The sequence below is a fragment of the Bubalus bubalis genome, chromosome 11 (genome assembly GCF_019923935.1).
Source record: "Bubalus bubalis isolate 160015118507 breed Murrah chromosome 11, NDDB_SH_1, whole genome shotgun sequence".
In the NCBI taxonomy this organism is placed as follows: domain Eukaryota; kingdom Metazoa; phylum Chordata; class Mammalia; order Artiodactyla; family Bovidae; genus Bubalus; species Bubalus bubalis.
The window spans coordinates 89,081,006-89,138,680 of NC_059167.1; the positions used below are offsets into that span (position 1 = coordinate 89,081,006).

The 57,675-nt window shown below is 47.1% G+C and overlaps 3 long non-coding RNA genes across 9 annotated transcripts; 1 reads left to right on the forward strand and 2 right to left on the reverse strand.

Annotated features, from left to right (window-relative positions):
- Nucleotides 1-6,615: 6,615 nt before the first annotated feature.
- Nucleotides 6,616-53,379, reverse strand: LOC123328216. 7 transcript variants are annotated; one of them, XR_006543014.2, is made up of 6 exons: nucleotides 48,292-53,379; nucleotides 47,532-47,757; nucleotides 10,102-10,192; nucleotides 8,684-8,770; nucleotides 7,851-7,917; nucleotides 6,616-7,275 (listed from the first exon to the last, which is right to left on the reverse strand). It is a non-coding gene; the product is annotated as an uncharacterized LOC123328216 (long non-coding RNA). The 7 variants fall into 7 exon arrangements; XR_006543016.2 differs by lacking the exons at nucleotides 47,532-47,757; nucleotides 48,292-53,379 and adding an exon at nucleotides 11,954-12,080; XR_006543015.2 differs by lacking the exons at nucleotides 47,532-47,757; nucleotides 48,292-53,379 and adding an exon at nucleotides 11,457-11,766.
- On the forward strand, nucleotides 11,967-14,646 carry LOC123328218. Its single transcript, XR_006543020.2, has 3 exons — nucleotides 11,967-12,105; nucleotides 12,761-12,957; nucleotides 14,192-14,646. It is a non-coding gene; the product is annotated as an uncharacterized LOC123328218 (long non-coding RNA).
- Nucleotides 14,046-18,743, reverse strand: LOC123328217. Its single transcript, XR_006543019.2, has 2 exons — nucleotides 15,357-18,743; nucleotides 14,046-14,524 (listed from the first exon to the last, which is right to left on the reverse strand). It is a non-coding gene; the product is annotated as an uncharacterized LOC123328217 (long non-coding RNA).
- Nucleotides 53,380-57,675: the final 4,296 nt, after the last annotated feature.

Genomic DNA, 57,675 nt, shown 5'->3' on the forward strand with positions numbered 1-57,675 from the left:
ATTGCTTCAGCCACCCTGTCACCCTGAGGAGTGATATCACCTACATATTGGGGGTGGGAAGGCAGAAAGATTTGTTATCAGGCAGGGTCCTGGCAGGAGGTAGGAATCATACCAGTTATGTTAGGGTAAATAATTGCTCACTAGGTGTAGATGTTAATCAGGTAACAGAAAGGGTAAAAAGGAAGGTAGCCAGATCCTACATTTAGGGTTGAGAGAACACAGGAAAGAGGCTGGAATCAGTAACACTTAGAGGAGGGGTGCGTGGAGCTGAAATGCCGACCTCTGGGAAGGGGCTGCTGCGTGGCTGGTGCAGGTGTCTCTGAGCTCAAAGGACAAGTCCACTGGGACCTGGACCCAGCTTCTGAAGAGAAGATGCAACGACGCTGTGTCTGTGAGAGTGGGAAGAACAGCAAATTCATTCAGCCTTCCGAGGAATGGCGTCTGTGTGATGAAGAGACCAAGACGGAGGGAGCCGGCAGGAGCAGGAAGCCCTCGGGAAGGTATTAACAGCCCCAAGGGCTCCCTCTAGTGTCCCCTATTGACCGACACTGGCAGGGAGCAGCTGGCAAAGCAGAAACGGGGATGGTGGCCTTCAATTTGTGTCATAAAGCGGAAGGTGGGTTAGGAGCTGAGACAACAGCCTAAGAACGGATACAAATGGAGAGTGCCTGCATCCTGGACAACAGCGCTACAACACTGCCATGAAAAACCAGGGTGCTGCCCTTCCTCAGATTTCCTGTCATGAGAGAAAATAACATCCTCTCCAGGTCCTATAACTGACCCGACATCTGTACAGCCACGGTCCTGTCTTAGCTGTGTTCCCCCACGGGGCCTGGTGTGGGGCCCCACTGTTTGGAGACTGATGAGGTTGACCTAAAGCACCCTCCTGTCCCTGGACCCTCTGTGGCCTCCATGAGATGGGTCGGGGTGCTGACTTCCATGGAGTTGCTCTTCAGCGGTGTATTGATTTCCTAGGGTTGTTATAAGAAATAACCACAAACCTAGTGGCTTAAGACACCAGACACTTACTCTCTCACAGTTGCGGAGGCCAGTCTGAGATCAAGGAGTCAGCAGGGCCACGGTCCCTCTGAAGGTCCTAGGGGAGAACCTGCCTTGTCTCTTCCAGCCCTGGTGCCCAGTGGTTTCTTGGCTTGTGGCAGCATGCCTCCGGTCTGCCGTGTCTTCTCCTGGCCTTCTCCTCTGTGTCTCTGGTGTCTGTTCTGTCTCTCTTTGGATCTAGGGCCCACCTCCATCTCAACCCCCACCTTAATCACACTTCTGACGGTATTCTAGTAGCTAAGTCTCCCGACTCTTTGCGACCCCATGGCCTCTAGCCCCCCAGGCTCCTCTGTCCTTGACATTTCCCAGGCAAGGATACTAGAGTGGGTTGCCATTTCCTCCTCCAGGGGCTCTTCCTGATCCAGGGATCAAATCCCTGTCTCCTGCATGGTAGGTGGATTCTTTATCACTAAGTCACCTGGAAAGCCCAATTACACTTCTACAAAGACCCTATTTCTGAATAGGTCACATTCTAGGTCCCAGGTGGACACGAATTTGGGGAGGACACCATTTAACACTCTAAGTAGCAAGATCCAGATCCAGAGAGGAAAGCTGGAGTTGGAACAGCAGCTGCCTTGCCCGGCACAAGGAGCCCTTGTGACACCAACTATCACCTGTGAGGCAATCTCAACACTTCAGCCCCTGGAACCACCCAGGCCCTGAAGGTCAGCAGTCACTGATAGACCCTCTCAGGAGGTTACCTGATGGCCCCTTGCATTCCCCCTACGGGTTGCTGGTAAGGTCTGTCTGTCAAAGCACACGCTGTAAATAAAGCCTTTTCCATCTGGGGACTGGTGGTAAAGCAAAGGGGAAAGGAAAAAAAAAATTAAACAAATAAAGGCAAAGTCTTCATCATCCACAAAACAATACGCAAAAACCAGGGCATTCCTCTGGACCATCGATAAATAATCCAGACCACAAAAATAATACATGAGATGGCTTGTGTAATGGTAGCATGTGAAAGACTGTGGAACTTTCTAAAATTAATTTTCTTCATTTTGGTTTATTAAAATTGCACTCATCTATCTCCCCTGTTAAATATTTTATTTTTTCATATTAATGGCTGCAATTTCAGCTTGTGCCTGTTTCTGTCATTAACACTGTACAAACTTAATATCATTAGTAGTTTTTCGCTTAATTATGTGACTAGAGAAGAAAAACATCAAAGTTTCCGTGAAATTGGAATAGTATATCTAAATTGCCTCATGTTTATTTTAACATTAACAGTAAATGAAGCTAATGGGCTTTTATATTATTAAAAGCACTCATTTGTGTCCTGCCTGTTCTAATATATAACAAAGCTTTAAAAGATGTTAAATAATTAGTTATTTAATAGGGATGGGTGGAATAGATCAAGCGAAAGGAAAAGTTGAGGGTAACCGACGCACACAGTTGAGGGGTCTCTCCCTTTTAGGTCTTTCGGATGGGATTCCCTCTCCACAGGTTCCCTGTCCCCGCTGTTAATGTGAGAGCTCTAATTTATATCAAGCCTGGAGAGTTGAAGCAACAAAATCTATTGTTGCAGCCTTGCAGAGGACACATGTGTGGGGGGCAATAACGTTCTCAATTACTTCTGGGCAACCTCCATTCATAATTCAATACCTGCAAAGGCCCACGTTATGCTGGGGCTCGGGAGGCCCTCTGCAGGAGGGAGACACGTAGCTGCTGCTGCAGGCCACCTCCTCTCTCACTGCCTCCTGGAAGCAGGGTCTCCTTGGCTTTAGAGGACGCTGATGGATGGAGGCACTGCTCTGTGTCAAGAGCCCAGTGAGACCTGGCCTGTGGGTCTAAAAGAGGGGATAGACTGTTGTCACTCTCCTGCTCAAAAACCTGCAAGGACTGCCTTGGCCTGCTCGGTCAAGGCCAAGCTCCTCGCTTGGCACTTGAGGCCCCACCTGCCCGACCCAAGCCCCTGCTCTTTCCAACATCTGTACTCTGTTCTGTCCAGCTCTTCCCCTGACCCTGTGCCCAGAACATCCCAAGTTGTCCCATCTCCTTGCCTTTGGTCATGCCATTTGCCCTTGCCTGAACCCACGTTTGTCCTTCCACCTCTATTCAAATACTAATCATTCCTAAGGATTCAAATTCAGATCTGGGCTTTCCTGGTGGTCCAGTGATTAAGAATCCACCTTGCAATGTAGGGGACATCAGTCAGATCCCTGGTCTGGGAAGATCCCATGTGCCTCAGGGGAACTAAACCCATATGCCTAGAGCCCATGCTCTAGAGAAGCCATGGCAATGAGAAGCCCACCACAGCTACAGACCAGGCCCACCCGCCACAACTAGAGACACCTGCAAGCAACCATGAAGACCCAGCACAGCCAGTAAACAAAAAATGAATGAATAAAATTCAAATTCCAGATCCTCCATTAGTCCTCTCCTGGTCCCTCTGTCTCATGAACCCCTAGAGCAGGGGTTTTCAAACTTGAGTATGTATCAGAATAACCAAGGGGGCTTGTTACAACACAGATTGACAGATCGCTGGGCCCCACCCCTAGGGTGTTTGATTCCATAGGTCTGAGTGGGTCTGAGAATCTGAATTTCTAATAAGTTCCCAGGTGATGCTGACAGTCTGGGGACCACACTTTGAGAACTACTAGAACATATGCAGCAATTCCAGACCATGAGACACTGTGCTTGCCCTGGCTTGGAAGGTTCTCTCATAGTAGCTCGTGGCCAAGACTCCTCTCCTCAAGCAGACAGCAGGTTCTTTGAAGGCAGGGACTCTGAGCTGCTCCTCTATATCCCTGGAGACAGCAGTAGCTCAAGGATGGGCTCGTGGTGTGTGAGCCAATGACTCAGATGAACAGACTGACTAGCTGCCATGAATTTCATTCAATCCTTGATAAAATCTCCATTTTATAGGTGAGGAAGCTGGGGCTTAGAGAGATGAATTAAGTCACTAAAGGTCATATAACTATTAAGTGACAGATAAGATTTGATCTCAGGTTCATTTCCAGAGTCCTGGCCAGTGCTTCTTACTCAAGTGATTTCAGACACAGGACTTGGGAGGATAGGAAACTGGCTGCTTTTGTCACTTCTACGCTAAGGACTGTAGGTTTTAGAGATCCTTTAGTCTAGGGCGGAGTACACATGGCAAACCAGCTGCTACTCTCCTCCAGCCAACTAATGTACTCAGTCACCCTGACACAAATGCGAGTCTCAGCATCCTTCACACTGCACCAAGTGACTGACATTTCTATGGCAGGATGAAATATATTTGCCATTCATAACCTAGTCCAATTTCTCCACCATGCTGGTGAGACCCAGAGAAGAAATGCAGCTTGGCTACCCTGCATATCAGTGGTGTGTGTTAGTTATCTCTTGTTGTGTAACAAATCATCCTCAAACTCAACAGCAGACATTTATTGACTCATAGTTTCTGTGTGACATGAATTTGAGAACAACTCAGATGGTTAGTTCTGGCTCAGGGTCTCCCATGTGCTTGCAATCAGGATATTGGCAAAATATGAGGTTTGGAATGAAAAGATCTGTGCTTACTTCTGTCAGGTACCATAAAGGCATTACTGATCCAAGACAGTGAATTAAGTTCATGGCTATAGTTATCCTGACAGGAGAAGGCAATGGCAACCCACAGAGTTGGACACAACTGAAGCGACTTAGCAGCAGCAGCATAGTTATTCTGACCATTCAGGTAATACAAACCTGGGCTGCAAATCTACTTTTCAAGAATGGCTCTTTCCCCTCCTGCCCTGCCCAGAATCAAGGCAACTTTTCTTACTGTCCCTGGGTGTGCAAGGGGTGAGGCAGTCTTCCTCTGGTTCACACTTCCCCTGAGGGTTTCCTGTTGGAGTCCAATCTCAATGAGGAAGGACATCCTATCAGATTCACCACCTTTGCTGGCCCTGGGCTTTACCTTCTTTCCCCAAATACCCTCGGTCATGTCAAGACTGAAACTCAAGTTTGCTTGTTGGGCAAATACCCACAGGGTACAAGGAGCTTCGGTGTTCTCACAGTTTTTGGCCTTGTAGCTTCTTACCATCTTGTCAGCCTTTAATGCTGTTAAGAAAATAGTTTTCATTTTATTCAACATTTCTAGTTGTTTCTACCATGAACGTTGGTCTAAATAACCCAGCCTGCTGCATTACTAGCAATAGAATCTGCTAGGTGCTTTTCCCACAACTCTAGATTAGTTTTCTCAATTAAAGTGACCAAAACAAGGAGTGGAATGGTTCAGTCCAGTGGGTGGTGAGGTGATGGGGTGGTGGTTGTTGTGCAAAAAGTCGTCCTAAAGATGGTGAGGGTTCCTTACCCACTGAACGTGAGCCCGGTCCAGGCGCCTGAGCAATTGGCCTGTGTTCCCAAGGTAGGACGGTCTTGATCATCCAAACCTCCCAAGGTCTTTGGAAGCTTTTAAGCAGGATGATAACACAATCGCATGTCACTCCAGGAAAGATGGCTGTGGCTGTTCTTTGCTGACAAAAGTCCATATAGTCGAAGCTATGATTTTTCCAGTAGTCACGTACAGATGTGAGAGTTGGACCATAAAGAAGGCTGAGTGCTGAAGAATTGATATTTTGGAGTTGTGGTGCTAAAGAAGACTCTTGAGAGTCCTTTGGACAGCAAAGAGACCAATCCAGTAAATCATAAAGGAGATCAACCCTGAATATTCATTGGAAGGACTGATGCTGAAGTTGAAGCTCCAATACTTTGGCCACCTGATGCGAAGAGCTGACTCATTTGAAAAGCCCCTGATGCTGGGAAAGATTGAGGGTGGGAGGAGAAGGGGGCGATAGAGGATGAGATGGTTGGATGGCATCACCAGTTCAATGAACATGAGTCTAAGCAAACTCTGGTGAGATACTGAAGGACAGGGAAGACTGGCGTGCTGCAGTCTATGGGGTCACAAAGAGTCAGAGATGACTTGGTGACTAAACAACAACAATTGTTTGAAGAAGGGTTAGAGACAGAATAGCTTTGGATGGAGAGGTCTTGAGGCTGTTATGGTGGTCAAGGTGAAATATAGTGACAGGTTGGACTGGGGTCAAGAAGGGAGAAAGAAGTAAAAGACTGACTGATATCAGGAGGTACCATCAACAAGCATCACACTGTTGACATGTGATCCTGGACTCGACATAATTGAAAATCGCAGGGGTAAGAGGCACAGCTCTTCTTAAGGCTCAGCGGACATGAATGGCGACTTGATTCCAATGAACCAGCCCTGTCACCACATTGAGAACTGTGGCCTGGGGAGAGTTGATTGTGAGACTCCCTGGATAAAGGATCTGAAGTGTCTTCCTTAAGTGGCCATGCCAGATGGACACAAAGACAGTGGTGGGGTGGGGGTTGGGGGGTGCTGGTGCAAGGCATCCAACCATCTCTAAGTGTGGGTTGGACCCTTCAAACTCATCATCTATTCATCTTGCTTCCTGGTGTAAACACCTATCCTCAGGCAAAGAGGATTGCAAAAAGAGAGTATGAGGAGCGAAAATGAAGAATAGAGTCACATAATAAAGGAAGGATAAGAGAATCATCAAAGGTCAAAGTTGAGAATAAGACGACAAATATTCTTAAAAACAAATAATAAGAGAAATCAGGATCTGAAAATATTGAGTTTATGCATAATAAAGTCAACTGGATTAAAAAGCAATATTAGAACCTCAGATATAAAATGCCAAAAATCTAAAAGTGAGAGTGATTCACTAGGAGCAACTGAAAGAGTGGCTCCAACTCAAAAAGTTAAAAGCGATAATAAATTAATTGTTTAAAGTGCAGGAAATGGGAGGATTGATAAATGGGGTCCAAATGGGAATGCGGGATAAGGAAAAATGAGATAATAAAATAGGAAAATCCCGTTAATGTCGGGCCTTCGAGCTCCTGGGGACAGTGAGTGTGCCTGGTCAGGAGGGCGCCTGCTCCTCTGCCCTCAAACCCTCCCAGTGCAGCAGGCAGAGGGGAACAGGGGGTGCTGTGAGCTGGTGGAAGGAGCCCCAGTCTGGGAGTCAGGGGACTGGGTCCCAATGGGGTCTGATGGCGTCCCTGCAGGGCCCGAGCTAATTTCCCGACCAGTCCTCAGTCTCCGCAGCTACAGGAGAAGAGCACCGACTTGATAGGCACGGGGTTCCTTCTGTTGCGCTGTCTGGGCTGGCAAATGGGTGCAGCAGCAAGAAGGAGACTGAGAAGCTTGGTTTCCTGGCTTCTTAGGGGAAGCACTGAATCTGGAGGCTGAAGACCTGGGTGTGAGTCCCTAGGGTTCTAGAGCACAGCAGAAAGCAGAAAACAAGGGCTGGGGACTTCCCTGGTGAACCAGTGGCTAAGACTCCGCACTCCCAGTGGAGGGTGCCAGGTTCAACCCCTGGTCAGGAAACTAGATCCCACATGCCACAACTAAGAGTTCTCAGGGCACAACCAGAAGCTTTCCCACAATGCTGCAGCTAAGATCCCGCGTGCCGCAACTCAGACCCAGTGAGCCAAATGAAGAAATAAATAACATATTTTAGAAGACAGCAAGCAAGCGCTGTTCAACAGGCAGCAGGGGGAGGCGGGGGTTGCCACCTCCCAAGTCCCCAAACCACAACCATCCATGTAAGTCACCCCGCCCATGAGGAAACCCAGCCACACCCTGCAGCCACGTGAGCAGTATCCCAGAGCAGGGCTTCTTCAGCTTTTCACCATCTCTCTGGTTCCCTGGCACTCAGCTGCTTGAAGGCAGGTGCTTGCCTTATGTAGGACTTTATCTCAGCCCCAACTCCAGGCCCCAGCATGAATCTTACTGAGACCCTCGTCACTGCACATGGGAGGGATGAAGAAAATAAAAATGGGAATTCTACCTCTTGTCAGTGCTTGGTAGGTGCCATTGCTTCATCTGCACGGGGTCATTTAATCCTCACAACAGCCCTGTAGGGTAAGTTCAGTTCAGTTCAGTCGCTCAGTCGTGTCCGACTCTTTGCGACCCCATGAATCGCAGCACGCCAGGCCTCACTGTCCATCACCAACTCCCGGAGTTCACTCAGACTCATGTCCATCGAGTCAGTGATGCCATCCAGCCATCTCATCCTCTGTCATCCCCTTCTCCTCCTGCCCCCAATACCTCCCAGCATCAGAGTTTTTTCCAATGAGTCAGCTCTTCGCATGAGGTGGCCAAAGTACTGGAGTTTCAGCTTTAGCATCATTCCTTCAAAAGGAAGGTAAGGACTATTATTATCCCAAGGTGGATAAACTAAGGTTCAGAGGCTGAAATCATTCTCCCAATGTTGCCCAACCAGGAAAGAGCTGAGGTGGGATTTAGATTCAGGTATTCTGACTTCAAAATGGTGAGATTCATCATTCTGCTATGAGGCGAATGAGAGGAAACGACCCTGGACCCCAAAGTCCACTGGTATAGGTTTGTTTCAGGTGGCTCAGTGGTTAAGAATCCACCTGCCAGTGCAGGAGACTCAAGTTCAATCCCTGGGTCAGGAAGATCCTCTGGAGAAGGAAATGGCGGCCCACTCCAGTGTTCTTGCCTGGAGGATCCCCATGGACAGAGGAGCCTGGTGGGCTACAGTCCATGGGGTCACAGAGTCAGACATGACTGAGCGACTGAGCATGCTGCATAGGTATGTTTGAGACCTCGGAATGAGGCAGCCATGGTGTGGTGAGGGTACAGATGGGGTGCTCTTACCCTATTGTTGGGGTAGGAACCCAGCTCTCCAACGTTCTGGCTTATCCTTCTGGGTCTCCTCTGCTTTGGTGCTGGGGCAAAGGGAATCTGCAACAGAACAGAACAGCCTCTTCAGGATAAAACCCAAGGAAGAAACAGACAAGGGACTAGTGTCCCCTGGCAAAGGGAGGTGGAAATTTCCCTCTGGGGAAGGAGCCTTGGGCCCGGAGGCCTGGATAGCCCCTTAGGAGGCCTTGACCTCTCGCAGTTCATTCTCACCATCTTCTTCCCAGGGGCTGTGAGACATGGCTCTGATGCATCTGCCCCCCGCCCTTAGCTGACTCCCAGCACTTAGGACACACTTCTGCCGCCCACTCCCCACTCCACCCCCTCCCCTGGGCCTCCACCAGACCCAGACAATGTCTGCATCTTTATGATTCCACGGCTCAGTCTCAATCCTGGCTGGTGGAGTCAATGGGCAGACCAAGTTCCCTCGGTGTTTAAGGGCAAACATCCAGTGGAGGCTGCTGCTCCTGCCTTGGAACTGTCCCCTCAGAAGCGGATGAGGCCTCTTCAGCCTCCATCCTATAATGATGTGGACCTGACCCCTCCTCCCCATGGGCTCCTGGAGACAACTGAGTTCTCTGCTCTTCCATGAACTTTCCTGTCTGCCTCCTCTGAAGGGTCATACCTTGCTCCTCCACTAGGGAGGCTCCCACCACTCCTCACGGGCCCCCAGGTGGTGGGCTGCAACAGCCCCCTGCGAGGGCCCAGCTCTCTTCTCTCCCTCAAAGTGTTTCCAGTTCTCTTAGCTGCAACCTCTGACCTGGAGAGGCCTCTGAGGTCAAGCCAGTTCTGCTTCTGGGGAGACACAGGAAGCCCCTCCTCAAGGAGGGAAGCTAAGCCCCCAAGGGAAATGGTGCCCTGGCCCCACCACCCATCCATTTATGCAATGAACAGTCACTGGGGGCTGCTCGGTGTCAGGCGCCGGGTGGGCTCTCGGAGGGAGCCAGGAGCCAGGGCTCTTCCCCTGTGGACGTGTGGTACGGGGACAGCCAACACACGGAGCAATCATAGGCTGCGTGGTCAGGGCTGGGACTAAATCACCCCTCCTTCCTCAGCCTCAGGTCCTCATCTGTAAAATGGGCACACCACCATCACTCCCAGGGTGGGTGGGATGGTTGAATCAGACAACACGTAGAAAGTCTCCCCCATGGTAATAGGCGTGTGCAGCATTTTCCGCACTGCAGGTTGAGTTCTAAGTGTGGGCTGCCAAGAATTTAGTGCCATGAACAATTTCTTTTACAAAGGAAATAGAATAAAAACATTACGTGCATCCTCTGAATTAAGAGTATTATTTTGTAAAAATTCTACTTTAGTTATTAGCATGTGTATACATACTGGGTCATTTTTTTCAAAGAAGGTTGAAAGCCACTGACCTAGTAATCAGAGCAGGGCTTTGGGTCATCTCCTTCCACCACTTAGGACACCATGTGACACAGCTGCATATTTCTTCACCTCCAAGCCTCCCTGCAGTTGAGAAGAACGATGAGACAGCACGTGAACACGCTGCTCAGAACAGGCATCCAGGACATCACAGGGCCTCCGAACGTGGCTGCCTCTTCTGTATGTTAGCATTGTGTAGATCACATATCAAGACCCCCAGGTCAGGGGCTGATTATCTCTGACTAAAAACATGACAAGTTAAAAAGGAAGCTGTGGTGAGGTGGTGGTGGTTTAGTTGCTAAGTCATATCTGACTCTTGCAATCCCATGAACTGTAGCCCACCAGGCTCCTCTGTCCATGGGATTCTCCAGGCAAGAATACTGGAGTTGGTTGCCATGCCCTCCTCCAGGGGATCTTCCTGACCAGGGATCAAACCCAGGTCTCCTGCACTGCAGGTAGATTCTTTACCATCTGAGCCACTAGGGAAGTTGGAGTGGTTTGCTATTTCCTTCTCCAGGGGATCTTCCTGACCAGGGATCAAACCCAGGTGTCCTGCACTGCAGACAGATTCTTTACAGACTGAGCTACCAGGGAAGCCCTAAGAAGGAAGCTAGTATTGTTATTGTTGTTTTTTCTATATCAATGACTAACATTTTCAGGCATTTGTGTGCCAGGTACCAACCTCATTTAACCCTCACAGCAGCTGGGTGAGGTAAATTGTATCATCCCCATTTTACAGCTGACAAAACTGAGGTAATGGGAGGTTGAGACTTACAGACCTTGTCTAGCCAACTCTCACTCCTGCCCCCACACCAGCCACGCTCCCTACCTTGATTCAGAGTCTCCTCTGCCCCCAAGGTCCCCAGTGGCTCCAGTTTTGAGCCTCCTGGGCCCCAGCTGCCCTGTCTGCAGGTGCCCTGCCTGGCCTCCTGGCCCGGTAATTTCACGCACTTGCCCAACCTCATGCTACCACACTCCAGCTGTTTCTTATTTCAAAGCCCCACTCCTCAGCACCTTCTGCACTTGGTAGCACCCAGGCAGCTGGTTACAGGAGTGGGGAGTGGGGAGCGGGATGCAACCTGGTCTTCAGGGCCAGAGCCAGGCCTGGAGGCTATGACCCTGCAGCTCTCAGCTCCAGTCCGGAGTGGCCAGGAGAACAGGACTCTACCAAAGTCTGAGAAAGCACCTGCAAAGGAAGTCCTCCCCACAGGAGCCCCAGCTCAGGAGCTGAGCCCTGAGCCGGAAGTGGAGAACCAGCACCCAACCTGAGGGTGGGCCCGAGTGCCACTGCTGCTGAAGCAGGCAGCACGGGCTGGGTACCAGCATGGTGTCAGCCGCCAGCTCTTACCACATCGATCATCCAGTCCTTAAGACATATTAAAATGGATTTAAAAAGACATTTTGCATTTTCTCTCCTTAACACCCACATTATTGCCACACATCGGCTTTTGTTTTAATTAAAATCGGTTTTGAAATCCTCCATGAAACTTCAGTGGGATTGTTAAAGGCAGCAATTTCCTTATCGGCAGCGCATCCCCACAACATACTGTAATAGTTATTTTGCAACAAAGCACAAGTCTTATTAATTTAGCTCAATCAAATCAGCACCACGTTAATTTATGGGGCTGTAAAAATCTGGCAGTGCCACTCTAGATCAAGGAACTTAGAGCAGGCAACACACCAAGTGGGATGTTTATTTTGTACAATGGTCCCTAACTGCATTTCTGTGATTTAAAAGCTTTCCGAGGCGTGCGATGATAATATTACATGCATATAGAATTGTGTGTTTGCTACGCCTCATTACTCCCCGCAGAGACCCAAAATCATTTGGTATTCAACTCCTACCTAAAATATTTCCTTTTACATACAAATATTTTTTCTGCTTTAAATGGCTTCTCTATGTTAAAAAAGTTTTTTTTCCGGGGCCGTGAAGCAAGATCGTTTCCTACATGGGATTCTATTTTGGTCCAGTGTTGATCTTTAGTGGTGATTACTAAGTGAGTAGCTGGTTTTTCCTCCTTCTTCCCCTCTGGCCATGCCCTCCAAATTCGAAGCAGGTGAAGGTCTCCCTGGGATTGATTTTGCATTTTCTGCCAGCCCCCGCCCCCACCCCATCTTGTTTTCCGATTCCTGTTTCCTGGTTTACTTTTATTGATGTCTACTTCAGCAACTAGGAATGTTTCTTTCTAACTCACATCTTAATAGCAAAGCCCACAGTAACAATTATGATTTGCCAGGAGATGCAGTGTAGCAGCCAGTGGGGGATTTGCAAGGCTGTGTGGGATGGGGAATTGCAGCAGCTGTGGGCTAGAAATGGGGCGATGGAGGCTCAGAGAAGGCAAGTGACCTGTCCAAAGTCACACAGCAAGTAAGGAAGAGCACTGGACTCTGGGACTCAACCCAAAACCTCTGAGTTTCAATTTTCCCATTAGAATAAAGACGTACAAATTGGAAGGAGGTCACTCATGTGAAGGGCATAGCACAGGGCCTGGGAACAGAGCGGGGCCTTAGCAATATTAGGATATAACTGTATTGTCCTTCCTCCACAAGGGCTGGTCCTGTCTTTCAAGTGCCCGACTCTGGATTGCAGAGCTGGGCGATGCTCAGGTGCAAGCTAAGGGCAACTGACATCTCACATACTTATATCTACAGAGCTTCTCCTGTGTACAAAGATGCTTCCACCTGCTCCAGGGGGAGCACACACCTGCTCTGAGGATACAGACTAAGTGCTAAAATACACTGTTAACTGATGGACTCAAAACAACCTGTCAAAAGACAGACAGCTGTGAAACCTTATTTAATGGAGGAGAAAACCAAGACTGGCAGAGAGTTTGGATGACCACTCTCAGGTAAGGCAACTGATGGCCAAGAAGAGAGTCCAACCCAGGGCTGCCGACTCCAAGGTCAGTGCCCTTTCTTGCACACTGACTGCCTTGGGCTCCCTGGCTGGCCCATAGTGGCTGAGGCTTGGGCAGGAAACATGCTTTCTATCTGTGGTATAAACAGCTGCTGATATGGCAGGATTTGAAAGGCACCCCTGGTTCCCCTTCTGACTGTGGCCAAGGCTTAGAGAGAATCATCCTCTAGGTTAAGTCTGGCCTTTTCACCACATAGGTATTCATTTACTTTAACTATATGGGCCACATCATCCACCAAGTTTCTTTCTCTGTCCCGTTAGTGAGCATGAGTTTCTGGTTAGTCTAGACAGCAGGGGAGCTCTTAGTCCCTGGCGGGGGCCTTTGTGTTGGGGGTGGAGACTCTGTCATATGACTCCCACATGCAATCGTATCTTTAGTGACAATGACATGGGGAACTCACTGCCTTCAGAGACAGTCCACACATTGACTGGACAAAGCTCTGATTTGAAACTGACCTTTCCTGGTAGAACCCAAACCAACATTGTCAGTAAAGCATCAACAAAGTGAAAAAAGTGAATGTGTTAGTCGCTCAGTCGTATCTGATCCTATGCGACCCTATGCCAGGCTCCTCTGTCCATGGAATTCTCCAGGCAAGAATACTGGGGTGGGTTGCCAATTGCCTTCTTCAGGGGATCTTCCCAACGCAGAGATTGAATCCAAGTCTCCCATGTTGCAGGCAGATTTTTTACCATCTGAGCCACCAGGGAAGCCCAAGAATACTGGAGTGGGTTGCCATTGCCATCTTCAGGGGATCTTCCCAACGCAGAGATTGAATCCAAGTCTCCCATGTTGCAGGCAGCTTCTTTACCATCTGAGCCACCAGGGAAGCTCCCACTTACAAGTGGCCAGGCATGCTCTCTGATCTGCCCAATTCTAAGAGCTTCCAGGGTCACCTGGAGAGGGAGGACGTGATAGCCATGCCAAGTACTAACCTATTAATACGTAAGCTGGTGAAGGCCAAGAGAGCTATCTCTGTGGACCTGGGCAGGCGAGGCCCCAGGTCCCAGAGGGCCAGATAGCGGAGGTGAAGTTACAGGACAGGAAAAGATGGGGCCGCATGTGCTGTGTGCGTGGCCCCATGGCCTCCGGCAAGTAATGAAGCCAGAAAAGTCACAGCCAAGGGGCAGGGTTCTGGGCTAATCCAAACCCTTTGGTTACGTTCCAGGAAAAGACCATTAAGAAGGCGAGATGTGAGCCGAGAGGGCCTGTGGGATGAAGCTTCAGAGCAGGCATCATGATTGGGCGGTGACGTCAAGACAGATAGCCTCACTGTTGGCTTAACTCAACAAGTACTTCGGAAAACCTGCTACATGCCCAGCTCCAGGCGGGCTCAGGAGAGCAGCGGAAGGTGTTCTCCATTCAGACCCTGTCCTCCTGGGGCAGCCGCGGGTTGAGAGTCTGCAGACTCCAGGGCCCACTTCATCCTGCTGAGCGAGTCGGTTCCCATTTCCTGCCCAGTTTGGTTTCTCTGTCTGTGCTGCTCTGTCGGGGGTGGGCCCTGGAGGAAACAGAAATGCTCATAGAGTAGGCTGCTCTTTGGACATCCTAGCTCAGCCTCTGCAAACAAGTGCTAAGCAGGTCCTGTGCTTGAACCAGTCTGCGAGGCACCGCACAAAAGAGGCAGCAACTTGGTTGCTTTCAAAATGGCTTCTCTTGGGACTTCCCTGGTGACCCAGTGGTTAAGACTCTACCCTTCCAATTAAGGGGGCACAGGTTCAATCCCTGGTCAGGGAACTAAGATCCCACATGCTACATAGCCAAAATAAATAAATTTAAATTAAAAAGAAAAGTTAAAAAAAAAAGGCTTCTCTCAGATGAAGCGCAGTGAGATCATAGTGTCTTTGTGTGAATTTGAAGAAGGCACCCCCTTGGCATGTATATGGCTCCATAGGTCCCCAGATTGGCACAGGGACCACAGGAGGGACGTCAGCCTTTACAGCCTCATGGGCTGAGCACACTTGTGCAATAAACTACTTGAACAACTATAGTTAGTGGCTTTGCCCCAGACCCCAATCAAGTGGCCAAAACCCCCAGACCTTAGGACTTTCCTGGTGGTCCAGTGATTAGGATTCTGTGCTTCCAAAGCAGGGGCCACAGATGTGATCCCTGGCTGGGGAACTAAGATCCCACATGCTGTACGGCTTAGCCAAAAAAAACCCAGATCTTTGCAGTCATTATTGGTGAAAAGTTCCAGGCTTAGGCTCCCCCTAGACATATGAATTGCCCCAGATCTAAGCCAGGACTCCCCCCAAAAGAGGAAGAAAGCTGTGCTCTAGTAGAGTCCCACCACCCAGACCAACTCGCTCAGAAACTCAGCATCACTACACTACCTCCCCCGTCATTCCTTCATTCCTTTCACGGAGGGACAGGTGGACATGGCCAGGAGGAGAAGACAAACCCCCAAAGCCCCTTCCTGCAGTCAGGGCCAAACCTTCGCCTTCTTCTTGCTGCTCTTTAAGAAGCTTTCTAAAGAAGAGGAACCTCCCGCGGTAGCAGATGGCGGATAAGTAGGAATGGTAAATAGTTTTAATTACTGCATAATGTAAGTGAGACAATAAAGGGGAGACAGTGGAAGCAAGCTGCTGCCGCCGAGGCCCTGAAACTGTTGTGGGGCCCAATTTGTCTGGCATGTGCTGTTCCTAGTCTTGGGAGGGCTTTAAAGAGAACGCCGAAAATATTAATTGCCCGCCTCACTGGCCCATCCATCTTCACAACCGAGTAACACGCTTTTTTAATTTCAGGGGAATCGTTTTCAAATGGGAATCATGCAAATGAGTATTTTAGCTATTCATTTGTTTTACTGCGAGCGCTTTGTGAGCAAATGGCCTACAGCTTGCAATGAATTAAAGACATGGGCACTGGAGACCGATTTTTAATACAAAGTCTTGACTCGGAGACGACCCCGACCAGCAGCACAGAAAATGTTGGCATAGCAACTTTGGGCATTTTCATGCAAATTGGCTTCTATATAGATGATACGAATGCAATGTTTTCCTTCAACTAATCATCATAAAATTAGTTTCACTATATTTAAATGCCTCCACTTAATGCATTATATCCATATGCATGAAATTGCCTCCGCTAATGCAGTACATAAAATGCCAAAGATACAATGAATAGCCAAATTGCAAGCAGTTATGTTATCTCCCATAAAAACAACTCCCCTCCCCCTTCTTTTTTTTTTTTTGTGAGTGTGGGTGTTATTGAGTATGTGGGTGCCAAAGGCATCTATCACAAATTGCTATTAACCCACAGACTCATACACACACACACATCCCAAAGTCCTCTACAGTTAAGTAACGTTAAGGCTGTAACACAATTTAACAAAAGCCAGACAAGGTCGGGACTGGGCAACCTCCCGTCATTCAGAGCCGGTGTTCAGATGAGATAGTGACAAGCACTTGCCCTATTTTGGCATTAGCTCCAGGACGGGGTGGTGCCCCTCCCACTCCTTCCCCATATGTATTGAATTGCGGGCCTGAGAGGTATGTGTCTGAGCTCATCTGGAGAAGACCAGTTGGACCAAGAATTCAACTGGAAATAATCAAAGATGGAGCCCTTCTTGGTGAGAACAGTCCCAGAAGGCTGGCCCTGGTAGATAAGAGAGATGAAAACTCAGGAGGAACATGATCAAAGTCAGTAACTGAGACAAGATCGGTGCGGAAGGCAAGTAGGGAATGTCCGGGGAACCCTTGCGCTCTGGGTGCTGTGCTTGGCACTCGACACGCGCCATGCCATGCCATCTTTACTACAGTGCAGGCACTGAAGATGCCAATGTGCTCATCGCTGGCCCTGGCAACCCTGAAATGTGTCTCTATAAAACTGAGGAACACATCTGAGGTTATATGACCGGTACGCGCCAGAAGGATTCAAACTCAGGTTTCTCCAATCCCAAAGCTGCCTTTTCTCCATGTCAGGCTGCCCCCTGCATGACACGTGGAGTAACGGCGGGACTGGGCTCTCTTGTTTGCATTTTTGCTCCAAGGGGAGCTGTCCTCAGCAGCAGGGCAGGCGCTGGGAGGGAAGATGATAGTCTTGTGAGTCTTCCCTTCAACACTGAGGCTTGATTCTCCTTCTGTTTCTGATGAGACCTCAGCCTGGACCCCAAATTCCCCAAGGTCAAGAGGATAAGGCTTCACATGGACAGCAGGCATCACCCTCCAACTCACTAACTGGGCCCCTACCCCTTTCAATCCACTGAGAAAGTCAGGGTTCTTCTCCATTCCAGCCTTGGTGGATTTGAAATTTGGCTTAAATATGTTGGTGCTAGGCAAGTCCAGGGTAGGGGTTACCAGGGAGAGAAGCAAGAGGTGAATTTGGAAAAACACAAGCCCTTCCTTCCCACCTGGTGATAAAGTTCCACCTCAGGAATTCTCCAATTCTCATTCATTGGGGGACTCTGTGTTTGGCTTAAGTAGGGGTGGCATTTCTTCACAAAAAAAAACATGAGGTGTGGTAGAAACAGTATGATGGTTTCTGAAAAATTTGAAAACAGAACTGCCACACGATGCAGCAGTTTCACTTCTCGTTATATTAATATCTGAAAGAACTGAACGCAGATACTTGCACGCCCATGTTCACAGCACACTGCTCACAACAGCCAAGAGGCGGAAGCAACCCGAGCGCCCATCAAGCGATGAGTGCGTAAACAAGATGGGGTGTATCCATGCACCTCCTCAAAAAGGGAGGAAACTCGGGCACAAATCATAACATAAATGCACCTTGGAGACATTGTGACTGTAAGCCAGTCACCCAAACACACACACAAAAACACTGTATGATTCCACTTATATGATGTACCTAGAACAGTCAAAATCATGGAGACATAAAGGAGAATGGTGGTCACCAGGGGCGGGGAAGAAGGGGGAATGGGGAATTAGCATTTAATAGTTATTGAAGTTCACTCTGGGAAGATGAGTAAAGTTCTGAAGTGATAATGGTTGCGCACAATGTAAATGTGCTTAAAATTACTGACTATACACTCAAAAATGGTTAAAGGAGTAAATTTTATGCCATATGTGTTTTACTCAATTAAAAACTTTTTTTTTTAATGTATGAAGTAGGAAGACATCTTCCCCAAAACCCTAAGCATGTCACAGAATTCAGGGGCTAAACTCTTTTGAGCTGCTTAAGAAGTGAGGACAGCTCTTCCTGATCACTCAGGATTGCCCACATCTTGTGAAGCACTTCTGTGTTCAATACAGGCTTGTTGAATTAAATTAAGTTAAATTAAATTAAATGGTAAAGTGAGGGAGATCCTTAAGAGTAAAAGGATTAACTGAGGTCTAAGGCATACGTCAGGAACTCCTCCAATCTCATTAAGTTGGTCCACTTTCCTTTCCTTCTAATTCTCTCCCTCTTGTCTTCTGTCTTGTCTGGACAACCCCCTCCATCTATCCCCAACACACATAAATATGCCTATTATGCGTCTTTCCATTGGTCTTTTCTGTTTCCCCTCCACAAGCGATTTCTCACCACCTGGAATTGTTCATAGCTACTGTGACTTTACAAACACTAAAGTAAGTCGGCACGCTTGCTTGTAAATGGAATCTTTTATCCTTTGCATTTATCCTTACCAACGCTTACCCAAAACACTGGTTCTAACCTGAAACACAGGTCTTGTGATTCCAATAGCAGCCACCAGATGGCATGTTTTGGAAAAACCCAGTTCAGTTCAGTTCAGTTCAGTCGCTCAGTCGTGTCCGACTCTGCGACCCCATGAATCGCAGCATGCCAGGCCTCCTGGAGTTCACTCAGACTCATGTCCATTGAGTCAGTGATGCCATCCAGCCATCTCATCCTCTATCGTCCCCTCCCAACCTCTTATCAATAACGTAAATACCGCCTCTGGTGGCTGTAGTGAGATTTGCAAGCAAGGTGGCTAGGTGGCAATCAATCAGAACTTGAGGAGGCATGTCTGTACTTGAAAGCCAGCTCCTTTCCGTGACTGCAAAGGGAACTGCTCCTGAAGATGACCCCACATCGGGTTGCTATCACGTTCCCTCTGGTACCATTAGCTCCCAGGTAACGGGAGCTCCAGCTCAACAGGGCTGCATGAGGTCTTCTTGTGTGTACCCTGCACACAAGAGTTCTAGCAGTCCTGGAGGGGCGGGATTCCGAGTTGAAATCAAATGTTCCAGCTCATTCTGTTTCTACTATCTTTTCCCAGTTTCGGTTTTTAAATCCTGCTCCCATGGAAAACCTCTTGTGGTTCTGTTCTTTGGAAATTTCACCTTGATGTAGCTTCCTTTGCTAGTATCTTCCATGTCTTCACTTCCTCCTGCTGCCCGTGGGGGAAGCTGGGTTTCAGCTGCACTAGAATCCTGTCATCCCTGATCTGCAAAGCTGTTGCTTCCCTTTATAGAACTTCCTTTTACAACTGATAGCATTCCTCTAGTTTACAAGCAGTTAGGAAAAAAAAAAAAAAGAAAAAGAACTGGCAACCACTAGGAATTAGTGCACATTCACTAGGAAAAGCCCTGCCAACCTCACCTGATTTCCCTTCTGATGGGATGCTTTGCAAATAACGCATTTTGATTTCTACAAAACATTTTGTAAGTCTCTCTTGTTAGGCTTTGAACAAAATGGAAAGAGGGAGCAAGATGAAGATTTAGATATGCAGATTCACAGCTGGTTAATCAACCCCACACAAAGAATATGGAGCAACTGATTGGAAGGAGGTCTCTAGTGAAATCTTTATCTCTGCTCTATTCTGCATTTTACTGCCTTGAATGAAGACTCTTCAAAGCAGACTTTCCACATTTCCAAGGCATTGCAGAAGCGGTGACAAATATAGTTTGGAAAAAATATTTAATAGGCTATGAAAAATAGACTGGATGCATTATGGTGACATTTAACAGACAAAAATATAAAGTCTCCCATTTAAGTTTAACCTGTCAGTTGGAGAAGCATAAGATGGGAAATACTTAGTCTGACAACAGGGGCTTTCCTGGTGGCTCAGTCAGTAAAGAATCCGCCTGCAATGCGGGAGACCTGGGTTCCATCCCTGGGTTGGGAAGATGCCCTGGAGGAGGGCACACACCACAGTATTCTTGCCTGCAGAATCCCTATGGACAGAGGAGCCTGGCAGGTTACAGTCCATGGGGTCTCAAAGAGTCGGACACAACTGAGCAACTTTCACTTTCACTTCACTTTTCCTGTTGATGTTCTCCGTGGTTTCAATAATACACAAACTGATTCTTTACTAAAGATGGGGTATAGCTGCTAAGAGAACTAGTGCCAACTTAGGTGGGATCAGTGCAAGTGTGGTTAACACGGTGACGGTGCCGGGCCCACTAAGGACTCCGGGGTGAGTGACCAGACGGTCGGGATGCTCCAGTCATTTGACACGAGTAAGCTTCTAGACTGAGCTTCAGAAGGAAACCAGGACAGAGCTAGTCCCTGATGGGCAACTGTGAGGGGAAAGACCACATCCGTTTTACGTTCACACCTGTAGTATCTGGGCTTCCCAGGTGGCACAGAGGTAAAGAATCTGCCTGCCAATGCAGGAGAAGCAAGAGACATGGATTCCATCCCTGGGCTGGGAAGATGCCCTGGAGAAGGCAATGGCAACCCACTCTGGTACTCCAGCCTGGAGAATCCCATGGACAGAGGAGCCTGGTGGGCTACAGTCTACGGGGTCGCAATGAGTCAGACACGACTGAGCACATAACCTAATAACTAACGATATCCACTATGGCCTCCTTCACAAGGTCATTGTGAGGATTTTAAAAAATGGCAAAAGTAAAAAACCTGGCACATAATAAAGGCTCCCCCCCAAACTGTACAGAAAGAATGAATTTTCCCTGAACACCTGTCATGCACCCACTGCTTTCCATGGATAATGAACACCCCTCTGTCCATAAGTTCTGCTCTTTCTTCACAGGCAGAGCCTACCCTCCTCTTTGAGAAACCCAGCCTGACTACACCAAGCCATCATTGTCCTTGCTTCTTCTGGTTCCCCCACTCACTGATCCATACCCTGTTCCCTGACTCCCCTAGGAACTGGGGGGCACCCACAGGGACGGCCATCTGGTCTGACTCTCACTGATTGATACCCTGGTGCCATGAACTGGCAGAGAAGGCAATGGCAACCCACTCCAGTGTTCTTGCCTGGAGAATCCCACGGACAGGGGAGCCTGGTGGGCTGCCGTCTATGGGGTCACACAGGGTCAGACACGATTGAAGTGACTTAGCAGCAGCTATGAGCTGGACTGGGCAGAGTGGGGTCAGGAAGAGTATCCTGACTGGGGACTCGGGAGACCAGGACTCCAGCCCTGGCTGCTAGAGAACTGGGCAATTCCAGTCTCCCCTCCAGGGTTCATGGAAGGTTCTCCAGATTGTCCTTCACACACGGGGATTCTCTGTAAAACTTTGACTCCATGGTGTTCTCGGTAACTAGAGGTAAAGATGGATCCTTGACGGAAGAGGGTGCCTACGTGGGTGCCACTTTACCTTCCAAGGAAGACTCAGGTGCTTGGAGAGAGTGACATGCTTGCCCCTTCCGCCATATTTGTCCACAAGCTTCCTTAACTAATGAAGAGATTCAGCTCTTTACACCCTTTCAGGGTGCACTGATGGTCCGTGTCAGAAGCACGTCCTCTGACACTCCTTGAATCTCCTGCTGGTTTTCTCAGAAGCACCGAGGCATTAAGTCTCTAATCTCTGGGGACCTTGGGAAGTTCCTTCCCCCCTCATTTTCTTCATCTATAAAATGAAAGGAGGTGCTCCAAGGCTTCGATCAAAAACAATGTCAGAACTACTCTTTCAGAGCGGGCCTACCCCCAGTAACTGAGGCAGGGATATCAAAACAGGATCTGAGGGTTAGTAAACAAAGCTTATTAAATGGAACCCTCAAACAATTATTCTTCCGATCTCAATCAAGAGACCCAAATAATCTGGTGTCTCAATTTGCTCTAGCAATTTCCTTGAATTTCTGTCGTTGATTAGTTCAGGCAGCCAGTTAATGGGGTCTGGCACACCAAACCCATTCATTTTGTTTTCTTTGAGGCAGGCTCCATCTTGGAAATCTGAACCAGGAGGCAATGGCTTTTGATGTACTGTCAACAGGAAAGCCAGTCTTCACACAATGTCGACACTGCCTGGGATCCCACAAGGACTGACATGGAGAGTGAGGATGAAGAAGGACGCGAGAGAGGGTGCCCAGCCACCACTGGGTATGGATGGGGTGAGTATCCCATGAGGCAGGTCTGGCAGCTGCAGAGTCCAGGAGCAAGATGGTTGGGATCCAGGGTGTCCAGCGGTTGATAATAGGAATTCACACCGGGTTCTAAGAGGCTGAGCCCGAGAAGAAGCAGAAATCCTAATTCCAGAGACCAAGTTCACTTGCTTTCACAGAGAGCTGGTAAAAGGTCACAGCCTGACTGGCTCAGAGTAGGTCCATTCACTCAACAATGTTTTTAAAATATTTATTCACTTTATTTATTTGGCTGCACCAGGTCTCGGTTGCCACATATGGGATCTAGTTCCCCGACCAGAGATCGAACCCCAGGCTCCCTGCACTGGGAGTCTGGCGTCTTAGCAGCTGGATCACCGAGGAAGGCCCCATTCAACAATATTGACTGAGGACCTACTATGTACCAATCACTGTTGTAGGCACTGGGGATAGTGCCATGACACAAGGCAGAAGAACCTGGCCTGCACAGAACTAATGCCAATGGGGGAGGCAAAAACAAATAATTACATAATATAATGTCAGGTAATGATTGATAAGGGCCATAAAAAAATAGTGCAGGACAAAGGAAAAGAGAGTGATGGGAGATCGGGTGGTCGGGGAAGGCTTCTCTGAGGAGGCTACAGGAAGCAAGGACATAAATGAAGCAGGGAGTGAGCCACGTGAATATCAAATGAATTTCACCAAAAGCTTCTCTCTTCGCTGTGGGTGATGGAGCTGCATTCAAGACTGAGCATCGGGTTTCCCTGGTGGCTCAGTGGTAAAGAATCTGCCTGCCAATGCAGAGAACATGAGTTCGATCCCTGGTCTGGGAAGATCCCACATGCCATGGAGCAATGAAGCCTGTGAATCACAACTACTCAGGCTGTGCTCCAGAGCCTGGGAACTGCAACTACTGAAGCCTGCATGCCCTGGAGCCCATCCTCTGCAAAACAGAAGTCACCGCAATGAGAAGTCCGCACACAACTAGAGAGAAGCCCCCGCTCATTGCAATCGGAAAAAAGCCCATGCAGCAACGAAGACCCAGCACAGCCAAAAATTTAAGAAGAAAAAGAGTGACCGTCAGGAAGTCTCGCTAATCCTGGCTTGGGCAGAGAGCATTAATTTCAACTCATCAGAAAAGGGATGTAGCAGGCAGCCCAGGACTGGAACGGAGGGTTAAAGTGGCCTAGGGACCCAGACTCCTCTTGTCTTTCTGCTCTGCCATTGTTAACACGCGGCTCTTGTCCTCAAGGTCATGGAGCAGCTGTTCACCTCCAGACACAGAAAGCCAGTTCAAGACATGAAAGGGGAAGGGAAACAGGCAAAGAAAAGGCCAAAGGGCCATCAGCTGGTCCTGTCCCCTTTAGCCCCACCCAAAGACTTCTGGGTCTTGATGGCCAGAACTGGATCATGTGGTCACCTCTGCACTAGTCGCTGGGGGAGGGAAGGGGTTGTGTGTGGGGACTGGGTCAGCCAGTCAACACCATCCACCCTGGGTCACGTTATTCAGTTCAGTTCAGTTCAGTCTCTCAGTAGTGTCCAACTCTTCACAACCCCATGAATCGCAGCACGCCAGGCCTCCCTGTCCATCACCAACTCCCGGAGCTCACCCAGACTCACGTCCATCGAGTCAGTGATGCCATCCAGCCATCTCATCCTCTTCTCCTCATCTCATCTCATCCAGCCATCTCATCCCCTTCTCCTCCTGCCCCCAATCCCTCCCAGCCTCAGAGTCTTTTCCAATGAGTCAACTCTTCGCATGAGGTGGCCAAAGTACTGGAGTTTCAGCTTTAGCATCATTCCTTCCAAAGAAATCCCAGGGCTGATCTCCTTCAGAATGGACTGGTTGGATCTCCTTGCAGTCCAAGGGACTCTCCAGAGTCTTCTCCAATACCACAGTTCAAAAGCATTAATTCTTCGGCGCTCAGCCTTCTTCACAGTCCAACTCTCACATCCATACATGACCACAGGAAAAACCATAGCCTTGAATAGACGGACCTTTGTTGGCAAAGTAATGTCTCTGCTTTTGAATATGCTATCTAGGTTGGTCATAACTTTCCTTCCAAGGAGTAAGCGTCTTTTAATTTCATGGCTGCAGTCACCATCTGTAGTGATTTTGGAGCCCAGAAAAATAAAGTCTGACACTGTTTCCACTGGTTCCCCATCTATTTCCCATAAAGTGGTGGAACCGGATGCCATGATCTTTATTTTCTGAATGTTGAGCTTTAAACCAACTTTTTCACTCTCCACTTTCACTTTCATCAAGAGGCTTTTGAGTTCCTCTTCACTTTCTGCCATAAGGGTGGTGTCATCTGCATATCTGAGGTTATTGATATTTCTCCCTGCAATCTTGATTCCAGCTTGTGCTTCTTCCAGCCCAGCGTTTCTCATGAGGTACTCTGCATATAAGTTAAATAAGCAGGGTGACAATATACAGCCTTGACGTACTCCTTTCCCTATTTGGAACCAGTCTGTTATTCCATGTCCAGTTCTAACTGTTGCTTCCTGACCTGCATACAAATTTCTCAAGAGGCAGATCAGGTGGTCTGGTATTCCCATCTCTTTCAGAATTTTCCACAGTTTATTGTGATCCACACAGTAAAAGGCTTTGGCATAGTCAATAAAGCAGAAATAGATGTTTTTCTGGAACTCTCTTGCTTTTTCCATGATCCAGCGGATGTTGGCAATTTGATCTCTGGTTCCTCTGCCTTTTCTAAAACCAGCTTGAACATCAGGAAGTTCACGGTTCACGTATTGCTGAAGCCTGGCTTGGAGAATTTTGAGCATTACTTTACTAGCGTGTGAGATGAGTGCAATTGTGCGGTAGTTTGAGCATTCTTTGGCATTGCCTTTCTTTGGGATTGGAATGAAAACCGACCTTTTCCAGTCCTGTGGCCTGCTGAGTTGTCCAAATTTGCTGGCATATTGAGTGCAGCACTTTCACAGCATCATCTTTCAGGATTTGGAATAGCTCAACTGGAATTCCATCACCTCCATTAGCTTTGTTCATAGTGATGCTTTCTAAGGCCCACTTGACTTCACATTCCAGGATGTCTGGCTCTAGGTCAGTGATCACACCATCGTGATTATCTTGGTCGTGAAGATCTTTTTTGTACAGTTCTTCTGTGTATTCTTGCCATCTCTTCTTAATATCTTCTGCTTCTGTTAGGTCCATACCATTTCTGTCCTTTATCAAGCCCATCTTTGCATGAAATGTTCCCTTGGTATCTCTAATTTTCTTGAAGAGATCTCTAGTCTTTCCCATTCTGTTGTTTTCCTCTATTTCTTTGCAATGATCACTGAAGAAAGCTTTCTTATCTTTCCTTGATATTCTTTGGAACTCTGCATTCAGATGCTTGTATCTTTCCTTTTCTCCTTTGCTTTTCGCTTCTCTTCTTTTCACAGCTATTTGTAAGGCCTCCCCAGACAGCCATTTTGCTTTTGGGCCTCCCATTGTGGAGGATGGCTTTGCAATGGCTTTCACCCTGGATCATCCTTTTTTTTTTTTTTTTTTTTTAATGTGGACCATTTGCAAAGTCTTTATTCAATTTGTTACCGTATTGCTTCTGTTTTACGTTTTGACTTTCTGGCCATGAGGCATGTGGTATCTTAGCTCCCTGACCAGGAATCAAACCCATACCCCCCTGCATTGGAAGGCAAAGTCCTAACCACTGGACTGCCAGGGAAGTCCCAACCTGGGTCATCTTAAAGGCTCTCCTCTCCTCTGATGAGTAGAAAAGCCCTGGAGGGAATCAGGAAACTGAGTTCCAGCTCTGCCACTAAGCGGCTGGGTGACCTCAGGCCAGTTGCTTCTGGTCTCTGGGTCTGTAGCCATCATGAGGCTGCTCTTGGCTTTAATGGTCTAGGGTGCCAAGTGATACCCGTGTCTCAGACACCTATAAAGTCTGCCACTTAGAGGTCCTGAGAACCCAGCTGGGACCTGGAATAGCACACAGAATGACCATTTTACCAAATAAAACTCAAACTCTGAGGAACAACCCAGCTGACAGGGCCGGGAAGGAGACTGAGACCCTAGCCTCTGGGAATACAATTTAAGGAGGCATCGAAAACCATAATAAACATGATATATAATATTTTAAGGAAATATTTAAAAAATTCAAAATCAATGCAAAGAAAGTCCATTAATGAACAAAATCTCAACTTTTCTTCTTTTTTTTTTTGCTGTCCCATATGGCATACAGGATCTTAGTTCCCCAGCCAGGGATGGAACAAATGCCCCCGCTGCAGTGTAAACATGGAATCTTAACCACTGACCCACCAGGAAAGTCCCCCAAATCTCAAACTTTTAAAGAAAGACAACAGTATTATTGATTGTCTCCTTGGCTCCAGACTCTGAAATGGCTCAGGATGGCACAGCATTGATATTAACCCCATCTTTATTTAAACTGTGTAATTTTGTTTATCCTTTTTTTGTTTTTTTGCATTCTTTTTGATTATTTAAAAAATACACTGCATTAAAATGATTGAGTACTTGGACACCCATTTAAATTTTCTACCCAATGAAAAGGCCTCATCCGCCCTACCCTGGTCCCAGCCCTGCCCCTGGAGGCCTTAAGCAAGACTTGCTGGACAACAGCCAGCCTGTCCAGCCAGGCATTTACCACGTCTGGGGACTTGGGGGTCATAAGGCACACATGTGTAATTTTTAGCCTTTTGCCATGAGGTGTTTGGATTAAAGGCCCTGCTATTTCTTTAATAAGAAAAACCGGCTGTAGCCATTAAAAATTTAGTCCCACAAATTAGTAGCTCCTCTCTGAGGTGCTGTATTTATTTAATCATAGTAAATTTGGGCCAAATCCTCTCCTGGGGCTTCCAACACCTGCCTCCATACCCCTAAGGAGTTTGTCTCTAAGACCACGCTATTCGCGCAAAATCCCCCTGCCTTCTAGCTCCCCTGGCCCGCTGGCGCACAGGGAGATAAAACACCTTAGCTTCATTACTCAGATGGCTAATTGCAAACTGATTTAATTAAAGTATACAGATATTTCCCCAAGTTAGTTACATTTCATATCACTCCATTAGGAGTAATTGGCTGGAATGAGGCGCTGCAGAGATGGAGGCTGGCCAGGTGGGTGGGGAACCAGAACCCCCTTGGTTAGTGGGAGTCTTGCTGCTGCGTCATTTCAATCACACACACTGAATTGCTCACGGTCAGGGTCAGGAACCTGAGATTCAAGCCCACTCCAACACTTAGGAATTCTGGGACCTGGAGCAGTCACCTCACTTAGCTGAGCCTCAGGTTCTTCCTCTGTAAAATGCGAATAACAGAAATGCCCACCTCAACGATTGATAGCAGACTTCATGGAACCAGCCTGGAAAGCCTTCAGCATAGTGCCTTGCACATAGTTAATGCTCAATAAATAATAATAACCTTAGTATTCATGAACAGGTGTGGCTACAGAGTGAAGCAGCAGAGACAGTGGAAGAGGCATCTGTTGCCAAGTCTGGTTTCAGGCATGCCCCTAGCTTTCTGTGCAATATTGGGCAACTTCCTTCCATCCCTGGGCCTTAGTTTATTTAGATGGCAAATAGGGGAAGGAGGCAAAGACTGAGGTTTACCACCTTAAATCCATTCTCCCCTTCTTCCTGGCTAGCACAGCCCTGATTGGAGCAGCAAAGTACTATACCCACCCTTTCCCTTATAGCTAGGGCTAGTCCGTGACAAATTCTGGTTAATGAGATGAAAGCCAAAGTTGCTTTCTTCTTGGATGGCAGTCTTCCTCTCCCCAGGATATCTCCTTTAAAATGGAGTTGACTCAGCTGGCAAGCACCCTTTCCACCCATCTCCTCCCTACCTAGAATGTGCCCTGGATGGCTGGAACTCCAGCAGCCATCTTGCAACCATGAGGTGACCTTAAGAGGAGAAGCCACTTGCAGAGCAGAAAGATAGAAGACGCAACTTCTAGATAATGCAACTAAAGATAAAGCAACTCCATTGTGGAGTTGCTGCCCCAGCCCTATCCACCCTGGTGGTTCATAGCACATGAGAAAAAAAAAACAAGCCTTATCTTTTGTTTTGCTTTTATTTTTGCTAACTCTTAGCTTTGAGGGATCATGGTTACTTGCTGCCAAATTCTCTTCCTCACCTAATACAGGGTTTCTTTGGCTCTCAGAATGTTAGAAGCTTGATCTCTAGCAGGTAAGAACTGCCTGCTCACCCCCTTTCTGCACCAAGAGGGGCCCCTCAGACTGAAACAGTGACTCCAGTCCCAGTCTGCTTACCCAGTTCAGGATCTCCACTACAGAGCCAAGAACCCCATATTTCTAGCCTGTAAGTCTCAAAATCTGAGGAGATAAGTAATAACCCCTTCTCACAGAGAGATAGGCCCTAGTCTACACACTTCTCAAGCTCCTGTGCAGCCAGTCCATTTGCTGATTGCCCACGGCAGGGGGAGGTAGCCTGGGGAGGTTTATTAAGACAGCTCTGGTGTAGTGGAAAATGCAAGGATTTGCTGCCGAAATACCTGGTTTGAATCCCTGTTCTTGTCCCTCACTTGTTTGACTGTTATAGACTGAATCTTTGGGTCTCCCCAAAATTCATATGTTGAAGCCTAACGGTCAATGTTTTGGTGTTAGAAGGTGGGGCCTTTGGGAGGTGTTTAGGGCAGAGTTCTCATAAACGAGATGAGTGGCCTTAGGCAAGAGGCCTCCAGCCCCTTCTGCCGTGTGAGGTTAGTGAAAAGACAGCCTCCTGTGAGGAAGTGGGCTCTTATCAAACGCCTAATCTGCTAGCACCTTGATCTTGAACTTTCCATCCTCCAGAACTGTAAGACACGAATTTCTGTTGTTTATAAGCCACCCAGTCTACGGCATTTTGTTATGGCATCCCAAATGGACCTTTGGAAAGTCTCTAAGTCTCTCTGGACCCTGGTTTCTTTCATCTGTAAAGTGAGTATAATACTACTACTATATCCATTCTATAGGAGGGGAGGGGAGGAAATGAGATGGACGTGAAATGCACTGTGAGTCAAAAGTGCAGTACAGTAAATCCCCTACATACGAATGAGTTTCGTTCCAAGAGTGCGTTCCTAAGTCCAAAAAGTTAGCCTAGATACCCAACACAAATGGCTATATAGTACTGTACTATAATAGATTTATAATACTTTGCACACAAATAATACATATAAAACACAAAAAATAAAGGAAACATTTTTAATCTTATAGTATAGTACCCTAAAAAATATAGTAGTACAGTAATAACAGCTGGTGCTTCTTAGCAATACCAGCTATATCACTGCTGCTTTTATTCCTGTTTCTGGACATTCTGGGCTTGAAAAATGGATGCTGTACTCTATACAGTGCATGCACGCACACTACGTCTCTTCAGTCGTGTCTGACGCTTTGCGACCCCATGGACCCTAGCTCACCAGACTCCTCTATCCATGGGATTCTCCAGGCAAGAATACTGCAGTGGGTTGCCATGCCCACCTTCAGGGGATCTTCCCGACCCAGGGATCAAACCCAAGTCTCTTGTGTCTCCTGCATTGGCAGGTGGGTTCTTTGCCACCAGCAAAGAACTCTATACAGTACTGTAAAGTACACAAATCACAAACAGTTGTTAAGGATGCACTCACAGGCCAAATGTATGTCAGACATGTGAACTAATATACCTGATTGGACATGCAAATGCACATTTGCATCTTTGAAAGTTTGCAACTTGAAGCTTTGTATGTAGGGGACTTACTATACACTTATCAGGAGTTGTGATGATTTTCAGAGACCATTTTTTTTAGCCATCCTGCAAGTCTTTCTTGAGCTCCTTCTCTGAAGCCAGCCCTAGTAGGCACACCGAGGGGAATACCGAAAAAGCACAAGCCAGTGTCCTCCATTTCACAGAGGAGGAAACGGAGGCTCAGAGAGGGTAAGTCACTTGCCTAAGGCCACACAGCTAAAGAGTAGAGGTGCCAGGAGTTGAGCCCAGCTGAGTCCAAAGACCATGGCCTCACAACCCAGAGGTCAAGACTGTGGCCAAATCCAGCCAGCACCTGACTTTATAAATAAAGTCTTATTGGACAACAGACACACTCATTTGTTTGTACCTTGTATAATGCTGCTTTTGCATTATAGAGACGGAGTCGGGTAGTTGCAATAGAGCTTGCATGACTTGCAAACCTTAAAATATTTACTACCTGGCCCTTTACAGAAAGTTTTCTGGAACCTGATTTTAGCATCCAGTCTATTTGTCCATCATCTCGTCATCACTGAACAACTCTTGCATGCCTGACACTGCTGAGTGCTGGTGATTCAGAGACAAATTACTTGTGGACTCAGCTGCTTCCCAGGTTAGCAGTGATGCTGGCCGCATTTCGCAGATGAGGAGACTGAGGTCTAGAACCACTGAGCTTCCCCAGAGAGCCAGGAGATTTGAGGCTGAAATGGATCAAACTCTAGTCTGGCTCTTCGTGCTGACCCACTCCACCATGTGGGCACTCCGCAGGCTCCATGGGAAGGGCTCACACGCGCACATTAGAACCCAACGAGAGGAAAGGGGTGGGGAGTGTGGGGAAAATTGATCTCACTCTCCCTATCTCTTTCAATCCCCTCCACCAATCCTCACGTGTTGGAAGTCCACAGTAGGTGACAGCACCTGGTTTGGGAAGGAAAATAACGATACTAATGCCCACTAGTTCACTGACAGTTACCAAGTGTACTGTGTGCTAAGCACAGCGGACACTTTTCTTCGTTTATCTTACAGCGACACTGATGAGTATTATAATCCCCCTGCCCCATTTTCTAGCTGGGGAAATGGAGACCACAGGGATCAAAGGACTCATCCAAGGTCACAATGGTCACAGAACTAGGAAGAGGTAGGACCAGAATTAGAAGCCAGCTCTGTCCGCTTCTGAGGTCCAGACAGGACGTCCTGCCTCTCCCCTCTTTATGTTCAGGGTTTAGAGAGAATGGCTTTGCTTACTTGGAAAATTTTTATGTAAGTGAAGTTTGTTCCTGGGGCTCTCAGTCATGCTGTTTGGGGGCTTTGGGCCTCAACCATGCACCCTCCTGTCTCCCTCTGTCTCTCCTAAGTCACTTCTGTACCCCGGGAGGCAATGACCAATAACAAGACCCCTCCCAATCCCCCAGGAACAACTGCTCTTTAAAGTGATTTAAACTACAAAGGTACCTGGTTTCCAGGGTGGAAATTGAGGCCTCTGCTGGCCAGGCACAGAGGACAAAGCTTTCCTGGGTCCACGAAGAAACACCCCAGAGAATACACTCTCTGCGCCTTCTTACAAGAGAGGGAGCAGCCTTAAAGGCACAGGAAGGCAGCGGTGGTGTTGGGAGCAAGGCTCCTGGTTTCGCTCTGCCTCTAAGGCCTTGGCCAAGTCCTTCCAAGTTCTCTGAAACAAGAGGAGGGACTTCCGTAGTGGTCCAGAGGTTAAGACTCTGTGCTTCCAATGCAGGGGACACAGGTTCAACTCCTGGCCGGGGAACTAAGATCCCACATGCCCAGGTGGTGTGGCCAAAAGCTTAAAAAATAAAACAAGAGGGTTTTGGAGTTACTGAGTGCTTGCATCTCAGATTGTGTGGACTATCAGCAACGAGGGGTGGGGACAGAAGTTGGGATTCAAAGCTGTCACAGGTGGATGTGTTTGGAGGGGAGCAGACTCCCAGGAGATAACTTGGCCTCTTGAGACCTATCATCACTCACCTGGGTCTTCATCATCCTAGCCAAGCATACTCTCTCCCCTCCCTGAGTCCCCCCACTTGGGCCTTCCTTCTCACTCCTGCATCAAGACAATCAGGGGTAGCTCAGGATTTCCCTGGTGGCCCAGTGGTTAAGAATCTGCCTGCCAATGCAGGGGACACAAGTTAGATTCCTGCTCAGGAAGATCCCACATGCCACAGGGCAACTAAGCCCATGCACCACAGCTACTGAGCCTGTGCCCTAGAGACTGTGCTCTGCAGCAAGAGAAGCCACCACCATGAGAAGCCCACAGACCACAACTAGAGAGTGGCCCTCGCTCTCCACGACTAGAGAAACCCTGCAGACAGCAATGAAGACCCAGTGCAGCCAAAACTAAAAAATAAAATATTTTTTTAAAAAAGAGGTAGCTCGGGAGAATCCCCAGGAATTCTCACGATCCTGGTCCTCTGCCTTTCTCTTCCTTCTCCATCCTGAGAAATCACCCCCACTGGGCAGCCAGGCTGGGTGCCAGCCCTGTGCACCACACAGGATACTTGAACCCACTGCCCCCCATCCCTCGAGTACCAGATGCTCCACCGTGCTCACCGCCCAAACCCCCAAAGCCCTCCCCAGTCCTCTGCCTCCACCCACCCCGCTGGTGTGTTTACTTAAGGCTGAATTCTATATCTGGAAGTTCATTAATTTTTTTGTGGGTGCCAAAATGCGGATCATTTGTGCTTATCCTCAACTAAATAAGTCAGGTCATAAGAGGTAATGCCATGGGTAGTGGAATGTAAACAAACACATTCTACCTCAATAAACATGCTAATTTCCAGCTATAATATTCACAAGTAAAAGATCCATCACGCCGACCCTATTTGGCAAAGGCAGCGGGCCTCATCCGTCAACGAGGGAGGCCCCCGCCAGTTCTCCGCGGGAGGGAAATAGTACAACTTAACTTGCTTGATGACGCCCTCGGGGAGAAACATGAGCCTCATAAATGAGCCTGGAAATGTGATAAAAGGATAATCTTGCATAAATGAGCCTATATCATCATTACCTGCACCGACCAAGGCCAGACACGGGCTTTGAGGGATGGAGTCAGATGGCACATAAATGAAGGCCGAGGAGGCTGTATGCCAGGCCAGCAGGGACGCCCCATCCTCACCATGTCCCACAGGCCACCCTCGCCCAAGGCTGCCACCCAGCACGCGGGCGGGGCCGAGCGGAGACTGAAGCCCTGGCTGGGGCTCAGGGTGCAGCCGTGGGAAGAGCAAGGACAGCCCAGGCCTCTCACCTGAACACGAGAGCATCCTTGGCCAAAACTGCCATTGGAAGGGGTCCAGGCCCTTTCACTGCCTCATAGAAACACCAAGGCATCGACCTAGGTTATTTACTCAATAATACTGATCGGTCACCTAGTAAATGCTAGGGCACTGAGACAGACACTTGGAAAATCAAAATAAGATGAAGCCTTTGCTTTTAAGAATTCACACCAACTTCCCTGGTGTGAATTGCAAAGTGGCTAAGAATCCACTTTGCAATGCAGGGGACTCCCTGGTTGGGGGAAATAAGATCCCATATGTGGGCAACTAAGCCCACGCGGTACAACTTCTGAGCTTGTGCGCCCTGTGGACCACGCGCTGCAGCTAGAGAGTCCGTGCATCGCCGTTAAGACCTGACGCAGCCAATAAATAAATAATTTTTTTAAAAAAGAATTTACTGTGGGCTCAGGGAGACGAAGCAATTCCTCACAGCCTGCTTGGTCTGAGGTCAGGTGCAGAGGTCACACTGAGGATGGGAAGACCCCCGTGGGCCTGGGTCTGCAGGGGAAGGTCAGGGCCACCGGTGCATAAAGGGAAGTGGGGCACCGGGCGAGGTGAGTGGTGATGAGCCAGGATCCATCATCTCCCTGCGGCCCCCCTCAGGCCCCACCCCATGCCCAGAACTCCCAGGGATGCTGGCCCTACCCCCATCCAGGGGTGTGCATCTGTGTCCTTGCCTGTGAGTCCTTTTAACAAATGACAAAGATGGGGGACAGGTGCACAGAACCTGTACATCATTTTGGGAAAGCTCTGGTGGAGATCTTGATGCTCCCTCCTGATCCTTTCCCTCCCTTCCCCCACCCAGAACCCTGCGGGTGCCCCACCCACCCCCCACTGCTAGGGGTGTATCCAAACAACCCAATCAAAACACGGACAGAAGAGCCAACTAGACAATCCTCCAAAGAAGACATACAGGTGGCCAAAAAGCACACGAAGAGATGCTTAACATCACTAATTACCAGAGAAAAGCAAATCAAAACTACAATGAGGTACCACCTCACACCAGTCAGAATAGCCGTCAGCAAAAAGTCTACACACAATAAATGCTGGCAAGGGTGTGGAGAGAAGCGAGCCTCTCTACACTGCTGGTGGGAATGCGTATTGGTACAGCCACTATGGAAAACAGCATGCAAGTAAAAAACACTAAAAACAGAGCTACCAGCAAGCCCACTCCTGGGCATATATCTGAAGAAAACTCAATTCAAAAAGATACACGCACCCCAGTGTTCATACCACCACTATTTACAATAGCCAAGACGTGGAAGTAACCTAACTGTCCGTTGACAGGTGAATGGATAAGGAAGATGTGGTGTGTGTACACACACACATACACAATGGAATATTCCTCAGCCATAAAAAGAACAAAATAATGCCACTTGCTGCAACATGGATAAGCCAACAGTTTATCACACTATGTGCAGTAAATCAGGCAGGGAAAGACAAATATATGATATCACTCATATGTAATCTGATTTTTGAATATTGATACAAATGAACTTATTTACAAAACAGAAACAGACTTAAACAGATATCAAAAACAAACATGATTACCAACGGGGAAACACAAAGGGGAGTGATAAATCAGGAATATGTGTATGAACATATACACACTACTATACATAGGATCAATAACCAACAAGGACTTACTGTGTAGCCCAAGGAACGCTGCTCAGTATTCTATGATAACCTATATAAGAAAAGGATCTAAAAAAGAATGAATGTACGTACGTGCTATGCTCAGTCGTGTCTGCCTCTTTGCAGCCCCATGGACTGTAGCCTGCCAGGCTTGTCTGCCCATACATGTATAACTAAATCACTTAGCTGTATATCTGAAACTAACATGACATTGTAAATGAACTATACTCCAATAAAACTAAAAAAAGACTTGAAATGATTGCCCTAAGTGGATAAAAATATCTGTGTATTGTGGGCAATGCATTTTCCTACACCCACACAGATGTATACAACGTATTTCCTATAGTCATTTACCAACATTTTTTCTAGCTATGAAAATAAAATGATGATAAATAACAAAAGCTCTTTCTTAAGGATGTAAAAAAAAAAAAAGCTGTGTGTGTCCAAATCCCCATCTCAGGCTCTGCTTTTAGGGAGCCCAACCTCGGCACCCCGTTTTCCCTTTCAGTACCTGGTGCTGGCGTGCTATCGTCTCAAAAGCAGACTCGGAAACAGGCCCTCAAAGCACAGTGTGGAGGGGGCGATACCCCTGTTATGACTAAAGGGCTGGGGGTCGGGGCTCAAAGACAGCGGATAAACATGCCTCAGGGAGTCAGGGAGGGCTTCTCAGGACGGGGTGGGTGAGCTGGGAAGGGTGTTCTCGGCAGAGGGAACAGTATGCCCTTGGATTTCCAGAGCACTTTCAAGTATCCCATCACAGCAAATAGAACCAGGCAGGTAGAGTGGGAAGAGCTTGCTTTAGAAGCCCTTAGAACCACCACCAGGGTTGAGGGTGGCCAGCCCTCTTCCTATAGCAAATGCTTGTTGCAGGAATGGGTGAATATATGTAAACAAGTGAGCAAAATCACTGAGACTATTTCTCCTGTAGACAGCATTTTATCTACCTGCCATTTCCCAAGTGGTGCCAGCTCCCTCCCTAGACCAGAAATTCCTTTATAACAGGGACTGGGCTTAGGTATTGGGGTGTCACCACAAGGCCCAGTTCTGCTCTTTGTACAGAACTGATGCTCAAGAAATACTTGTTCCATGGCCTTGAGGGAAGAAGGGGGTGTTTAGATGGATCAAGACCTTCATTCATTCACCAAACAACTTCATGATGAGATTGTAAAATCAGTGACCAAGAACAAGGAAGAGAGGAAAGTGCTGTGCACCCACTGTGTGCAAGAATTACACTAGGTGCTTTCCTGTGCTGCCCTTTAAACCTCATGATAGGGACTTCCCTGGTGGTCCAGTGGTTAAGAATCCGCCTTCCAATGCAGGGGCCTGGGGTTTGATCCCTGATCTGGGAACTAAGATCCCACACCCCGAGGGGCAACTAAGGCTGTGCGTCCTACCTAGAGATCCCACATGCCACAACGAAGACCCAGCACAGCCAAAATCTATAAATTTTAAAAATAAACCTCACAATAACCTGAGATGGTTATTATTACTGCCATTTTACAGATGATGAAACTCCAAAGGGAGAAGATGTGCCGTTGACACGTAGGTGGATCTAGGTCCACAGTCTGTGATCTTTCCATCATCTCTTCCTTCCTTCAACCCCAGGGGAGGATATTTTAAAATCAAAGTTACAGAGGCCTGGAATAGGTTAACCAGATCTCTCTGGAGGCAGAAAATCTGGAAGTCCTCCAGGGATCCCTTTCAGCAGAGAATCTTCTGATTCACGCTGTCCAGGCCCAAGCAGCCCTGGTGGGCAGGAGATTCCCCTCCCAGGCTGAGGCCAGCTCTCCTGCGGCCCATCCACAACCACGCCTCTAACAGAGAGCCATGCTTCCAGGGATTGAGGATCCAGAACCTACTTTAGGGTTAATGTGCTGAAGGAGGGAGAAAAAAAAAGGTATAAATGTTGAAAAACTGAGCTGAGGAGCTCCTGGGAAACCTGAGCCGTTCAAGTCTTAGTCAAAAGTGCTGGCTGAGAAATTGTTGGTCCTTGCCAAGCCCAGCGAATGGAAGCTTGCACATTCCCGGGGCTGCGTGTTTCAAATACTTTCCGTGGTTTCACCAGTGGAGGGCCAGGAGAGAAGAATCTGTCATTACCAACTTGGGTCTGCAAAACAGCTTGGCCGGCAGGGAGCTGTGAAATCGCAGGAGGCGGGAAACCTGACTCAGAGCTTCAGGGATGCGAGAATGTGCAGCTGGGAGGGGGCAACCTGACCCATGACCTCAGACTTGCAGTTGGGCCAGTGTGGGGAGGCGGGGGTGTCCTGCAGGGGTGGGGGGGGGCATGAAACATGATCCTTGGGCTCATGATGGTCCTACTCAGGATGTTTCTGGCCGGCTCGCACAGTGACCACCCCTTCCTTTGGGGTAACAGCTTATGTGATTTTCTATCTGTTCTTCAGCAGTCCAGACTGCTGTTGAGCCCCTAGGTGCCACGCATCCTGCTGAACATCTAATACGAATAGCCTAGGATGTTAGCATGCTGGCATCCCATGACTATTTTTCAAACTGGGAACTGAGGGTCATAAAGACATAAGCATCACCCTGTTCTACACAAATGACCCAAACTTCAGCTCATCCTTTGTGTACAAAGGACCTACCACGTGTAGAGCCGGGGATGCAAAGATGGAGAGAAGGTCTTTTTCTGAGAGGGGCTTTTTCAGAGACGGGCTCCAAAGTTTCATAGATTTAAACCAATCAATGTTTTTCAAGGTACTGCTGTATCTGCCACCAAAGTCTTCTTATTAAACCATGTGAAGGAGGAGGGGCAAGGATGAGTCACAGACCTGACCACAGGGAGGTGGTGGAGGGAGGGATGTGTGGCAGAAAGCACCCTCGGTCCAGCCTAACTCACAGTGGGATCCAGGAGGTCACTTCAGTCCCTTTAGGTCTTGGTTTCTGCAGAACACACTGTCCACACGTGTGTTGTCCTGCTGTGCACCATGGCCATCATGTCAGTGGCTTCTTATTGCAGCCTCTGCCACTCTCTGCCTGAAGGCCCCCTCTGGCTGCAGAAGGATGCAGCACCCACGGGTGGGGCAGGTCAGAAGTGCCAGGAGTGCAGGAGCAGCCCTCTACAAGAGACAGGAATGGGGGATAAAGAGCCCACGTCCCATCCCCTTCACCAGGACAACTCTGCAGGTGTGCGTTACTGGAGCCCTGGCTACCCACAGGATCCTCTGCTCATCAAGCACCCCGTGTTCTCTCCTTTCCTTCCCCCTCTTACGACCCCACTGGTGCTTCCTGAGATCACCTCCCAAATAACCTGTGTGCATGTGTGTGCTCAGTCGTGCCCAACTCTGTGCGACCCATGGACTGCAGCCCGCCAGGCTCCTCTGTCCACGGAATTCTCCAGGCACGAATACTGGAGTGGGTAACCGTGCCCTCCTCCCACTACCTGCACTCAAATCCCATTTGGTGCTCCAGTTCTTGGGGGGAGCCAAACTGAACACTTTTCCTTGTCTGAAAGGAGGAATCCAGGCCAGAAGGGGCTTTGGCCATTATTCGTGACAACCCCATTATTGCATAGAAGGAGGGATGGAGGCCCACAAAGGGGAGCCGCTGTCTCCCTAGCGATGACCTTCCTGCTTTGTCCCCAGGTCTCAGGAGAGCAGCCGTGACACATCCCACTGGCCCCACCTCTAGCCGGGAGCAAGGCCCAGGAGGTCAGGCCCAGGGCCCAGGGGCAGTCGGGCACCAAGGTGGGGAGCCCCTGGGTTACGAGTTCCCTGGTGGCCACGGCCCTAAGTGGCCCCTTGGAAGCCCTGAGCACAGGGGTCCTGCAGAACTACAGAAGCGAGTGGGCCACAGCCTGAGGGCCTCGGCCCCTCCCTCGGCACCTTGACCAGGTGGCCCCCTCATCGCCCCAGGCCCCTCTCCTCCACTCCGCATCACACACAGAGGTGAAACCATACAAGAGGCCCTCAGTTTGCCTGCCTTGAGCCCCAACACGTGCCGCCCCCTCTAGTGAGACGGTGCTCCCCTCCCTCCCCCACAGCCAACTCCTCCTCCACCTTCAAAGAGCTCAGGCTTCTCCAGGCTTCTTCTTCCTCGACATCCGCCACGCTCTCCCACCAGAAGTCACCCCCTCCACGGGGGTCCGGGACACTCTCCAGTACTGCACCTCTCCAGTGCGTTGTCCCTGGGGAACCACTATGACAAGTCTGTACTGTGTCTTCCCCATAGCTCTCTGAGGGCCAGATTTGGGCTTTCGTACCTTTTTAAAAAATTTATTGGGCTGCCCTGGGTCTTAGTTGCAATGTGCAGGCTAAGTTCCCTGACCAGGGATCAAACCCAGGCCCCCTACATTGGGAGCGTGGAGTCTCAACTACTGGGCCACGAGGGAAGTCCCCTCATGTACCTTTTTTTATCCTCAGATGCTGGCTTTCATGGCTCTAGAATGTTTGCTGAGTGACAAGTGTAGGAAAATCATTTGAAACAGGTAGAAACCCCAGAACCATTGTCCTTCCCCATCTTTGATGTCTCTTTCCTTGGTTAGCCATAGACACATTGAAGCCAAAGAGAAGCTCTTATAGAGCAGGGAGAAGGTTGCTGGGGGTCGGGGGTTGGTGAGAGAGGCCAGTCAGGCCGGGTGGGAGGAGGAGGGAGCATGAGGGGCTGGGCAGGCAGTGGGTCCTGGGCTTAACCTGCAGGAGAGACCAGGACCAGGAGTCTGGGGCCCCACACCAGAACCTCAGAGAGCCATTCTGCCACATCACACAGCTCCATGGCAAGAGGTGTTCAAGAGAGTGGCCCTGTGATAGGTGCCTTCCTGGGACAATTTTCTAGAAGTGCGGTGGTTTTCAAAGCTTTTCTAGCTGTGGAATCCAAACAAAATCCCATCTAGATGTCCAACATGTAAATATTGTCCCAGTTGAACTGGGGGAACACATGGGTAGAGTTGCCAGTCCTCCCAGCGACCCCTTATCCTGAGGCAAACCATTCTGAGAGTCCTCCAGGGCTCCACAGAGTTGTTTTGAAACCACTGGCCAAGTTGCAGGAGCTGGATTATGTCTGAGGACCCAGGTTCTCATCCCACTCTGCTATTTCAGGCTGTGTGACTCTGGACAAGTTACCTCACCTCTCTGGGCATAGGTGTCTTCATCTCCACAATGGAGAAGATAACATCTGCCTCACAGGGTTGCTGAGAGGCTCAAAGGGTAACCAGGGAAGTTTTGCACCTTGCTGTGGTCACACATAAAATTTGTTGTCAGGAGGCCCAGAAGGACATGAGAAATTTTGTGTCATCTTGAAAGAGGAGCTCTGAGAGGGGTTAGGTCCTGGGCTGCAGAGCAGACACATGGCTAGGAGACTTGTGGTTGCCTTTCTTTCTGGGGTTTCAGGCCCTACGTGCTCACGAGGCATCCCTTCGCCCCAGACCTCATTACCCAGCCAGCTGGGGCTCTTGCACCATCATTGTTCCTCTTCCCTGGGCGTGGAGCTGAGACACGTGAGCATGGAAAATTCTTCCCCTCACCGCTCCACCAGTCAAACCCCAGCAAACCTTAGTCCCAGCCCGGGACCATGGACCCCTAAAGGGAAATGGAGGCAGAGCGTTCTGGCTCCAGGAATCAGCTAATGGAACCTTGTTAATTACTATGTAAATTACTTTAATAGCTTGGATCCCCTTCAGACAATTGTTTGGGGGCTTAAGGCTCTGGACTGGGAAGATGGGGTCTCCGTTGAGGGGAAGGAGCAGTCTTTCCTTGGCCCAAGACCCTCTTGTATGGTTTCCCAGAGGGCAGAACAGATGCACAGATGGGGAACTGGAGGAAAAGATGGGTTCACATCTGCCCCTGGACGGTGGGATCCTGAACGTGACACTGAGATGGAGGAACCGACGCCATCCTTGAAGGCGGGAACTGGAAAGGACCTCAGATGGTCTCTAGTGTACCCTCACCCCCTTATTGCATCCAGGAAAAACAGAAGCCCAGAACAGGTGAGTGACTTGTCCAAAGTCACACAGCAAGGCGACTGGACAGGCGCGGACTAGTCTCCCATCTCCAGCTCATGCAAGCATGCTCAGTCAGTCGTGTCCGACTCTGCGACGCTGTGGACGGTAGCCCCCCAGGCTCCTTTATCCATGGGATTTCCCAGCCAAAAACACTGGAGTGGGTTGCCATTTCCTCCTCCAGAGGATCTTCCTGACCCAGGGATCGAACTCGCATCTTCTGAATTGGCAGGCAGATTCTTTACCACTGTGCCACCTGGGAACTCCAATATTTTTATTTATTTATTTGACTGCACCAGACCTTAGTCGCAACACACGAGATCGAGTTCCCTGACCAGGGATTAAACCCCAGATCCCTGCACTGGAAGCACAGAGTCTTAGATAATGGATCACCAGGGAAGTCCCCATCTACCCCAGTGGTTCTCAAACAGGCACCTGTGGGATGAGCTGGACCCAGGGGTCCTGTCTAAAACATCATATAGTGAGACTTTCCCAGGGCACAAGAAAATAATTCAAAGGTAGGCATTTTACTACTGCCAGGCTTATAATAAATAGCTAATGAGAGCCTGCTGATGGCACAGGGAGCTCAGATCAGGGCTCTGTGGTGACCTGGACGGGTGGGATGGGGTGGTGGGAGGGAAGTCCAAGATGCAGGAGTGTATGTATACATACGGTCGACTCACTTCAATATACAACAGAAACTAACACAGCCGTGTAAGGCAACTATACTAATTTAAAAAGAGAGAAACGGTTTCTTGATTTTAAGTTCAATGTCTCTTTTTAAAAAGATATACTATCCTGCAGACATGATATATAGTTATATTTTCTTCCACAGATGTGCCTTTGTATTATGGAATTGAGCATGTAAAAATGTCCTGTAAAGGATGCCACGACCTTTATGATCCTCTAACCGGAGGGAAAACCTCAGTGCTAAAGCAATATTTTTATCTCAATTTTCCAGATGCGGGAAGAGAGGCAGAGAGATGCTAACAGACTTGCCTTAAGACTTCTGACTGATCTCTGCTCTTTCCGCCACTCCATTACTAGAAGTATGTGTAAACAAAGAGTGAACAGGGTCTGGGAAAGGAGTGGGGAATCGTGAGGATAATAATACTATGGGGCTGGAGCCAGGATGCTGAGCTCATAAAGAAGGTGTGTAAGTATTTAACAGGCTTCTCCTGGCTGCTCGGGGCACAGGCTCCTCTCTGCAGCACAGGCTGAGTTTCAGCAGGTTTGCTGGCAAGATGAGGGTGGGACTGGAATGGTTTTACTATAACTTTGAAACTTTGATTAATCTCTCCATCCAAAACTTTATTCTCTTTCTTTTCCTACCCCTTCAGGATTGAAGAATATCAAAGAGAAGAGGGGACTGAAACCTGAGCAGCACCCTTCAGGGCCCTCCTGGGTTCAAAAGCCCCCTCCGTGTCCCACTTCATGTTTGTAGAATTAGACTTTAGTCTCTCAGGCTTTCCTGAGTTCCAAAGAGCAGACTCAAGGAGTTAACTATTAGGACAACAGAATCACAGGCCCCCTAGCTCCTCCTGAAGCGATATAGACAAAAATCTGATGCATATCTGTGTTCTATAGAAACTAAGACCCCCACCCAGGTGGAGGATGGTAACTTCATGCTGACCACAAGCCCTGGACCCTAGACTGGTTGGAACCAGTAGGCTGTGATTCCTGTAACCTCAGCCCAACCAATCAGAAGAAGGCCCACGTGCTGATCATGCATCCTAAGACCCCCACCCCTCACACCGTCTTTAAAAACCCTAGCCTGGAAGCCATGGAGGAGTTTGGGTCTTCAGAGCATGAGCAGCCCATTCTCCTGGCTTGGCGCCCTGCAAATAAACCACTTCGCTGCAAGCACCTGCGGTCAGAGTTCAGCTTTCCGCAGCTCAGGCACGCGAGCCCCTGCTCAGTAAGAACACGGCAGCTCTGTGGTCACTAACTGTGACCTCAGCAGGTGGCATCACCTGCCTGAGTCTTGGTCCTTCATCTGAAAAATGAGGACAAGCATACTTACCTCACAGGATGGCTGAAAGAATGAAAGGAGATGGTGCTACGCACTTGGTACACAAAGCCATCACTCACCTTCTCCCTCTTTCTGTCTAAGACACAGATATACATATTTTTGGTGGCTCAGACAGTAAAGAATCTGCCTGTAATGTGGGAGACCCAGGTTGGGTCCCTGGGTCAGGAAGATGCCCTGGAGAAGGGAATGGCAACCCACTACAGAATTCTTGCCTGGGAAATCCCATGAACAGAGGAGCCTGGCGGGCTACAGTCCATGGGGTTGCAAAGAGTAGGACACGACTGAGCGATTAACAATTTTAAATTAGGGTCAGGCGTGCCGCCTTGGGGTGGGTCACCGTGTTCATGCAGGAGACCACCACAGCTCCCCCAGGCCAAGTGCCATCCTCGCGTCCTCACTAGAGGCCCTCAGTGCCCAGAAGGGCTCTCCCAGAGCCTCCCTCTCGTGTACTGCAGTTCCAGCTCCCTCTGCCAGCTCCAGTCCTCCCCTCCGTGCTTTCGCCACCCCACTCCCATTTGGGAAGCCTTCGGTTGCCTCCAGAGCCAGCTGACCTTGTCCTCATCACCTCTGAGAGGACACAGGTGGCCCCTCCTCCCCTCTCTCCACAGCCTCAGACGGCTGCTTCAGCATCACCTCAGCCAGGTTCTGTGTACTCCAGGAATCTACTGGAAGGAACAGCAGGGCTGTCTTAACCTTGGGCTCTGCCCCTAGAAATGAGACAACATCACTGTTTCCACCACAAACACGGGAGGGGAGAGGCAGCAGGGACTATTAATGTTTGTGATCCAGATAAAGACACAGATATGATGTTCTGTATAGACGGTGCCGGGCTCCCTTTCGGGTATCTGACGAGCTGTGTCCCCTACTATGACTGCCATCTCCTCCTCCCTTGCTCACGTCAGAGGACATTTCTATGGAGAAACCCCTTCCCACCCCATCCCCAGCCAAGCAAGGCTCCAAGTCCCTCACCCCAGCACTTCCAGAAGGGCAGCTGTTTCTTGCTCACCTCCTATCTCTGCACACTGGGTTGCGCTGTGAGAAGGGAGGAGCCACGTCTTTTGGCTACAGGTCAGTCAGTTCAGTTGCTCAGTCGTGTCTGACTCTTTGTAACCCCATGGTCCGCAGCATGCCAGGCCTCTCTGTCCATCACCAACTCCCAGAGCTTACTCAAACTCATGTCCATCGAGTCGGTGATGCCATCCAACCATCTCATCCTCTGTTATCCCCTTCTCCTGCCTTCAATCTTTCCCAGCATCAGGATCTTTTCAAATAAGTTAGTTCTTAGCATCAGGTGGCCAAAGTATTGGAGTTTCAGCATCAGTATCAGTCCTTCCAATGAATATTCAGGACTGATACTGGTTGGATCTCCTTGCAGTCCAAGGGACTCTCAAGAATCTTCTCCAATACCACAGTTCAGAAGCACCAATTCTTCAGCACTTAGCTTTCTTTATGGTCCAACTCTCACATCCATACATGACCACTGGAAAAACCATAGCTTTGACTAGAGGCTACAGGTAACAGAATCCAACTAAAGCTACTTAATCAGGAAATGGAATCTGCTGGAAGGCCATGAACACAGTTTAAGAGGGGCCCATGGAGCTGCAGCTGGCCTTAGGATGGGCTGCAACCAGTCGCGGCCCCCCCCACTGGGCTTCCCCTTCATCTTTCAGCCCTGCTTCCTTCTCCTCTCTCTGTAGGATTTTATAATGAAAGTTTATTCTCACCCCCCTAACATGAGAGATCTACTATTTCCAAAGTGAGAAACTGACAGTCTACTGTGCACAGTTTAAAAGTAAGTGGTCAAGTGGATAGGAATCTGCCCGCCAACGCAGGGAACACGGGTTCAGTCCCCGGTCTGAGAAAATCCCACATGCCGTGGAGCAACTAGCCTGTGTGCCACAACTACTGAGCCTGTGGGCCTAGAGCCTGTGCTCTGCAAAAACAGAAGCCACTGCAATGAGAAGCCCGTGCACTGCAACCAGGGAAAGCTCAGCAAAGGAGCAATGAAGACCCAGCACAGCCAAAAACAAATAAATAATTTTTCAAAGTAATATTTTTTAAAAGGTGATCAAAAGCTGCTAAGATAACCACAGGTCCTCCCATTAAGTCCTTCCCCAGGCAGAGGTTATAAAAGTGTAGGAGTCCTCACCAGCATAATGAGAAATGCTAACAGTTGCCACCGATGGCACACGTATCATGGGCCAGGCACCATGCTTAACGCTGTACGTGGATAACCCCCTCAAACCTTGTAGCAGATATCTGTGCATGCGTGGGTGCTAAGTAGCTTCAGTCGTGTCTGACTCTTTGCAACCCCACGGACTGTAGCCCACCAGGCTCCTCTGTCCATGGGATTCTCCAGGCAAGAATACTGGAGTGGGTTACCATTTCCTGCTCCAGGGGATCTTCCCAACCCAGGGATCAAACCGGAGTCCCTTATGTCTCCTACATTAGCAGGTAGGTTCTTTACCACTAGCACCCCCTGGGAAGCCCCACCAGATATCTGAGAGAGGCTCTACTTTTATCTCCATTTTACAGATGAGAAAATTGAGGCTTGGGAAGATTAATAACTCCCTGGTAAGTTTCAGGCTCTGAAGCCGAGATGCGCTGGGTCATGTCAGCCTGTGGGTGTGGTGCACAGTATTTCTATGTGTGTTACACACTTAGAATCAATCCATCTGCCAGTGTTGACAGGTGTGCACATACATATGTGCCCTCAGGGGTGCTATGCACACATGCACACGTGTGGCCAGCGCACACCTGCAGTGGGAGACTGTGGAGGGAAGCACCCCCACTGGGTTTGGCTGGTTCGCACCCCAAGGAGTGCTGGTGAAACTTCACTCACCCGCCACTCTTCGGTGACCATTTTTCTTAATGAAAAATTCAGCAAACACGAATGACTGTCAAGCTCCGGGGAGGTCTGCATGCTTGGCGGCTTTAGCAGATGAAGCCCCAGGGAGACAAGCAGGCTCACGGCATTCATTGATCCCACCCTCGTCAGGGGGCTCCCGGAAGCCACCATTCCAGGGAAAAATATGAGGCTTCGAAAGACACAGGAGACCTCAGCAGCTGCCTTCCCTCGGCCTTTCCCTCCCACTAAGCAGGCTCCTCGACCCTTGTCTCCAGCCCCCCTCCTCCATGCTACCGCCTTCAGAAATGCTATTTCTGAATCCTATTCAGAAATGCTATACCTTCAGAAAATGCATTTCATCCCCATCATGGGCCCGCTCCACAAACCTCCATAGTTCCCTATCACCCTGAACATAAAACTCATCTGCAAACCCAGCTTTCCTCCACCACCTGGCCTCAACCAGCTTTTCCAGAAAACCCTTCCAGGTAGGTGCCATGGCCAGTACCAGGTTGAGGGGCGAGATGTCCAGAGCACAAAATTTATGGAGGCCCTCACTCTTGGGGTCCAGCTCATCCCTCTCGCTGGCTATCCTCGGCCACCCCAGCACAAGAGCAGGCATACCCATGGGCTGCTCAGGCTGAACTAACAGTATGACAGGAAAATCCAACAAAGCCTTGCAGTGCCAGCTCAGTGCAGGGCTTCCCTGGGCATCTTGTCACCTGGCCTCAGAGAAGCCCCACTGTGAAAGCAGGTACCTCCCTGCCCTGAGTCTGAGGCGCTAAAGCCACAGGACCAGTGCGCAACAAACAACAAGCTTTAAGATTCCCTGGGTGAGGACCCACCATGCGGAAGCTGCTGGAGGCCTGTCACCTTGTTAACACTCGTGATGATCCAGGGCAGGTGGTGCTGCCCTCCATCCTCTTTGCTCATGGATCATGAATTTGCCAAAGCTCCTGCTCAATGAAATGTACTTTGTAGTGTGGAGAAAAGGGACCACTCCCGCACTGTTGGTGGGAATGTAAATTGATACAGCTACAATGGAAAACAGTATGGAGATTCCTTAAAAAACTAGGAATAAAAGCACCATATGACCCAGCAACCACACTCCTAGGCATATATGCTGAGGAAACCAAAATTGAAAAGACAAATGTATCCCATTATTCATTGCAGCACTATTTACAATAGCTAGAACATGGAAGCAACCTAGATCTCCATCAACAGAGAATGGATAAAGAAGCTGTGGTACATATACACAATGGAATATTACGCAGCCATAAAAAAGGAACACGTTTGAGTCAATTCTAATGAGGTGGATGAACCTAGAGCCTATTATACAGAGTGAAGTAAGTCAGAAAGAGAAAGATAAATATCATATACTAGTGCGCATACATGGTACTGAAGAATTTATTTGCAGGACCCACTCCAGTGTTCTTGCCTGGAGAATCCCAGGGACGGCAGAGCCTGGTGGGCTGCCATCTATGGGGTCGCACAGAGTCGGACACGACTGAAGTGACTTAGCAGCAGCAGCAGTGGAGAAACAGACATAGAGAATAGACACAGGGAGAGGGGAGGAGAGGGTGAGATGTATGGAGAGACTAACATGGAAACTTACATTCCCATATGTAAAATAGATAGCCAACAGGAATTTGCCGTATGTCTCCAGAAACCCAAACAAGAGCTCTGTATCAACCTAGAGGGGTGGGATGGGGAGGGAAATGCGAGGGAGGTTCAAAAGGGAGGCAATATATGTATACCTATGGCTGATTCATGTTGAGGTTTGACAGAAAAAAACAAAATTGTATAAGCAATTATCCCTCAATTAAAAAATAAAAATAAATATTTACAAAATAAAAGAGGGGGAAAAAAGAAATGTATAACCCCCATCAATGCTTACCATGCCTTCAAGGTTGCTGGTGGACATTCAAAGAGTGGGCCCACATGCAAATTCCCAGCTGAAGTCCAGCAAGCCGACCGATGCTCCACCCTCCTGTTTCAGCTCACACTGTTAACATGTCCTTTCCGTGATCCATCTAGTGCAGGGCTCTTCACAATTTTGTGCTTTTTGTGAGTGATTTTGCTCTTTCAAATGGCCCCAAACATCGTGCTCAAGTGCTCTCTAACTGCAAGAAAGTTGTGATGTGCATTACAGAGAAAACAGGTGTGTTAGAGCAGCTGCGTCCATTTTGAATGAACAATATATATCAAGCAATGTATCTGAGCAGAAATACACATAAAACAAGGTTAAGTTTGATCAATTGCAAAAAATGTGATCAGAGGCTCACAAAAGGCTTCCCAGGTGACTCAGTGGTAAAGAATCCATCTCCCAATGCAGGAGATGCAGGTTCAATCCCTGGGTCAGGAAGATCCCCTGGAGAAGGGAATTGGCAACCTGCTCCAGTATTTTTGCCTGGAAAATCTCATGGACAGAGGAGCCCGGCAGCCTACGGTCCAAGGGTTGCAAAGAGTCAGATACAACTAAGCAACTGAGCACACACACACACACACACACACACACACACACACACACACACACACACTAACTCAGTGTTCCAAGCTACTTTACAGAACATGACTACCCCGAATAACAAGAATCAGCTGTGTTTTCACTCTTTGCTGGTAAAGAAACTAGGGCCTAGACAAGCTAAGTCACTCACCTGGGCTTGCACAGCCAGTGAGTTGCAGGTCACTTTGAGAGGAGTCAGAAACAAGCCCTCTGCTCTTTTATGAGGTGGAGGTAAATGCTGGTGACCTGGGACATAAGTGAGGGAGCAGACGCAGACTTGTCATTAAATGGTATTAGCTAGTTTCTTTCAATCTTTATGACTAGATATAAGTGAAAGCCTGGGCTTGGTGTGCATCAGTTCTCAACACCTCTCAAATTCTCCTGATAAACCACTGTTTTTAACACAGAGGGAGCAGCCATCGGGTCCAGAGCCTCCAGCAGGTAGAAGGGTCTAGCTGGAAGTGGGTAACAATTATTTTTATACTGGCTTTCAAATAAAATTCTTGCCATAAATACTGGGTCATTATAATAGTTTTAACACTCCACAAAGCGATAGAAAGTTTCTTTTCAGATAGATTTCATTAAGTAAATATTTAAATATTTAAGGAGTGTAAATATTTAAAGAAAAATGTTAACAATTGTAAGGAAAACTCCAGAGGTGGCATGTAGTGGTATGTGGATGAGTCAAAAATCAGGAAGGTGATTTGTGAATGACTGATGTTCTGGGGGAGCTGGCAAAATTCTGTTTCCTGATCTGGATGCTGACTATAAAAGGTTTATTAAAACAGTTAATGGTTTATACCCCAGTGGCTTAAACCACTAACAAACTACTTATTCTATAGTCTTGGAGGTCAGAAATCCATGATGGGTTGTTAGGGCTCTGTCCTTTGAAGAATGCTAGAAGAGAATCTGCTTCCTTGTCCTTCCCATTTTCCAGAATGGAAATGCCTGCCCTCTTTGGCTTGCAGCCTCTTCCTCCATCTCCAAAGCCAACCGAAAAACCTCTCTCCTGCCTCCTTCTTTCCTCTATAAGGACCCTGTGGCTATGTTAGGTCCATTTGGGTAACGTAGGACCACCTTCCCATCTCAAGATCCCTAACCACATATCCAGAGTCCCTTTCTGCCAGGTAAGTAAGGTACTCACAGGTTCTGCAGTGGGGATGCGGACATCATTGGGGGCTGTTATTCTTCCTACCACGCGTGGAAGCACGTTTAGGGAGGAGGGGTGTGCATGTGTGGGTGTGTGCAGAGCCTGTGGAGCTGGGCACTTGGTAACTGAGGCTCCTCTGTGCACACAGCGCTCCAGCACAGTCAAGGATGCAGCTGCCACCTGCCACTGTCCCCTCAAAGCCTCCCTCTGCAGCCTAGCTGCAGCCAGCAAGGTCACCTTTCCCTCCCAGCTGAGGCCAGGGAAGACTGGAGGGTTGGGGAGCCCCGTGCTGGGGAGCTGGGCAGTGGATGGCCCGGGTGGGAGGGTGGCCCCAGCCCACCCTCAGCAGTCACTCTGTTCAATTGTTCCTTGAAGGGTTCCTGCAGCAAACCAACGGCAGGTTCATTGTCTGAATTCACGGGGAATCATTCGGTCACAATTCTGGATACCACGAGTCTCCCCCATCCTAGTTTAGCTGGGTTTGGGGTTTTACAAAGTGCTGATCCATCTGCCCTCCTGATCACATCATGTACTTTCAAAACTGGGATTCCCTGGGACTTCCCTGATGGTCCAGTGGTTAAGAACTGTAAAAAAAGAAGTTGTTAACACACTTCATGGCCTCTTTTCTCTATAAATTACAATATTCTTAATAAGAATATGGTTGGTTGGTTGTTTTTTTTTTTTCGGCAGAGGTACCTGATAAGCTTAGAGAAGATTCTGCTAAATGGAGGATATTTTCAATTCTAATTTATTTAGGTGGGAATGATTAACTATTTCAGCCCCAACATTTTCACAGATAGTGTATTTCCATTTAGAATACATTTAACGAATGTTATGCAAAGATAAAACTCTCATATAAGTTGACTTTATAATTCTTACTATTTTGCCAGTTATAAATGCTGCAAAACCATAAACTTCTGTCTTCTCTTCAATCCAAGTACAAAATATAAATTTTCTCAATTTAAGTAGGAAATCCATCAAAAGAGTCTTCCCACAAATGAAGGCATTCTAAAGAAAAATTTGAGAATCTCTAAATTAAATCTTGGCCACCATTCATGCTCTAGTTACTTAATTTGTTCAGCAACTCCCTTGCTTTTGAGAGAGATGTGAAAATGTTTTCCAGTGTGAAATAACTGAAATTTGATGAAAGTTTTGCTTACAGTACCTTAAATTTGATAAAAGTTAAAGTTTATTTTGGCAGGCTTGTTGAACACTCTGACTAAAGGTTTTCAATTGCTTTTGAACAAAATTTAGAGGATTCATTTACAAAATGTGCAATTCCATTGTAAACACTTAAAATGATTTACAAAGTAATTCTTCAAAGGCTCAAACAGTTGAAAAATTTGACTGATGACAGGCAGCAAATGAGAAAACAAACTGCTTTGCAAGGCTCTGCCAAGTAATGCGGGAACCTGAGGCAGAAAGAAAATTGATAATACAGATCCTATCTGTAAAATTTGGATATTTTGCTTATCATGGTTTTTGCATTAATTTTTATTTGTAAAATACATGTAGAAAAGTGCTATTTGTCTCGATTATTGAGTTTTTTGCTACCCCTTAAACTTTGTTCTGTGCTTCAGTCACTTCAGTCGTGTCCAACTCTTTGTTGGTAACCCTGTGGACCGTAACCCGCCAGGCTCTTCTGTCCATGGGATTCTCCAGGCAAGAATACTGGAGTGGGTTGCCATGCCCTCCTCCTGGGGATCTTCCTGACCCAGGGGTTGAAGCCGCCTCTCTTATGTCTCTTATGCACTGGCAGGCAGGTTCTTCACCGCTAGAGGCACCTGGGAAGCCCCCCTTAAACTTTGTACCTCTCCTTTCCTAGTCCTGGCCCTGTGATCAGATTGAAATATGTCTTATATTAAACACCCATGCCAAAAAAGTATTGTAGTGTAATTACTCTTTATGTATGCATATGTACATACAAATGACTACAGTTTCCACTTCAATTGATATTCCATCACAGCTTGTTTTATCCCAATTTTCAATTATATTTGCACCACACCGATTCCAAGTTCATTTCTGCTCCATGAATTTCCTAATTGGATATGAATATTGTTTTTACCATGCTGCTGTGTTCTACTAAAATTTATATTCATCCTTGCAAGCACAAAGAATTCTGTCTTTGATGCTGAACTTTTTAAATGAATGTGCAAGAATATTTACAACAAAGTCAGATATTTCACGCTCCCCAGAACCAACTCTCAAAAGCTCGACTTTGATTCTATTATTGAAATCTACTGAATTTCTATAGGAAGTGCTTGAGGACCTTGATTTAAAACAACTGAGGGCTGGTATGTTTGTTGCAAGCAGCTGAGGCCCTCCAGCTCTGAAGGAGAGGGTTGGTGGTGGGGATGACTGTACCAGGAGCCGGGAGGGAAGTTCATGAAGATCTGAGTTGGAGTGCCCCGGTCCAAACTGCTGAGAGACCACAGGGATCCAGGACAAGACCTGGCCCCCAGTGCCCCAGCGTCTATGTCTTTGTTCTGCTCCCACCTGCAAGTTCTTTCCGTTCAGTTGAACCAGGGAATCTGAATGGCTCGACAATTTTTTGAGCAAGACATGGATGGTTGACCCTCCTGTGAACTGGCTGCTCCTGGGTTAGGTGCCAAGCTTGAGTCCAATCAGCTGAGACCAGGGCAAAGGGTGGCACAAGGTAACCCAGGACAGAACGAGGTTACCTGGGGGCACAGGACATTTTCCTTAGGAGGGGTTGTGACGATGGACTTAGTGGGCGCTGATTGGGGGCCCTGGCCCAGCCAGCACTTACTGCTGTGAGGCCTCAGTGACTCCTCCTCCAGGCAGCTCTTTCTTCTCTCCCCTGATTGCCCATCTGACATTCATGCTCTCAGCTCTGTTACTGGAAGCTGCTCTCCATGTCCATTCAGCCAGATATCTAAAAAATGTCCTTCCTAGGGATGGCTCTTATCTACTCTGAGACAGACAACATTCCCAAAAGAACCCAGAGGAAGCTGCCAGCCTCTGCCTATGTGGTCTTGGAACCCCCTCAGGATCCTAACATTGAAAATTAATGAAGTCCTTGTGGAGCATTTCCCAGCTTCCCTTGCACCCTTGCCATGGGTACCCGTGTGACAGTCAATGTCACGTGAGGGCAGATGTTGCACAAGACTTCCAGGAAAGTCCCTTAAAAGGGGGCAGTCTCAACACAGACCCTGCAAGTATTTTGTAAGATTTATACCTAATTATTTCATTTTGGGGGTACTGTTGTAAGTATGGTTTTTTTAAATGTCAGTTTCCAATTGTTCACTGCTGGTATGTAAAAATATGATTGATTTTTTGTGGGCTGATCTTGTATCCTGCAGCACTGCTAAAATCTCTTACAAGCACTAGATGTTTTTGTAGATTCCTTGGGATTTTCTGCATAGAAATGTCATCTGCCAATATAATAGCTTTATTTCTTCCTTTCCAACCTGTATGCCTTCTGTTTGCTTGTTTTGACTTAAGGTACTGACTAGGAGTTTCAGGACAAGGTTAAATAGGAATGATGAGAACGAATATTCTTGTCTTGCTCCTGATGCTAGAGGGTAAGCATTCAGTCTTTACCACTGGGTATGATACAGGTTGTGTTGTATATGCCCTTTATCAGTTTAAGGAAGTCCCCTGTGCCTAGTTTATGAGAGCTTTTGTGGATGTTATAAAAGTACTTTATGGATGTCCATGACTGGATGTTGAATTTAATTAAATGTTTTTTCTGAATGACAGGCTCATGTGGTTTTTCATCTTTGGACTGTCAATATAGTAAATTACATTGATTGATCTTCAATGCCTTGCATTCCTGAGATAAGACCCACTTATTTTTTACATATTGCTGGATTCAATTAGGAAACATTTTGTCGAGGATTTCTGTATCTATGTTCATGAGGGACACTGATCTGTAGTTTTCTTTTTCTTGTATTGTCTTTGTCTGGTTTTGGCATCAAAATAAAGTTAGTCTCAAAAATTGAGTTTGGGGCTTCCCTTGTGGCTCAGTGGTAAAGCATCTGCCTGCCAGTGCAGGAAACATGGGTTCAATCCTTGGTCTGGGAAGATCCCACATGCCACGGGCAACTAAGCTCATACTGCACAACTACTGAGCCTGTGCTCGAGAGCCCTGGAGCCGCAGCTACTGAAGCCTGCATGCTCTGGAGCCTGTCTCGGCAAGAGAAGCCACTCCAATAAGTAGCCCGTACACTGTAACTAGAGAGCAGCCCGTGCCCTTTGCAGCTAGAGAAAAGGTTGTGCAGCAATGAAGACCCAGCACAGCCAAAAATTAGTTAATTACTAATAATAAAGAACATAGCATATTGGTTGTTTAAAAAATGAGTTGGGAAGTATTCCCCTTTCATATGTTTTCTAGAAGAGAGCATATGTGAAAAGATCAGTTCAATGTCTTCTTTAAACACGTGGTAGAATTTGCCAGTGAAATCTGGTTCTGGAGTTTATTTTTCAGATGGCATTCAACTATAAATTCAGTTTCTTTAATAAATATAGGACTATTCATGTTACCTCTTTCTTCTTGGATGAGTTTTTCATAGTGTGTGACTTTCATGGATTTCATTCATTTCATCTAAGTTGTCTATTCTGTAGAATTGTTTGTATTATTATTACCTTATTACCATTTTAATGCATGTGAGGTCTATTGTGATAATTCGTCTTTCATTCCTCATACTGGTAATACATGTTTTCCTAGTCAGTCTACCTAAAGTTTGATCAATTTTATTCATTTTTTCAAAGAGCAAGTTTTTGTTACACTGATCTTTCTCTATTCTGTTTACCATTTCACTAAATTCTGCTCTTCATTATTTCCTTCCTTCTGCTTGCTTTAGGTTTATATTTCTCTTATTTTAGTTTCTGAAGGTGAACACTTAGATATTTGAGATTTTAAAAAATATAATCATTTAATACTATCAATTTTCCTCTAAGCAATGCTTAAACTGCATTTCACAAATTTTGGTATGTTTTATTTTCGTTCAGCTCAGAATATTTTCTAATTTCCCACGAGACTTTCTTTTTGACCCACGAGTTATTTAAAAGTGTGTTAAGTTCCAAGTTTTAGAGATTTTCCAGTTATTGTTCTGCTATAAATTTCTAGTTTAATTTCATTTTAATCAAATAACATACTTGGTATGATTTCAATATACATTTGTTAAGACTTGTTTTATGACCCAAGATACAGTCTTTCTTAGTGGAGATTCTTTGCACACTTGGAAAGACTATTTTCAGCTGGATTTTGATGGAATGGTCTATAAACCTCAATTAAATCCAGCTGATTTATGGCTCAGTTCTTCTATATCTTTGCCATTTTCTATTTATCTGCTCTATTAATTACTGAGAGAGGAAAGCTGAAGTTTCCAAATTTCCGTTTGGAGTTTCCATTTCTCCTTTCAGTTTGATCAATTTTTCCTTCATGCATTTTGGAGTCCTGTTATCATATGCATGCACATTTAGGATTTCTGTGTCCTCCTGGTGAACTGGCCTCTTTATTGTCATGTAATGTTGTCTCTTTATCCCTAGTAATTTGCTTTGCTTTGAAGCCCATTTTGATATTAATATAGCCACTCCAGCTTTCTTTTGATTGGTGTTTCCATGGTATATCTCAATATTTTTAAGAGCTTTATTGAAATATATTTCACATATCATATAGTTACCCATTTAAAGAATATTGTTCAGTGGTTTTTAGTACACATATTTCAATCTTTTAACCTATCTATATCATAATTATATACAGCATATTGTTGTATCTTTTTAAATCCATTTTGATCATTTCACTAATTGGTATGTTTAGCCCATTTCGATTTAATGTTATTATTGATATGTTTGGACCTAGTTCTGTTGTTTAATTATTTTATTTTTTGTTTGCTCTGTTTTTGTGTTCATCTGTCTCCCCTTTCCTTCTTTCCTTGGTTAAACTGTTTTTTGTATTTCATTTTAGTTTATTTCTTGTATTTTTACTGTATTCTTAGATAAATTTTTTTGTGATTGCAATATACATACTTAACTTTTTATTGTTTACTTAGAAGACAATAAGAAGAAATACTTTATTTACCACCTTAAATCGAATGTAGAAATCTCACCACCATAGAAGTCTCTTAAGCCAGAAAGAAAAACACCAATACAGTATACTAACGCATATATATGGAATTTAGAAAGATGGTAACAATAACCCTGTGTACGAGACAGCAAAAGAGACACTGATGTATAGAACAGTTTTATGGACTCTGTGGGAGAGGGAGAGGGTGGGAAGATTTGGGAGAATGGCATTGAAACATGTAAAATATCATGTATGAAATGAGCTGCCAGTCCAGGTTCGATGCACGATACTGGATACTTGGGGCTGGTGCACTGGGACGACCCAGAGGGATGGAATGGGGAGGGAGGAGGGAGGAGGGTTCAGGATGGGGAACACATGTATACCTGTGGTGGATTCATTTTGATATTTGGCAAAACTAATACAGTTATGTAAAGTTTAAAAATAAAATAAAATTAAAAAAAAAAAAAGAAGTCTCTTTACCCTCCTTCCTTTATAACTCATATAATAGATCTACGCTGAAAACTTCCTCTACCAATTCCATGGTTTTTGCTTTCAACTGTCAATCATATTTCAGATAACTCAAGAGAAGGTGAACAGTCTATTTACCCAGATAATTCTCATTTCTGTCATTCATCCTTCACTCCTGACGCTCCAAGTTTCCCTGTGGCATCACCTCCCTTCCACCTGAAGAACTGCCTTTAGTGTCTATTTCAGAACAGGTGTGATGGCAACAAAGACTCAATTTTTCTTCATCTCAGGATATTTTTATGTTCATTCCTAAAAGATGTTTTCACTGGATAATCTGGGTTAGTGGTTCATCTCTTTCAGCACTTCAAAAATGATACAAATGAACTTATTTACAAAACTGAAATAGACTCACAGACATAGAAAACAAATTTATGGCTACCAAAGGGGATAGAGGGGTAGGGGGAAAGAGATAAATTAGGAATTTGGGATTAACATATACACACTACAATATATAAAATAGGCAAACAGCAAGGACCTACTGTATAGCACAGGGAACTATACTTAATATCTTATGATAACCTATTACGGAAAAGTATCTGAAAAATAATACACACACACATACAATTGAATCGCTTTGCTACACACTTGAAAGTACTACATTGTAAATTAACTATGCCTCAATTTTTAAAAACAGTTGTTTTACTTCCTTTTTGTCCCTATAGTTTCTGATGAGATATCAACAGTCAAATAAATGTTCTGCTACAGATAAGGTGCTTTTCTCTCTAATTTCAAGGTCTTTTTCTTTGTTTTTAAAGAACTTTGATTCTCATATATCTAGGAGGTGATTTCTTTGAGTTTATCCTGTTTGAGATTTGTTGAGTTTCTTAAACCTAAACATTTGCAAAATATTCAGCAAGTATTTTTCAATTATTACTTCCTGAACTGCACTCTTCCTCCACTCTTTCTAGGACTGAAAAATGACATGAATGTTTAACTCTTTGGTATTGTCCCACAGGTTCTTGTGGTCCATGCATCTTGGAGAAGACTCTTGAGAGTTCCTTGGATTGCAAGGAGATCAAACCAGTCCATCCTAAAGGAAATCACTCCTGAATATTCACTGGAAGGACTGATGCTGAAGCTCCAACACCTTGGCCTCCTGATGAGCAGAACTGACTCATTGGGAAAGATGCTGATGCGGGGAAAGACTAAGGGCGGGAGGAGAAGGGGACAACAGAGGATGAGATGGTTGGATGGCATCACGGACTCAATGGACATGAGTTTGAGTGAGCTCCGGGAGTTGGTGATGGACAGGGAAGCCTGGCATGCTGCAGTCCACGGGGTCGCAAAGAGTCGGACACGACTGAGCGACTAAACTGAACTGAACATAGGTTCCTGAGACTTTGTTCAATTTTTTCAATCTTTTTTCTCTTCGTTGTTCAGATTGAACAATTTCTATTGATATATCTTCAAGATCACTAACTTTTTTGTCATCTCTATTCTGCTGCTATCAAGCCCATCTAGTTATTTTATTTTTTAAATTTTACTGAAGTATAGTTGACTTATAATGTTAATTCATGCTGTATAGCAAAGTGACCTAGTTATACATATATTTTTTTCACATTCTTTTCCATTATGGTTTATCACAAGATATTGAATATAGTTTCCAGTGCTGTAGAGCAAGACCTTGTTGCTTATCTATACGTAGCAGTTTGAATCCGCTAACCCCAAATCCCATTCTTACCCTCTCCTCTCCCCCTCCCCCTCGGCAACTGCAAGTCTGTGAGTCAGCTTCTGTTTGGTAGCTAGGTTCGTTCGTTTGTGTCGCATTTTAGATTTCATGTATAAGTGATATCACAATGGTATTTCTCTTTCTCTTTCTCACTCAC